Genomic DNA, 54,074 nt, shown 5'->3' with positions numbered 1-54,074 from the left:
TTAAGTCTTAAAATCCATCTCAAAAATAGATTTATCAATAGGCCCATATTTCTATATATGCAGGCTTAGCCACATAAAAACCGGATCCATATCAGTTTAGCTTGGTTTGAAGCTCTGAGGTAGGTCTGTTAAAAAGTTGGGATGATCTCGACTCCGAACCACGCCACTTTCGGCCAGCAGAATTTGCTATCGGCAGGCTTGACCGAATAATTCTTTGTAAAGTCGGTCAGGTTCGGTTTGCGTGGACCGAACCCCTGGACCCAATATGGTCGAAGACTAGAATCCGTCGCGTGCTCAGCTGGGTCGGACTTAATTGAGTGGAGTCAACCTCATGGGTCCAGACAATGGGTCCATATTTTGATCCAGGGCGGGTCAACGGAGCAGGTCTATGAAGTGACATTTGTTGTTTCAGCAGCAAGATTTAAACTTCGTACCTATGACCTTTTGCATGCCAAGTACAAACGACGAGGTATCACATAATTGGATCATAGATACGGGACATGTTTGTGTCATTGTATTTAATGGGATAAATGGAGAGACAAGAGTATGACGTGTCCTAGTTCACTGTTTTGATCAAATTAATCTTCATAATGAGTTATTTGTTATTTAGTACTGTCCATCACAAAGACTATTTATCCTTATATAAAAGGCAGTCACAATTACTTATAATGATCATCTGATGTAAAGTTTGATAGATTAAGTGTTTCACAAATTTCAAAAAAAAAAATTTTAAACAATAATCATCCGATGTGAAATCTGATAAATTGGGTGTTTTACAAATTTCTAAAAACATTTGAACTTTGAGTTTGATCAATAAAATAAATGCAGCCACCCAATTTCACATCCAATGGTCAAGACTAATTGTGACCATTTTATACCAAAAGTAAATAGTCTCATTACATACTTTCCCAAACAACTAAACAAATAATATTATAAATAACATATTAAATCTATATAAAATGCTTTATTTCAAATAAAATTACTATCACCCAAATAAACTCTACATTTAAGATAATGATATTGCAATTTGTATAGGATGCGGTTTCTATGCAGCCAGCCCGCATATTGTAGAAATACGAGCTTGGCAATAAATATAATTTTTAAATATAATTTGATCATAATTTTTAGAGAATATATAATTTTTAACCTGAAGATCATGAATATGAAAAAACAAATACATTTTGAAAACTAAAAAAAAAAAAAAATATTAAGAAAAAAATTGGACCGTTGGTTGCCATTATTTTTAGATGGACCACCTATTTACATCCATCTTTAAGATGGAAGCTTTATACCTCTTGACCGCATATTGTCCACGCTACATGAAACAATTTTCCATTTGTATATCTTTGAAACGAACAAAAAAAAGTCTCAAAAAATGGTGCTGCAATGTGTATCTTTTAACAATGCATTAGCATCTAGGGCCTACGCTTTAACTTACTCCAATATGAAATTCGAAGCACCAAAAATGTTGTGGATCTTATGCATGTGTGAACTCGAGTTTACGTAATATGGACAATCTAAATAATGTATTGCAAGATATATTGTTTTACATTTCATGATCTTTTTTTCAAATCCATGATTGTCGAAATCGAGATGATCAATTTTAAAAAAAAATTGAAAGCAAAACTACATTTCCGAGATGGGGCTTATGCCTCAAACAATCTTTTCTCCTTCTCGAAGTGGAAGTAATTTGTGATACATAAAGGTTGGACATTCTTATTTGGTTGACCCATTGAGTGATCCATTGAACCAGTTATACTGGAATGTCCCTTAGAATGTTGTTGGGATTGGAACGTGTGAATGGGGTGAGCACGTGCAGAGGGAGATTGTGAGAGGTGTTGGGGCCTTGAGAGACAATGCCAGGACAGTCCACCAAAAGCCCACTCATCATATTCACCTTTTTGGTTGTTTTTAGGGTTCTTGGTTTGGGGGACCCCAACCAATGCTGTGGAATGGCGTGCTAAATGCACCATGATTAGGAGACAGCCCAATGACAAACTCTCTCTCTCTCTGGCTTGACTTAACTAATGGGAACGTGCCCTTTTATTATGTTGTGCATATTCTACTCCATGGGCTTTTGACCTCTGAAACATAATGCTATTCTCTTAAGAGATAGATTGTTTTTAGAGGCCGTTCAGGTAACAATAATTGAGTTATTTATGTATCGATCTTTTTTTTTAAAAAAAAATAAATTAAAAAAAATGCTTTATTTATGGGTGAAAATTATAAAGAAAGTCGGTTAACTTGTTTTTTTTTTATTTTAAGAAAGTTACCCCTCGATTTGAGGACATCCTTGAATTTTAATTTTAATTTTTAGTTTTTTCGTTAGTGGGGCATTGCCATAAGGGGCATTACCCTACTAACACAAAAATTAATAAAATAAAATAAAATAAAATAAAATAAAATTCAGACCGAGAATTTCATTATTTCAAAAAAATGAATTGACCGACCTTCATTGTAATTTCAACCTATAAATTGAGCATTTTATATTTGAAAAAAAAAATTTAAAGTCCGGTAAATCAAATGACAATGAAAAGTTGAAAGTAAAGTAAAGGAATATCATTTAATAAATTTATTCCGTGTCCTCTTTGTAAAGGGTCATTTCCAATGTTTCGATATATGGGGGTGTTTTATATGCCATCTCAAGGTGGTAACACCTCATCTGTTTTTGTTTAATATATTGGGCTTGAAGGTGAAGAGGTGCATTTCTCAATGCTCAAGCAAGGAGAGAGAATGAGCAGGACACCTCCAAAGCAGTACAGCAAAGTTGTTCAGCCCAATCATGGAAGGACAAAAGGAATCACCGTATCCATAATGGAACCAACCTGGTAATTCCATGAGAGAGAGAGAGAGCAGCTGCAGAGAGAAGGGAAGCAAAGACACACATCTATGCCCTGTCAACACGTGAATCAATCGCTTTATGGTCGGCGATCATTCTCTCTCCTCTGTATTTCCTATTCATACCTAAGCTACATGCATATATATACACATCTACAGTCACCGAGTTCCTGTGCACGGTTCATTTTCCATTGCTTGGAGGATATTAGTGTTAGGGAGAAGATGAGGCCATCATGTTATTTGGTATTCTTCTTGATATGCTTCATTTTGCCAAGTGATCACCAGAGCTGGGGTTTAAGGACGATTCCTAAAGGTGACACCAAGCAAACCAACCCTTGTTTCTTGCTTCTATTTTATACAAATAAACTGAATAAGTATCCATAACTTGGAGTTTGGAAACGAGGAGCGGTGTTATATTTGTAAAAACATCATATTTGTCCCAAAAAAGTAAAAGGAAGTCCTTGAATCACGTCGTCTCACCGTTGTTTTTCTAATGACAGATAAAAATGAGTTGGCCGTGCCGAAAATGGCATCAAGGAGTTCACAACATAAAGTGAGTAACATGAATGTCTTAGAGAAAGATTCCATCAGTTGAATTTGATATTTATGTACTTTCTCCCACTCTAATGTTCCATTTTAAAATGTCTCATTCAGCTTGATGTTTATGTGCTCCCCTCTGAGATTTTGCAGGGACTAGAGTGTAAAAACACAGGTAAGGGCAAAGAAGGATGCCAGGACGATGGCGAGTCAGAAGAGAGTATGTTTGAGAATGGAGACTATATCTACACCAACTCCCATCCATGAAAAACGCAGGAAACTCGCTGCCACCACCTACGCACATGATATATTGTCAGTGCATGGCAGCACTAACATTAACATCAAGCAGGAGTAAGAACTGAAGATCCCTGAAAGTTGGGTTTGGCTTTGCATCATGTGGAAGCAATAATCCAACATGTGTGAGAAAGGGGTTTGGCCTTAGCAAGAGTGTAAATCCTAGAATAACCAATTTGGACCTTTTTTTTTTTTCTTTGACGTGTGTGAGATGAGCTTGAATTTTCTTCTAGAAATGTCTGTGATACCTGTGAAATAGATTTCCTAATTGATTTCCCTTCATTTCGTTTATATATGCTGCTCTTGATTTTTCTTCTTGAAGCATCCAAAATACCCTTGTAAATAAGAAAATTGCACCAGTTAGCTTGTTATGGATAAAGGCGCCCCTTCCTATCTACGTTTCTCCATTCATGTTGGATACACTAAACATAATGTGCATACCTGGTATGGCAAAAATCAAGTAAAAACTTTGCTCCATTCATGTTGGATACACAAAACATGTAATAAGAATTCAAAGAACTGAAAATCTCCATGAAGCTGAAGGTAGCAACGCATTGAAGTTTTGAGGCTTCTATATAGTAAAAATCAAACCAAACAGCAACACAATGGAAATCGACCTTGTTACGTTACCGATATAGAAGTAATTAATTTAATATAGGTTTTTTCATGATGGAGTAATTGTGGGTTGTGACAAAAGTATCTACAAGTACTCTCTGCAATATCATCCTGGAAATGCTCACAAACGTTTTTCTTTTGGATAATTAAAATGCTTACAAACTTAGTCATGACTCTTTGACAGTAAAGATGGGAAGGTGGGTTCTACTACCAGAACCACTCATGTAGAGCATGAACTGCTTTGACATGGGTGGGTACAAGGGGCACGGAGCCATACAAGGAAATGAAGTCATTGAGGCATTTATTCCTCCTCCGGTTGTGTCCTAACAAACTGCTGATGCCAGATGCCCCTATCTCATAAATTTTTCCTGCACAGGACACAGCATAAAATGTCTCAGAGAAAGTAAGACTAATAATTAATGCAACGAACAACCACTATTGATAAAAGATAACAATCCTTTTCAGGGTCATCAAACAGAAACTCTCACATTTTTTAAACAATAACCACAATGAATAGTTTATTTTTGAACTTGCTTTATTTATAGTTCCAGAACTCATCAAGACATGGCATTTCAGAAAATTCATCTATTTTGTGAGACAATATCTAAAGATGGTGCAGTTAAGCCAAAACAAGGTTTATCCACGATTTGATGCGAAAACCAGAACTGTAACTTCACCTGGAAACAACCTGTCATTGGTTTAGCAAGAAGGGTAGAGTGGCATTTTCTTGGTATGAGCCCAGCAACATGAATTTAAAAGTGATACTTAATTGCTGCCAGTCGGAAACCTCTATTATTTTCCCTCTAAATGACAAGAAAGCTGGAATACTACTCTCAATCATAAGGACTTATTTCATACAATTGGGCATTAGCTTCTAAACAAATTAAGGATTGACAGACCAAAATTGGCCCGTACATCTGTTATTGTTTTGGCATCTGTGCATGCATTTGGTGCATGTGAAAAACAACCAACTACAAGTTCGCAAAAAATATAGAAATATAAATATCATATGGATATTTTATATATGAGCTGGTGTCATCTTCATCCTCCAGGTCAACAAATAATTTGCAAACTAACAAAACATCCTATAAATGTTTCCACCAATATGAGATCCCTCAGTTCTTTAAACTCTGATGACCATGGCCGACTGGGAACTTACTGTAGCCATGGAAAACCCAAAAAGGAAGCATCTCAGCCGTGAAGCTCTAAAAAAACGTACTCAAATAGAAAATGGCCAATGCAATAAAAATGAGATGTGGTTAGATTTCCAATACTGAGAAAAAATCTAACCAATTTTAGTACAACTAGTTCTTGAAGCTTTCAGTTTCCTATACCGGTGCTTTAGAATATAGCTAAGGAGAAAGGACAAGGAAATATGAAAGTAACAGATTCCACAATCGATGAAGAAAATCTTCCTTGATCAGAAAGAGTTCATAGGTTTCCCTTATGCATCATATATACAATTGCTTGTGATCTTAATGCACCAGCACCAGGGCTATAACAAAATGACCATATTGAACCTCGGAATAGTCAGAAACAGGCAAGCAGAAAAAAAATGATTAGTGATTGATGGGCAGCAAAGAGAAGGAAAAGTTATTTCACAGAAGTTATATAACATGAATTCAAAATGGCTAGATAACAATTCTCCCTCCAAGATGGATATGGGCCATAGAAGAGCTTGGCCCCGATGTGTGAGGCAAGTCTGAAACATGCAAAAATGAGTTGCGCAGATGATTTTGGGCAGCGTTTAGATAGGGGTATCTAATGCATTAGAATATAATGTCCCTAAGGATCCTACGGCAGTCAAGGTGATCATGGCTAGGCTGCACCTTGTGGTGTACAGTACACAATCAAAATGCTCTAAATCCCCTTTGTATGGCTTGCAATGGGGTCACACCCCTGCATTAGCAATTTTTTATGCATGCAGTCCAAAACCAGCTTTGAGTTATATGTTTAAAAATGGATGCATTGGGTGCACAACAAGGTCCTGCAACATTTGTGTGGGGCTAATCATTTCTTGTGAACAGAGAGAGAGAGAGAGAGAGAGAGAGAGAGAGAGAGAGAGAGAGAGAGAGAGAGAGAGAGAGAAACATTGCAAGTTTTCATGGTCTTACATGTCTGGACCATAGTCTATGATTAAAAGCAGAAAGAGAAGCATAGAATTGGAAATGAGGAGAGAATGAGGAAACCAAACCTTCACAAGAATAACTGGTTAGAATCGAAGAATAAAATAAATGATAATCAAGAAGCCATATAACCTTGAAATCATAATTCATAAGTACCACAGGAAGACAGGAAACTGTGGTAAGAAAGACATCTCATTCATTTAGGAGAGAAATCCTTTCTACAAAGTTACACGAAGGGTTAATAGCCCTATTGGGTAATAACTGCAACAACTTTACATTAAAAACATACATACGAAATTCCAAAATGTTCCTAAAGGCTAAGGTAGATAGCACTAACACCTGAAACTATTAGAAGTTTCCATCTTTTGAGAAATAATCAACTTTATAGCACGCCCCAACATCTACTTGAAGGCCTTCACCACAGAAATTTGCGGGAGTTAAACGCCCCAACAACTTTATAGGTTTGAGTTTCAGTTTCCTCATTTCATTAACATTCTGATGTGCAATGATATCCGAAAATCTATAGAGGTCTAGAAGGTTGCTTGGTTACTTCTTATAAGCTCCATACTCTTGATTAAGGCACATCCCCAATAAACTTCTACGATAGCCATACAAACTGTGGAATCTTCAAACCAGACGACAAAATTGAAAGAAAATGAACAACAAATACTGCCAAATTGTCTTCAAACACTCTCAAAGGGAAACCAATGCAGCAGAATCTGCTCTAGTAAAAGATGGCACAATGCCCAGATTGTGATTCATGCATGATACACTTGGGTGTTTTCATTTTTTTTCTATTTTATTAATTTTTATGATTGAAATTACGTTTTTAGTTTTCTTTTTTTGTAATTTTTTCTTTTTGTTGTAGAGAATTTAGGGGTATAGTTGGAAGGAAATAATAAATAAATCAAGTGCTAGGATTTAATTGTGCTTGGGTTTCTTAAGGAGCAAGTATGTTTTAGGGTGCCTTTCTTCTATAAACATGTAAATGGCGGATAAGAAAAAGATAGATAGAGATGAAGAATTTGTTTTGAGTCTTGTGAAAATATTCTTGAGATGGACTCCCTTGCAGACCCTGAAAGAAGGTATAATCTCATCCTTAAATTTTCTATTTTTTATTTATTTTAATTTTGTTTGTTTTCTCCCTACATCAATTGCTATTAGAGCTTGAAGATCCATCTACCATAATGCCCTGAAGTCCACTTTTGTGATTAAGGGTATACTACCGCTTACCATGACGTTTGTGAACCAACAAATCAAAGAGGGTGCAAACCAGCAAATCAAAGAGAGCAAAAATAAAGCCATGAAAGATATACAAGGAAAGAATGATGAAATAAATGAACGGTTGCGAAGATTAGAAGATATCAATCACTGAGAAGAAAGTACTCATAAGAGTGGATATGACACCAAATCTCAACCTTGTGGATCAAATGAAGAAGAAGTTCACATATATTGGATATTATGAAAAGGTAAATCTCAAAGAAAAAGATGTGGACAACAATCCAAAAGCACTAAAAATCTCAATAATCAATTATGAGAAGAAGAAAAGCTAGTTGTGGCATGTAAAATACAATCTTTTGAGCTTGAAGGAGAAATGGAGATTATGTTTGGCATCCCAGAGTTCCATTACAAGCAGCACACGAAGCATTTGATTAATTTACTAATTGAAGTGAAGAAGGTGGCTAGGCAAATGGTGGGAATCCATCACCAAAGGGATTGATGCAATTAGGGCTTTTCATTGTCTATTTTATTGTTTTATAAGAGATTGAAATTAGGTTTGGGGTTATTTAGGATTTTAGTTTTCGTTTATGCTACGTATGTTCTCTTTGTTGTAGAGAATTTAGGGTTGTAGTTGGAACATAAATACTAAGTAGATGACGTGCTAGGACTTAATGGTATTTAGGGTTTCTTAAGGAGCTAGTTAGTTTTAGGGTTCTATTATTTTATAAATATGTCAATATTGGAAAAGCAAAAGATAGAGAAGAATAATTTTTTTGGGTCTTGTGAAAAGATTTTTTTGTGGCGGACTCCACTGCGGACCCTAAGAAGGGCATGGTCCTTACCTTTTTTTTATTTTTTCTGATGTGTTTAATTTTCTTTCTCCCTCCTTCCTACATCAATATACCCCAGCAAGGGGCTTGAAGATCCCTTCCCTCTTTCTATATTCCAGTGCAAATACTTAGTTTTAACATCACATTTGTATAAAGAAAAGCGATATGTAATCTGTACATCTTTTATATTTTAATACAAACTAGCCAATTACCTCAAAAAAAATAAAAGTTTCAACCAAATTATCTATAATATAGGGATAAAATTTTCCACATCGGCATGCTAAATTGCAAACAGAATCTTATAAACCTATGGAAATGGAGCATTTCTTTTTAAATCAAGGCAGAAGCCATAGAAGCTGTGATCTCCTTCTAGAATGGCGCTTCCCTCCAGGACCTTGATTCAAGATTCAGGAATGGGAGAAAATGAAAATAACGGTTCTTGGAGCGAATGTCTTTTATGGAATAGGTGGTTCGATGCCTCTGCTACAACAGTGCTAAAAATTAACTTCACCGAATAGCAATCAAATGTATAGCACCCAATTGATGTCCATAGATATCACAAGAATATAGTGGATACACAAACAAACATATCAATATATACCAACACATAGAAGTGTGTTCAGTAGGTTTTCTATCATATGATAACATATTAATATACAGCTCATGAAACATGTGGGAAACGAAAAAAATGTAACAATTCATAATTCAGTACAAACACACAATGTTCAAAACGGCGTAGGCGGCCGCCTAAGCAGTTTGTGCTATGGGCCACCTAGGTGCTATGGCGGCCGCCTAGACCCAAAGGCGGCGTGTGTTGTCTTTTTTTTAAAAGTTGGATCCCCCACACCTACCCCCATTTTATTGTATATACTATATAATAGTAATTACAAATTAATACATTTTTTTTGTTTATCAATAAATTAATAATTACTATCACATGCAAAAAGAATTTTTGATAAATTAATAATTAATACTATTTTTTAGTTTACCAATAAATTAATAATTATTTTTACATGCAAAAATATAAATGGCATAAAAAGTATAATCCTTCTATATATTAATTAACACTGAATTAATAATATTTTTTGGTTTACCAGTAAATTAATAATTAAAAATTAATACTATTTTTTGGTTTACCAATAAATCAATAATTACTGTTACATGTAAAATGTATTTTCGATAAATTAATAATTACGAATTAATATCATTTTTTGGTTTACCAATAAATTAATAATTACTACCACATGCACAAAGCATTTTCGACAAATTAATAATTACGAATTAATACTATTTTTTTTGGTTTAACAATTAATAATTACTGTAACATGCAAAATGCATTTTCGATAAATTAATAATTACGAATTAATTCTATTTTTTGGTTTACCAATAAATTAATAATTATTACCACATGCACAAAGAATTTTCGACAAATTAATAATTACGAATTAATACTATTTTAATTAATACTATTTTTTTGGTTTAACAATTAATAATTACTGTTACATGCAAAAAACATTTTCAATAAATTAATAATTACAATATAATACCATTTTTTGGTTTAACAATAAATTCATAATTATTGTTACATGCAGAGCGACAAATAGCATAAAAAGTCTAATGCTTCCATATATTAATTCGAACTGAATTAATACTATATTTTGGTACAGGTCAAGGTGGCACCTAGGCGCCCCCCTTTTACACCACCTTGGTGGGTGCCTAGCCAAAGCCGCCTAGTCCACGATTAGGTGTTTTTCAAAAAATGCTGCCTAGGTGGCTGGGTGGCTGAATTTTCGTTCATTGGAAACACACAAACCACACAAATATATAAATACACACACACACACCCCGACATAAAATCTCTTGAGATTTGGTTGTTTCCATCTTCATGTGCAAATGGCCTCTAGACACTCCCGACTTTGAGGTTTTGTGAATCTTTTGCTTCCCCGTACCTAATAAGCATTCTACTCTCAAGTAGAAACTAAGTTGAGAAGGCAGAGTTTAGATACAAGGAACACTCATAAACCTCCGTCAAGAGTGAGGCAACATAGAACTCATTGAGAGGTCCAAGAACTGTCACAAAATATAGGTACAAATTGACAAATGTTTCTCCACCAACTATTTGTTGTTGATGCCTGAGTTTTTCAATTCCATTTCGATTTCTGTGAATTTAAAATAAGATGGAGATCCCTTTCACTAGTATTTCTTGCAGCCATCAGTCATCTAGAAGTGCCAATTCTGTCATATTGTTTCCCTCATAATACCAGGCAAAAGCTTTCCATTCTTCCAGAGGCTCACAGGTACCATTCTCTTGAGTCTTGGATACAGAAATTTCATTAATTTGTTGACATCAAAGCAACCATTACAATCAAGCAAATAAATAATGTAAAACCAAACTTCAGTATGCAAGAAATCTAACTTCCAGACAAATCTGAATCATCACAGGGTACCTTGAACCCAAATTGGAGGAGCCCTGGTGGCATTAGCAACAAGCAAGGACATAGCAATCTCTTCGCAGTTTCTGTAGAAGAATGAATCAACCGTAGTACATAAGAAATTTAACAACATAAAGTAACACCAAGAATAAGTTTGACCAGCTTGAAATTGACCTTTCACTAATTACATAATCATGAATGGACGAGGGCATCTTATGTGCGTATAGATCCAAGTACTTTTTGTGAAAGAATGCTGCTTTCGAAAGAACCATACTGTAGGTACCCATCCACCACACTGACCACCATCCACCATATTTGTAATATGTTGAACCATCTTTCTGCAGCATGAGAACAACCTAACCTCAGTTAAGTGTTGCAAATAAATTACTCAAAGCAAATAAACATGACAAAAACTTATTTCCATCTTTATCCAGGTAATACAGAAAGGAAAAGTTTTAGTATTGAACAGGTGATCCCCAACTGTGCAATTCTTACAGACAGCTGAGATGTTTTATGCATTTCCATTTGGTTCATTTTTTTATGCGAAATTTCATTCGTCCACAAAATTGAACGGCTGTTGACCAACTGCTCAATTCTGTCCATATTTATTTTCCATACTACAACACAACTTATGAATATGAACATATATGTGCAAAGAACCTATGATCCCTATTCAACGGTTCAGTCAGGATTTTTTACAATAGAGCACAAATACTTTCATGCAATGCCTGAATCTTAAGTGACCACATTTTCAATGTTTTAAAAAAGTAAAAATTAATTTAATTAGAAACAGCTCATATTGGACATGAAAATGATACATCGGGGGGACATCTAAGTGACCATATTGATGGCACTAGAGAGTAGAAATCCTCAGTAAGGAATTCCTGTACTACGCAATGAAACTTATGCTTTCCAACAGCCAAAATATGATCACATTCAGGCCCTTGGTTAAGTGATTGTAATATTAGATGCACAACAGAACATAACAAGACTGAAAACCAGACAAGCTACTCAGAAGGGCAACCAAAATATTAGAACCAGGGAAGTTTACTTGATGCAAATGGCATCCAATAGAGATGAATTCTGGAATAAGGACGTGTTTTGAGTTGCTTTGCTTTATATAGAACGACGTGCTGGAAAATTATCATGTTTGATAAGTGCCACCCTTTTTTTCTTGGTAAATCATTTCTTTTTTTTTTTGAAATTGTTAACTTGCTATTAAGGAACCACCTACAATATGGGGGTTCTAAACCAAAAAGAAAGGCTTACCCCAGGGGTAGGACGATGAGCCTGAGGCCCAAGTGATGCGTTTTGTGCATCTCCTTCAATAATCAGCGATTGGTGCCAACAAGGGTCGAAAAGTTTGAGGCCTTCAAGGATATCCATTGACTCAGCCAACTGGGAATCAGCATGGCCGATATGGCTGGAGTAGGATGCTAAAGTCAAGCCTTGGTGGTCCCTGTATAGGCTTCCGACACCTGCGGGCCTGGGGTTCCCTAGGGAACACCCGTCAAAGTTCAGCTTAGTGTGCCCAAAGGGAGGTGGCAGCCACAGGTTAGCCCGAGTTGGACAAGGAGCGCGGGCGTAGAGCATGGATTGCCAGTTGCGGAGGAAGATTGAGGAGGTAACCCTTGAACCTCTTGTGGTTGGAGGCCTAAAAGATGACCAAATAAGTGATTTTATTAAGGAGACCCGGCACCGAGCATTTCTCAACTCGAAAGATGCGGGAGTTCCTTTCGGTCCAGATGATCGAAACTGTGACTGCTATAGGGGCCTTCCACAGTGTCGTGCCAGCTTTAGGCCAAGGACAGACTTGAGACAAAGTGTAAAGGGCCAGAATGGGGGGAGGGGGTGACCCATGTCCAACCAAAGAGTCGAAGTAAGTAACCCCAAAGATCCTGGGCCACGGGACAAGAGAAAGAGGTGGGGGTTACTTTCTTCATCGGAGAGGCACGTGGTGCACCTGTTGGGGATGGGGATGCCTCTACATTGTAGGTGGTCAACCTTGAGGGCTTTTTCAGAAAAAGCAATCCAATTAAGAGCTTGAATTCTTGGAGGTGCAATGGAGGACTATGCCTGGGCCACAATTGATGGTGGTGAGTGGGGAAAGGTGGGTGGCAGCAGCAGGGTTCTGTAAAAGGATGCGACGGTGAAGGATCCCGTGGGTGATGGGATCCAAACAACTTGGTCAAGACCAAGGTCAGCATGGAAGGTGGAATGAAGGAGGGTTGAAAGATTGATGAAATCTTGAGACTCCGAGGCAGAAAGGAGTATGCTGAATGACAGGTTCCACCCTCTACTGTGACCCGAGAGGGGCATTTCCTCAGCCACCGAGGCATTTTGGGATAGAGAGAGGGAGAAGACAGAGGGGAAGGCGTCCCTTAGGGGATTATGGCCCAACCATAAGTCCAACCAAAAACGATGCAGGTTCCCTACCAAGGATGGAATCTAAATGAGGCGTTGGAAGAGGGTGAAGGAAGATAGAAAAGATTTCCATGCACCCAAAGGCCTACTTGTGGGTCTACCTGCTGGTAGCTAAGCAATGGGGTCAAGACGGTACTTACTGTGGATAACTTGGATCCAAAGAAGATTTTCTTGGGTGGCTAGATGCCACAACCATTTGCCCAGCAGGGCCGTGTTGTGTTTTCTCAGGTGCCGGATATCGAGACCTCCGAGGAGTTTCGGTTGACCAAACTTTCTCCCATGAGATGAGGTGGAATTTCTTCGAACTAGAATCACCCGCCCAAAGGAAATTCCTCAAGAGCTGTTCCAGATGGGAGGCCACTGCCACGTGCATGTGAAACAAGAACATGAGCTAGATGGGAGTGTTGGAGAGGGTTGCCCTGATGAGAGTGATTCTGCCAGCGAAAGAAAGGAAGCGACATTTCCATTCAGCAAGTCCACGATCCACCTTATCAATGATAGGGGACCATTGACGCTTCTTTGGTTTACCAAGACCTAGAGGCATGCCCAAATAAGAGGTGGGCAGATCCTTAATTTGGCAGGCCCATCCTGAGGCTAGGGAGAGCATCCTGGGTCTAATCAAAGCTACCTTGATAATTTTGGACTTATCCAAGGGGACCTTGAAACCCGTAGCAAACTCGAAGCACTCGAGGAAAATGCGAAGGGAATGCAATTCCTAGGGGGATTAAATTGGGTTTTCATGAAATGATGGAGGTAAAAGTGTAGAGCATGGAGTCAAATTAAGTTAATGAGCTTTTAAGTTCCCATGAGTCAATCGTGTGGAGTTCCTATGCATGGGGACTTGGACGCATGCATGAGAATTTGGATTCATGGATTGGAATTTGGGGGCATGAATATAGATTCATGATGACTAGGCTGTGTGGGAAATTGGAAAACTAGGATATTTTTTAGTCATTTCTCCTTTGTTGTAAGGGCATTTTGGTCATTTTTCCACCTAGGGTCGGGTGTGGGAGAACTCTATAAATACTTGATTTTGCTGTAACAAGAGTATTTGATGAATGAAAATTGTTTCCCCTTTCTCCCGCATTATGTAGTTAAAGTGTGGCCCCAACGTGATGTTGGCTATGTGGCCTTTTAAGGCCTTAAAGCTTAGAGTTTTACGCTTAGTGGAAGTTAGAGAGAGACTGAATCAGGGTGCTTGACGTACTGGGGCCCAAATTTATATACCCCGAGTATTTGAGGCAATGAGAGTATAAGTTTTGAGAGTGTGAACTCTCGGAGAGGTGTGAGGGTCACCTCCCAGTCAGGACTATATTGATTAGAATGCCTCATAGTTGATGTGATAAGCCAGGGCTTAGAGAATCCAATCGAGAATAATAGAACTCGAGTATTCACCCTGTATGGAATGGTCGGCTCATGGTACATGAGCCCGTATCCTGACACGAGACCGTTCCATGGCATATGCACCCACAGTCATATGGGGAAGCCACTTTTCTATAGTATTATCCAACTTAGAAGAGCTAGTGCACATGTGTTTTGAGAGGACCCCTGTATTTAAATAGGAACATGTCTCACAGGGGTGCACCAGTAATCCATTGAACCTCAGGTGATAGGAAGCTCTAGTGCAACGATTTTGATGTGACCAATTATGTGTCCCTGCCATGGACTGTGGAGCATAGATCCATTGGGTTAGCTTGAGACACTAGTGGAACGTCATTCGGGTTAACCCAATGGAAGACCCTGATTAGTGTTATAAGTCTAGAGATCTCATTTACCTTTGGCTCAAATTAATCTAAGATTGATGAGAAAAGATTTTATATTGATGAGAAATTGTGTAATACTGTTGAGAAATCATTTAGAGAATTTTTGGGATTTTTGAAGAATTTTTCAGATTGTTTTAAACAATAAAAAATGTGATTTTCAAATTTGTTTGACATAAATACCAAACAAGGACATCCTATGGGGATGCCACATGAATCCCAAGTGCCCATAGGGATGCCACGTGGCATCGTCACCTCCCCACTCGTGGATGACATCATGCTGACATCATATCCATGTGAGGACTTATTTGTCATTAATTCTTTTATTGGTATTATGTTATAACATGTTATTTTGTTATTTAAAGTGTTATTTATTGTTATGACTTAAGTTTCTTTTACGTCACATGTTTTTTTTGCTCTTGTGCCATTTTTGGCATGTGTGAAGTCATGGGATTTTGAAAATTAATTTAATTCATATTATTATCCACATATGATTTTGTAGCATGTGGGTATATCTTATGTGACACCACCTTAGGCTTGACCCATGTGAAACTTTAGTGCTGTTAAAATCCTATTGGTGATGTCATAAGATGTTTTATTCACATGTGTGGATGTCCCATATTACCTTTATGTCCATGTCCTTGTATTTTATTGACTCTCACAAATTATTCAAAAACCATGGGCATAAATGTAAACATGAATTTGTACTTAATGGGAAATAAAACATGGAGTTAATGGCTTCAAGGTAAAATGACTATAAACTTAGGTTTTAAGGAGTGAAGGGTATCAAAAGCTCATCAATTGATCTTGGTGATAAGATATGGATGAGTGGCTTGCATAAAAACCTCTCATGTGCCATTGATCTAAGGCATCAAGGATCAAGATCAAATCCATCTTTATGATCTAAATATAAAAGTAACTTATGAGATCATCTATAACCCTAACTTAAGTATTCACTTCAAAGAGAGAGAGAGAGAGCCCTTGACAAAAACGTGGCCACCCATGAGACTATCCTCTTCCTTGAAGTAGTCCCTCATTTATGTGATCAAGTCCATACTATTGCTTCATTAAGGTATTGATTTTTCTTCGTATATTTTAATTCCTACCTTATTTCCATTATCAAAGCTTGCTGTAATTCTTAATTTACAGTAGCTTTCTTCATTTTTGGCCATGAAAACTTAATATTTGAAGAGTCCCAAAGCAATAGTGTAGTCCATACACATGGTATGTGTAGACTAGCTTGCTTACTCCATGATCTTGAGTGGTTTCAACTTGATTTTCGTGATCTTATTTTTCTGAAATTTTTCTTGAGAATATATAACTGTTGAGAGGTTTATTTCATCATATTTGAGCATATGCAATAGTCCCTAGAGTTCCTTTTTGAAGAGAGCAGACTGTGTGGGGTAGACAAAAGCGACATCGATTATTCATGAATAAAAGTTGATCTCCCTAGATTTTTTTGTTGTGAGAATGTTTTTTTTTTTTTAATAAAGGTTAACTTGTATTAAATATTAGAAAATTACATAAGTAGGGCGAGAGAAGACGACAGCCTACAAGTTCAGTGCTCAGAGAACATTCTAGAGGGAGGAAGAAGATGATAATAAAAGAAACGAGGGCGAAGGGGAAGACAATTAAAATGCAGCAAAGGGCAAGAAAATAAGATAAAAACAGTCGGTACACTATCGGACATCCTCAGTGGGGTTTTGGTCGATGAGAGAGCGGATAACCATTGTGGAACTGTTGCAATTTGTTCTACGAGCGCTGGTACTTCAAAAGGAAAGCTGACTTTGGAAGTGGCTAGAGTAGGCTCCCCTGAGGAGTCATGCCTTGTACGCAAATTGGCAGCCAACAGTGGGTTAGCAGAGCTTAAAGTGACCCTCTAGGGAGGGCTATCTATAACAAGCCCAACGTCAGCAGATAGATGCTTCGGCAGGACTATCTTCTATAAGCACTGCTACTACGAGAGGCTGGCTGACTATGGAAGAGACTATAGTGGTCTTCCTAGAGGAGCCAAGGCTTCTATGAAGGAAGGAATTCGTAGCCAAGAAAGAACTGCAGCTGAGCAAAGGGTCTTCAGTGGAGGGGTTAAGGTGGGCCACTAGGAAGGGCTATCAACTACAGGCCCAACCTTCAAAGAAAGAAAGGCTTGGGCAGTACTGTCTTCGATGAGTACTGCATCTTCAAAAGGCTGGCTGACTATGAAAAGCTAGAGTAGGCTCCCCAGAGGAGGCAGGCCTTCAGTGAAGAATCATCAGCCAATATTGAAATGTTAATGGGCAACTGGCCTATGGTGGATGGACCAGAGGGTGTACTGAGGTAAAAGACACCCAGGCTGAGGTAGGGGTGGATGTAGAGAACAGGGATGTAGTAGAGATGATGGGAAAGAGGATTTCTTCTGGTTTATCTCATTCTTTTTTATTTTTTTGGGGGGGGGGGGGGGCAGGTAGAGGATAAATGCTATGAAAGTATACATGGAGGAGATACAGAGATAGAGATGGTGGGGAGAGGAAATTAGGGCTAGAAGAGAGAGAAGCCGGAACAAAGTTTAGATAGGGGGGAATAGGGAAGAAGGATATGATTGTATATAAAGATCGGTAAGATAGGGGGATAAGAGAGGAGAAAGAATGTGATTGCAAAAAAGAGAGAGACAGAGAGAGGTGAAGTTGGTTGAGATGTAGGGGAGAAAGGAGAGGAGGATGCAGATGCAGAAGTGAGAGAGGGAGAGAAAGGGGGAAAGAAAGATGGGGGAATTAAGTCGGGGGAATTAAGTCTCAGAATTGCGCACCTTTGTTGTTGGGGCGGATCTAAGTTCTTCATCTCTTGTTGGAACCGACTTGGAACTCAGTACCAAAATTTATATTCCTTCTCAGTAATTTAGCAGCCACAGCTATTGCAATTGGCGATGACATCCGCCAGAAAGGTGAACATGGGAGGAGGATTGAGAGAGAACAGTATATGTGCTGGTGCCTGGTAAAAGTGGTCCCTTAGGAGATGGTAGAGATGGGTGAAGTGGGAGAGTGTAAAGCAGAATAGAAAGGTCACTAATAGAAAACACTAAAATGGGGTCCAGGATTTTAGGCTTACCAAAAGAACCATGTCCTATATTTTTCCTTTTCTCTTGTTTCTCCTTCCTCTTCTTTTTTTTTTTTTTTCGTTTCCTTTTTTTTCTCCTTTTTTCTTTCTTTTTCATTCTTTTTTTTTTTTTTCGCCTAGTGAAGTCACAGTATGCTTACGGGCCAAGGCTTGCTCCCTCCTTGGCCAATCTGTCTGCCTCCGAGTTAGCTTCTCTGTATACGTGGGTAAAGGACACTTGAGGAAGGGAGTTACATAAATAAAAAATATGATACAAAATGGAAGAAAGTCTCCATGGAGGTAATCACAGCTGTGTGGCCCAACTAATGATGTTGAGAGAGTTTGATTCAACCTGAATGCCTTGTGCTACAGGTGCTACGACAAGCACCTTGTTGAGGCCCACCACTAGGGCCTTAGCCTCCCCATAGGTCGAGTCTTGGTGCCCTATGAACTCTTAGAAGGTCCAGATGGAAGTAGAATGTTCCAACAAAATTCCTCCAATACCCGAAGGGCTAGGATTACCTAAAGAGGAACCATCTACATTGAGTTTGAGAAAGCCAGGGAGGAGAGGAGTCCAGTGAGGTCTCAGTCTGTTTATTTGGGTGCGAGGTGTAAAAGGCTATCCCAGTTTTTTAAGAAGTGAGAAATAGGAAGGGCAGCAAATATGGGAATGGACTTGGCCCAAAAGGCTATAAGTGCAGTTATGGATGCAAAAACAGCTGCTATAATTTTTTGTATGCTTCTGAAGGTTCTAGAATTTCTTTCTAACCACAAACTCCAAAAAAGGCTTGCTACAACAAGATGCAATAACTTCCTACCCTTTTGGGAAAAAAGGTGGTGCAAAGTATATTTGGAAAACGGGGTCATGTTAGCCAGGGTGACCCATTGAAGGCCAAAGAGTTTGAGAAGAGAGGCCCAAAGGCATTGAGACACTTCGCAGTGGAGGAAAAGATGGGGGAATAGTCTCCTCTTCTTGGAGACAGAGGATGCACTGGTTAGGGAAGGCAAATCCCCTATTTGGAGTTGGTCCAGGGTAAGGATTCTGCCCTGTAGAAGCACCCATATAAATGCTTGAACTTTGTGGGTATGGGTAAAGACCAGGAGAGGTTAATTAGGGGTTTGAGACTTGGGTTGGGTAGAAGGGAATTGTAGAAGGAAGCTACTGAGAAGCACCCGAGGGGGAAGGGGGCCAAATCAATGAATCTGGTCTAAAAAGAGTGCTAAAGCAATTCCCTAGTGATTGTGGCAAAGAGAGGAGGCTTCTTGATCATTAAGATCATGTCTGAAGATTGGTGTCCAGACCAAATTGGTGCCTGAGAAAGTCGCATAATTTGCGATAAGGGCCACTGGGTCTCGAGCTAATGGGAACAGGGAAGGGTGGGCATGAGCAAGAGGTGAAGATCCAAACCAGGTATCAGTCCAGAATTTAATTCTTAGGCCATTACCAAGGCTTAATCTAGTTCTGATGGAGAAGTCTATTTTAGAGGAGGAAATGCTTTTCCAAGCACCTGAGGATCTGTGCATGGGAGATCGAGGCAGCCAATCAACACCATTCATTCCATATTTGGCCTGAATAACTTCTTTCTAGAGTAGGGGATCGGGGGAAGAGAATTTCCACCACCAATTATCCAAAAGGGGTCGGTTCATGATTTTGAGGTTCTTAATTCCTAGACCACCGAAACCTTTTGGGTTGCAGACTTTTTCCCAAGCTACTAAATGAATTTTCCTGGTGTCATCTACCCCTGACCAGAGAAAATCACGCATGAGTTTTGGAAAAGAGACATGAATAATCGAGATGGGGATTTGGAAAAGAGACATGCAGTGAATAGGAATGCTAGCTAAGGTTGCACGACTGAGGGTGATTCTTCCCCCAAATAAAAAGGTATTTGCCTTTTCAGGAGGCAAATTTCCAAGTGAATCTCTGTATGAGATTATCCCACATGTTTTTCTTCAGTTTTCCTAAGCAAAGAGGGAGGCCCAGATAGGAGGATGGTATGGTTTCTGTGGAGCAGCCTAGGCGAGAGGCCAACCTAGTAAGAAAAGCAATGTCGACAGAAATACCCATCATCTTAGTCTTGGAAAGATTTACTTTCATTCTGGCCAGTAACTCAAAGGTTCTCAAGAAACGCCATAGACAATCTACTTGGTTTGGGTTGGCATCACAGAAGATGAGGGTATCATCTGCATAGAGTAAGTGGGAAATTGTGGGGCCAGAGGGGGAGGATCTGAAGCCCGAAAGGGAGCCACTTTCATAGAGTCTAGAGATTGTCTGGCTGAAGAGTTCCCCAATCAGAGTGAATCAGAAAGGTGACAGAGGGTCACCCTGCCTAAGGCCCCTTTGTGCTTGGAAGACGCCTTCGGGGGAGCCATTAATGAGGATGGAGAAACAGGGATTTGATATGCACTCTGAAGTCCACTTTCTCCAGATTGCACCAAAGGCCATTCTCGATTGAATGGAATCTAAAATTGCCCAGTCAGCCCTGTCATAAGCCTTTTCCCAATCCAATTTAATGATGAGGCCTGGTTGTCTAGAAAGGGATCTAGAATGGATAGCTTCATGGGTAGTCAGGACCCCATCCAGGATTTGTCTGTTAGCAGTGAATGCGGACTGGGTTGGAGATATTATGGAGGGCAGGACCAGCTGAAACCTAGATGCCAAGACTTTGGCCAGTATTTTGTAGGAAGATGCCAAGACATTGGCCAGTATTGGGTGGAAGTCTTTCAGCCTATGGGAACCCTCTAGTTTGGGAATCAGAGCTAGGAGGGTGCATTGTGAGCTGAGTTTATTTTGCCCCTAAGGTGGAATTCTTCAAAGAAGGCTTGAAGGTCTGGGGCAGTAGCATCCCAGAGGTTTTGGAATAGAGCTATAGGGAACTCGTCTGGTCCAGGGGCTTTATATTTCGGAAGATTAAAGGTAGCCAACCTTATTTCTTCCAAGGAGAAAGGCCTTTCAAGATTGGTTGCGACTTCAGGGGAGATAACTTTGAAGGATAGATTGGCTAAATGGGGGCGAGGGAGGTTGGATTTGGAAAATAGGTTAGAGAAGTATCTAATAAAAAGATGACTAATGTGGCAAGGGTTGGTGAAGATTTGGGGTCCAACAGTGATTTGAGTAACCGCAGTGCCCCTTCTTCTGGAATTGGCCGTCTTGTGGAAAAAGATGTATTTGGTCACCTAATTTAAGCCATTTGACCCTAGATAGCTGGTACCAGTAAATCTCCTCCTGTTTTAAGGTTTGGGAGAGATCTAATCTGGCTTGGTTTCTATCTTGACTTTCTAGGTCTGATAATGGTCTAGTTTCTTCCAGAAGGTCGAGGTTTGAGATTAAGGATGAGAAGGTTCTAATCCAAGTTTTGAAATTTGAGGGGATATCCCTACTCCAAAGCTTGAGAGCTGCTTTAAGGTTTTGAAGCTTACGAGTGTGTCTAAACCCTGCCCAACCAAATACATTTGAGGAGGACCACACTTAAGCGAACATGGAATGGAACGACGGTTCTTCAAACCAGTGCAATTCAAATCTAAAAGGTTTGTTGATACACTGGGTGTGATTAATGTCTAAAAGAATAGGCTTGTGGTCAGAGGTTGCTTTAGGAAGAACTCAAGAGTTGGTGTCAAGGAAGATAGCTTCCCATTGTTGGTTGATCAGAAACCTATCTAATTCAGACATAATTGGGGGTGTAGCATGGTTAGACAAAGTGAAGGACGCTCCACACCCTCTATGAAATCTGAAAAGGCTCTCATCGAGGCGTTGATAATTACCCCATTTGATTTTTCTTATGGCCACCTTACAGTGTTGAAGTCGCCGGCCACAAGCCATGGGGTAGTTAATGGGGGGGACACAGAGGAAAGTTCCAGCCAGAGTTGAGATCCAAGGGTTGGGTTTTTAGGGCCATAAACAAAGGAAAAAACAAAGGGGACATTGTTTGTCAGGCAGGTGAAGGATAAAGACACAGAGTATTCGAGGATTTGGGCCACGACACCTTGAAGGACGGTTGGATTCCAAATAATCCATGTACCCCCTGAGGCCCCTTGTGCAACTTTGGCTTCCTAAGTGCAAGGTTCTCGACCCAAGACAGACCTAATCATAAACAAGTCAGGGGATGGGAGCTTAGTTTTAAAGAGGGCTAGAATGGTTGGGTTAACTGTTTGGACAAGAGATTGGACATCGTTCCTTTTGGCGAGGCTGCCGAGCTCTCTGATATTCCAGTAGAGCACCTTCATTGGGGGGAGTTAGGGTGGGGGGTGGATTTCCTAGAGGTTTTCTTCCTAATGGGGCTAGCAGTGTGAATGGAGGCTAAGGAAGTTAAATCGGCTGTGTTCTGAGGGGTGTCATAGTTCACCCCTGATGGGGAAGTGGTGGACTGGTCTTGACACCATCTTGGAAAAGCCGGCTTTTGTTTCTGTCTTCGTGGCATGGTTGAGGGAGATGTGCTACTATGGGAGTCCTGGAAAGGGGAAGGTGAGTGGGGTATAGTTGACAGAGGTTGGGGAGAGAAGGGTGGAGGATTGGCGGTTTGAGGCAGAGGTGAGTAGTGCAAAAGGAACCAGGGCAGAGAAGTCTTGATTAGGGTTGGAGACATTTTGACTGTCGAAATGATCCGACTGAGTAAGTAAGGGGTGGGCAGAAGTCGAAAAGACAGAAGTGGAAGAAAGCGGGGGAGGAGTTGCAGATAGAGGCGCGTTGGGAGTGGTGGAAAGATTTTGCATAGATCCTGGGGAAGGGGCGAAATTAATGGCTGAGGGCGGCTGGGTTGTACAAGTACTCAAGTGGTTATGGTGGGACTGGGGAAGAGAGAGAAAAGTGGACTGCCACCTGGGTTGTGATGGGACTCGAGATAGCCTGAGGCGGCGGCTGACAGGTGCTATTAATGTCACTGGGGGCATGGCAGCGAGGGTCAATTATGGGACGAGGATGGGGGGCAGTCGAGGTCACATTTGATGAAGAGGCTGGGAATGGGGTGACCGACACGATGCATGGAGGCATGGCAAAAAGGAGTGGCTGTGTGACATGTGGCACGATGATGTTTTGGATTGTCATCGAAGATGGTGGCGGGTAACAGATGTCAAAGTACTCGTGAGAGTACTTCTAACATGGTGGGCGGCTAGCAGAAGTAGATGGGACATCTATGAGGTGGCCCTTGCCTTTGGTTGAATGAAGGCGGGGATCTCGAGACATGGGATTCATGGTAGTGCCACCGTTGGATGTAGAGGGATTATGGTCCTTAGGTTGGGGGGCAACGGTAGATCAGGGTCTAGTAGCAGATTTAGGGGGTTGTATGGTACTATGGTCCCTAGGGTGCTTGGGTGCATCGGATGAAGGCCCCGGAACATCAGAGTGCACTCGGTTTTGCGTTGGACCAGTCCACCCTTTGTGGTCCGGTTGAGGGCGGCCATGGCGGTGTTTGCGCTGGACCGAAACATATATCTTATAAGATAGACCATTGAAATGCAAGTTCAAGACACTAGGGATGAGATCTTCTGAAGATGAGGAAATTAGGATTACAATTTTTCCCAGAGGAAGGAATCCCAAGGATTTCCAATGGACAGAAAGGAATTGACAACAACAAATTTCAAAAAATTTGTTGGTGCAAAGGTGGAGGGGGATACCTTCTAAAGTGATCTAGAATTTTTTGAATTGGTGGGCACCAAGAGATGGTATCCATTTCTGTAAAGAAAGCTTTCAATTAAGTGTAGACTCCTGAGGGATAATTGGGTGGAAGTTGTTAGGAAATGAGAAGTAGCCTGTTAACAACATGGGGATTTTTAAAAATGTTCTGAAGCCATTTGTTAATCCCTTCAATGTCATTGCGCTGAGGCAAAAAAGTGTCAATGAGCGAGTTTTCTAAAGAAGAAATACGCTTTGAGATCTCCCAGTTGGGGGAGAACCAAACATGGGGTTGGTGGTTAAGGACCGAAACATGATATTCCTGAGTATTCATGACAGGGTTTTGTGCAGACTGAGGTTGCTCTGTGCAGGTTTTAGGATTCGAAATTAGTGCCTGAGCAAAGGTTTTGGGTTTTTCAAATGCGAACTGCTCTTTAGCAAGGGTAGATGGAATAGTGTAATGGGAAGGTAGGGGTGTAGAGGTAAGGATGGTGGCATTGTGGGGGTGTGATGGCAATACCTGACAACTATATGTTGCAGAGGGGTGAGTTGGTAGTTGAGAGTGAGGAGGTGGATTATAGGTTTTTTCTGAATATGAAAGAGGGTGGAGGGGGTTGGAGGTTAGTGTTGGGATAAATCTTGTTTATAGGGTGTGTTTGGGGTTGGGGAAATCTTACCTTCCTGGTAGAGGGGTTGTTACGGGATTTTGAAAGGATGGTGGGATTTCTTTTTGGGTTAGTACATTGGGGGCGTCGATGGCGACTAGAGGAAGGTGAAGGATGAGTCTGATGGTTCTGACGAGCCCTGCATAGGGTTTGAGTACGCCTGGGTTGAAAGTAGTCTTTATGGTGGTTAAAAGTGGTAGCTGATTAATCTTGGTGGCGATTGAAGCTTGTATCCTGATGGGAGGATCCTCTGAAGTGAGAGACTGGGTGAGCCTTAAATGTCCGGTGGGTGGGCCTTGAAAGCCTGGTGTTTCTATAGTCGTTGGAGGTTTAAAGGCGCTGGTCCCTTTGGTGATGGCTGCTTCTGTCATAAGAGGGACTTCGGCTAAGTTGAGAAAGACTGTAACCAGTGGGTCGGTGGCACCTGTGGTGATATCTTCTTTCCCAGGAGGGGCTTCGGTGTTGTCGAGAAAGTTTGTAACCTGTGGGTCTACGACTAGGAGGGCTGTAGTCTCCGTAACTTCGTCTAGAAGGGCTGTGACCTCCTCTCATGGTGGATTGATTCACCGCACTAGATATATCTTCCCCTCAATAATGCTAAACGTCTTTATTGCATCAATCACCAAATTAGTTGCCCGCCCTTTGGAAGCATCTTGAGGTTTTAAATTGCCAGAAAACTGAATCCTTCGTGAACATGGCTTACAGGAATATAGCATCTTATAATCTCTTGGTGTCCTTTAATTGCTCTATTTTAATTTATTTCTTTCTCTTTTTTTTTTTTCCCCCCGATAGCTCTTGGCGGTAGGATTGGAGCCCGGGATCCAAGCGTTGCAAATTTTATTGCCCAAGCGCTGAGAATGTTAACTTTGTATTAAAAGAAATTGGATTTTCCAATAACCTGTCATGGGAGAGCTTTTGGATTGTTTGTGTGCAGTGGAGAGGTTCTTCAAATGGGAGGAGTTGACGGATTCAAAAAAGGTGACATAGGTTGCAGTTGAGCTCCGGGGACTTGCGTCCCTTTGGTGGGACCAAGTTCATGAGGCGAGGTTGTGGAAGGTAAATGGATAAGATTCGATCTTGGTTGACTATGAAAGCCAAGATCTTGGAACAATTTCTTCCTCCAAACAACAAGCAATTTATGCACCAACAATTTCATTTATTACCACAGGGTTCAATTTCCATTCCAATATGGAGAACTTTCACCGCTTGTCCTTGCATGCAAGGTTGGCTGAAATAGAGAACTAGTGTGTGGCAAGGTATGTCTTGGGGTTATGGCTCCAAATCCACAAGATGAACCTTCCTTGCAAGTTGCAAAAATGGAACCAAGTGGAAGCTCCGTATAAGGCTGCATGGCGAGCGGGGGAACGCAACATATGGGCGTTGGATGAAGGTCAAGTGTGGGGATGTCACAGCCCAAGAGGGTGATGTCTCCAACAGGAGTTGCTAGCTTGAGTAGAAGCAGGCTGCAAGAGATTGGTAGAATTCTGGCTCTGGTTCAACACTCGATTGAGGCACTGGAGAATGAGGAATCCAGTATTTGATATTTTCTATGTAATCCAGGGGGCATAAGGCAGTGGAGTGGTCACAGGCTGCAGCCCAATGGCATATGCTAATATTGTTGAAGAAAAGCAAGGCAATGAGAGAGCAGACGTGGCAGTTGCTCAATTGGAAGAGCAGTGTATGATGAGGAGGTCAGTCAAGGTGAACAAAGTGAGGAGATGCCAGTAGACCAAGGAGAGATGCTGGGGCTCCGAAGAGTTCATACTTGGGTCCCATAAGATGACAAATGCTTGTGGTTCCAATTTTTTCACACAGTGTACTTGTGATGGCCAAGCATGCAATCTCATTATTAATAGTGGGAGTTGCAGAAACATGGTGTAAAAGAAGGTCACCAAGAAGTTAACAATTGAAGGCGGTGAAGCATCTACAACATTATAAGATCGCATGGTTCAAAGGGAGTACCAAGGTAGCAGTTAATTCTCATTGCCTTGATAAGTTTTCAATTGGTAATTTTTACCGAAAGGTGTGGTGCAATGTGGAGCCCAGTGTTCGCAATATCAGCCGGTTCGACTCGGAACCAGCCGGTTAGATCAGAACCGGGACCCTTCTGGTCCCGGTTATCCCCAGTTTTTGGGGGGGCTAGTACGGGGTCCCCCCCCACCCCCCAAATGTCTGGTACAAAACCGGCTGGTGTGTAGTATAAACTGGCCAAAATTCTCACAAACCGGATGATATATGATCCAACTGAGCAGTTTTAAGAAAAAACGGGCGTTATATTTAAAAATCGAGTGTTATTTTGATCCAGAAAAGGACCTGTGAGTTGAACCCCACAAGGGTTCAATTTTGATTCCTTTTTTGAGATTTTTCAGGCTTTTCCAGCCCCTTTATAGTCCATAATTGATCTTAATCTATAAATTGAAAATTTTACAACCCAAAAATCATCAAAAATCAATTTATTGTGCTCTTTTTTTCGTGTTCTTCAGCACCTTGAAAGAGTTCCCCCAAAGGATCAATTTAGGGCTCATTTTTCATTTTTTTTCAGTCCAAATTCATGCATTTTGAAGATCAAAGAGTTCCTTATAGGGTCACAGTCCTAATTTGGTCGAGCTGAGCAATTTTCGTGCTCGATTTTGAGCGTTTAGGGATGAGACTCAGAGTTTCAGTTCTGAGTTCAAAAAAATCCGCCCAACAATTGATTTCTCCATCTTTTTTTTTGTATTTTTCAATCAAAATTTGTGCTTTTGAAGATCAGAGAGTTCCTCATAAGATCACAGTCCTAATTTGGTTGAACAGAACAATGTTCGTGCTCGATTTTGGCAGAAATAAGATTAGAGAGTTCATATCTAGTCTTCATATATTAATTTATATAAAAAGTTGTATTAATTTTATTGTTTTAAGATAATTGTAGGTAATAAGACAATATATGTGAAATCTATATTTTTTCATATTTTTTGAAATGTTTTTGGGGGTTTTTTGACTGATTTTAAAAAAACAATTTAACGGACCAAATTGGCCTAGTTAACCAGCCCGGTTCTAATCTAACCAGAACCGGCCCATGGGCGGTTGACCGGGCCGGTTCGATCTTGCGAACACTAGTGGAGCCCATGAATGCTTCCACATACTGCTTGGTAGCCCATGGCAATACGATAACTACACATTCCATAGTGGAAGGCGCAACACACACACTTTTTACACGAATGAACCATAGACATAAGATCATGTTGTTGTCACTAAGGGAAGTAGCCCCACCTATGACTACTAGGGAGGAGGGTGTGACTTTACTCTCGTTTCAACATTTTATGCAGGATCGAGTTTCCCTAACTTACTAGTATATATCAGATGAGCCCTTGGAACACAAGGAGTTGAACTGTCACGTTAATGAGTTATACACGTTAATGAATTATTGTCTAAAGAACTAACTCGACCCATTGTGAGCCCATATAAAGTTCCAACTTTGCATACACCAAAGAAGGATGGAAATTGAATGTTCAAAAAAAGAAGGAAATTGACACGTGTATTGTAGTCAAGCCATAAACAAGATCATGAACTAAGTACAGGTTTCTGATACCGAGGAGTGATGAACGTTACATATGTTGGCTGGCTCGTTGGTGTTCTCAATGATAGCTCTGAGTGGGATGAGTTAAAAGTACAGCAACCAAGGAAGTAAGTGACAGAGAAGAATGAAAGAGATTGAGTTCTACAAAGAGAGAGAGCTTTAGAGATGGAAGAGTGGGAGAGAGGAAGAGAGAGTCATGTCAAGGGGAGAAGGGGAAGAAGAGAATGAGAGAGAGGGGTTATGGTGGTGTCTTATGGAGACCCACATGCCACTTAAACTTGTATGTATGTGTGTGTGTGTATATATAATATCTATATTTGTATATGTATTTGTATTTATGTATATGTATTTGTGTGTGTGTGTATACAAAATATATCTATATATATCTATATATATATATATATATATATATATCTATATATATATATATATATATATATATATATATATATATATATATATATATATATATATATATATATATATATATATATATGTTATTAACATTATATATGTATATGTATATATATTAACATGTTTAAGTACACTATTGTCCTTTATAGAAGGAAAAAGACAAACATGTCCTATGAAAGGAGAAAAGACAGCTAAGTCTCTAAGAACTTAAATGAACATCATCATCATCATTCAAGTCTTATCCCAACTATTTGAGGTCAGCTACACGAATCTTGTTCCACCATTCTACTCTCAAGGGCTATACTCTCAGCCAAAATGAATGTGAACTTTGGTATTTGCAACATTCCCCCTTAAGCTGGTGCATATATATCAGTAATGCCCAGCTTACTTAAGATCACTTCTAATCGAGGTTTTCGAACGGCCTTGATAAGCATGTCCACTGGTATGGTAGACAGATTTCTCTGGTAGCAACTCTTTCTTGAATAAAATGACAACCCACTTCTATATAAGTGGTTCTATCATGCTAGAGCGGATTATGAGTTATACTTTTAGCAGCCTTCTTATAACAATATAGGGACATTGACTTCATGAAAAACCAAGTTCTCATAAAAGAAATTTTTAGCCAAAGTAATTCACATGCACCAGGAACCATGGATTTGCACTCAGCCTCTACACTTGATATAGCTACGACTTACTGTTTTTTATTCATCAAAGTTACAAGATTACCTTTAACAAAAGTCAATAGGCTGAACTGATCTTTGGTTCATAATAGAACTAACCCAATCAGTATATGTATAAGATTCAACTCATATGTGCACATGATTGGAAAACAACAGTCCCACTTGGCGATGATTTTAAGTACTTGAGGACTCTGACAGCAGCCTTAAGATAGGTAGTCCATAGAGCATGCATAAACAGACTAATCACGCCCATAGTTTTACATAACGTCTACACGTGTAAGTGGCATTAATCTTTGAAAGGTACGCACATCTTCAAGAGCTTCACCTTATTGATCATCAAGTTTGTGATTTTGTTCTATAGAAGTGTTAGTTGGTTTAGCCCCGAGCTTTCCTGTCTCTTTAAAAAGCTCAAGTATATAGTTCCTTCAAGAGATAAAGATTCCTCTCTTAGACCTAGCCACTTCTATTCCAAGAAAATACTTCAATGGACTTAGATTTTACATTTCAAATTCTCTAGAACCCTTAATTTGCGGAATTTCCTAAGGACAATTACCTGTTACAACAATATCACCCACATATACAATTAGAACAGTGGTACTTGTAATAGTATGTTTGATAAATAAGGTATAGTCAATACAGCTCCAAAATACCCGATTTTTTGAACCACCCCACAGAACTCTCAAACCAAGTTCGAGGAGACTACTTTAGTACATATATGGTCTTTCTCAATCTACAAACTTTTCCCTAGTATCCAAGGGCCCGAAATGTAGGTGGAGGTACCATACCATAGTTAAGGGAACCTTGTGGGTAGGGTGATGATCCCGCTCCAGAACCTTGATCCCAAAGTTCTTGCAAGGGATCTTGTAGGGACCCCGATTTTTCGATTTCGGGATCTCGCTCCCAAAAAAAAGAGACCACGTTCCATCCATCAGTGGAATCCAGTTTCATATCGAAATAGATCCCCTCTTCCATCAACCATGGTCTAAGGTTTTGGTACATTGAAATCTTGGGTTCCATGTTTGTGAGATCTACTTTCATTAACGGATGATACCAGGTTAGAGATTGCCATTGTCTCAAGTTCCCATTATTCAGAAATCATAAGTTCCATGATGGTAAAATTCAATCCCTTTTTTGCATAGCATAAAGTTCCATTATTTTAGATTCCTAATTTGAACTAGGCATAGTCTATGACCCATTGTTTTATTACGTCCACGTAAGCCATCCCTCTTAGTTGTGAGAATATATATTTCATTTAAAATCTTATATTTATGATGTCTTATTGTTTTAGATTCTTAAATCACAACTCTTAGTTGTGAGATGAAAATATATGCTTTCATTTCAAGCTTTAAATTTACAAGAAGCTTCTTTTAAATCACACACACAACACACACACATAGAATAGTTCATCTTGTCATCTTGCCCCTTCGCAAAGCCAGCCTTTGAGAAACTATGGAAGTAGAGGAAACTACAAGCGAAGAAGATGACCCTTGAGTTGTAGGATTCTAGGTTGTCGGGGACTCAGAGGGAATGGTGCAAGCCAAACTTGTGTCATGGCCTGAAGATGTAGTGGCAGGGACAAGCCTTGGGAATGGAGCACTCTAACGAGCCTCATCATCAGCATCAAGGTGATCGCCTAATGCTTCTAATACCCCAACATCATCCTCGAGGTGGTCTTCATCATGATGAAAATCCCATCCTCGAGGTGGTCATCATCATGAGGACCTTCATTCCTATACTTGAAGAATCTCGATATTAGAACAAGAGGAACCCTGTTATATGACAAACTTAAACCTCGATTCCTTAACCAAGGGAACCCGTAATAGTGCTACTTGACAACCTCGTTTTATATATAGTGGAGCTTAGATTCCTGCTAGTTAAAACCTTGAACCCATTGATATGGGATCTCGCTCCCATAAACCTAAGGATCCCGTTCGCTATCTTGTTCATTGTACGGATGCCGATCCTAACCCCAGGGAGCTTCTGCTATAGGGCGGTTCTGCGATTCCCAAACCGACCCCGCTCCTGATCCTGCTCCCAAACTGATAGACAAAAATTGAAGTAACACGAGATGGACCCCACACAGCTGAACGACTATAACAAAACGTATAGTACTTAAAATATTATTGGGTAAAAAAGAGTTTCCACAATGTTTTGTGAGCTTCTAGACCTCACATTGAAGCTTTGACACAATAGTTAAAGCAAACAACTAGGGAAATAAAGTTTTCAATGACTGGAAAAAAAAAATGACCAAGTTAGAGATGTCATTGTCAAATCTAATCTTTATTATCATTAATCCTGGACTGAAAAGGTTATGTAGCAGGGTACGCAAGTCTAGAATGTAGAGACCATCGGCCTCCTGACCACGGCCAACCTCGTATCCAAGTCTTGAAAAACATAGTAGGAAAGAAAGAAGGTTACTCTGCAATTTAGACTCTTGGTAATGCTACTGACAGACATCAAGTTTTTAGCAAAACTAGGAATGTAAGGAACAAATAACGAAGAAAATTACGGGGAAATATTTATAGTTCCTTCCCCGCAATGGAAGAAAAGGATCCATTAGCAATGCTAACTTTGTCTATACCAGAACAAAGGGAATAAAAAGAAGAAAAGGGGGGAATACCATCATATGATCTGAGCAGAAGTGCATGGGCCATCTAACTGAGCAAAAAAATGGTGTAGGAACTCATTTTCCACATGAGGAACTGATATCATCCCCTTTGGGATAGAGATGAGGGTTAAGTGTGGTTGCACTAGAGCTGTGATCCTTAATTCCTTATTAATAATTGTTGAGCTCCCAGTAGATGAAGCATTAGGAGCATTAAACTATTGAGGACGATTAAATTTTGTTGTCTCAACAACTAGATCCCAACAATTTTGTTTGATATGACCATTTCTACCATAATGATCACATTTCAGCTTTCTTTCATTTATTTGATTGGATTGTGAGGATGAGGCAAGCGCAGAACAATCCATTACTTGTGTAGGCAGCATGACACTCTTTCTATTTTCTTCACTTTGGATAAAGAAATACACCTGGATGAGTGATAGAAGATCATTTTCACTGAGTATTTGAAGCTTAGCTAACTCAAACTCGGTGTTCAATCCAACGAGGAACTTAAAGATATGATTTTGTTCCACAAATTTCTTGTAATTATTCTCATCTTCCTTACAGGTTGGTTTAAAAAATCTAATTATGATCTGACTCCTCGCATAGACAGTGAAGTAAGGAGAAATACGTTGCAACGAATCACTCCTCTTGTGAAAGATGGGATATTTCTTGCCATAGTTGGTACACTCGGGACACATTCTTACTTTCAGATTAAGTTTAGTGTGCTTAATCCCAAATCTTTTTTGCATTAAGCAGAAACAAAAAAACCCCTACTAATAGAATCATAGTTACCAGGATCTTCTACTTTGCCTGGTGATCCCTTCTAGAATCTCGATTCCGTCACTCCCAGAACAGAACTCTTAGGGATCACGATTTTCAAATTTTGGGATCTCGTACCGCACAGATAGGGATCCCGATTCTTGCTGTTCTCCTACCCCACAAATAGGGATCCCGAATCTTGATGTTAGGGATCTCAATCCCAACCTTAAAGACTAAGACAACAACCAAATTGATGATTTTTTTTGTTTATGGCCAACTAGCAACACAACTATTGCTTCCTTGCTATAAGTAATGAGATCTCTACTTTAAAGAGTATATATAATCCTTGATTATCATACACTTTAAGGTTGGTAACAAGATCCCCAAAACGTTGGGATCAAGATGACAAAAGGTCGGGATCAAGATCCCTAAAAGGCTGGAATCTCGATCCCTAACTTTTGGGGATGTTGATCCCTAATATGTGCATTGTACGGACGATGTTCCCAACCATAGGGATGTTCTAGCATTTCACGATCCCTCGCTCCCGATCTCGATCCTGATGCCATTCCCGCTCCCGATCCCAACAACTATGAATAGAATGTTGCTTGTGTGTAACAACCAAGACATTGCAGCTAAGTTTTCAATCTCCTACTTCTCGTGAGGAGTTTGCTTCTTCCGGTTCAATAATTTTGCCACTGAGAAATTCCAACTTTTCCCTTTCACCAATAAACACTTTTGCAAACTATGACCATTCCAAAGAATTTGTCTCGTCAAGTTTAATTGTTGTAATCTGCAGTGCAAGGGTATCTCCATGGATACCCATGTAAGAGGTTACATCAAGTACTAGAGGTGATAGAGGCATGCTCTGAATCACTAATGTTAGCCATATTGATTACTACACAGCATTGCACACCTGGAAAGGCTTGCTGTATGAGACAACCAGCCACTGAAACCTGCCGATTAACAAAAAGACTTTGTTGATTAACACAACCAACCACTTGACACTTGTTCATTAACAAAAGAATTAACAAAAGAACTTGCTGATTAATACAACCAGCCACTTGAATTCACTATTAATGCCACTTGAATTCACTCCCCAAAGAGATCCAAGAGCATCCATACATAGAATCTCTGTAAAATATGAGTCTCACAACTCAAAAAATGGATGACATACTAAAGGGATCTAACACAAATTTAAAACACCAAATCATCCCCAACAGATCTAGGGTTTCAAATCCAACATCACCAAATTGGGAATGAATAGAAAGCAACAATGAAATTAGGGTTGTGTACTGGGTACGCTAACAACTAAGCCTAAGCCATTGACTAATTGAAGACCAATGCAACACCTATCAGATTTCATACACATGCGGCTCAAGAGCAAGGTAGCCGGCTCGGGCGGAGATTGATAAAACAAGGCTCCATACAGGATCAAAAATGGTTCAGCTTGTCAGGAAGGTTACTCTTGTTCAAATTTAGGGTTTCTAATAGAGAGCAACAATGAAGTTATAGTTTTTGTGTACCATACCTCTCTTTCAGATTTAGGGTTTCTGACCATATGGTTGATGAGGACCCAAGTATGGTCGTATCACATCACTAGGATTTTGAAAAAGTTCAAAGGTCCCCAGCTATGATACCAAGTTGAAAAATACAAGTGACAAAGAAAAGTGAAAGAGATTGAGTCAGAGGGAGTGAGAGTTTTAGACATGGAAGAGTGGGAGAGAGGAAGAGACATCCATGTTGAGGGAAGAATGGGAAGAACAAGGGAAGAAGAGAACGAGAAAGATGGACACGGGGGTGTCTTATGGACATCCACGCCCCATTTAAACTTGTATATATTATCAACGATATGTTTAAGGACAATGTTGTCCTTTATAAAAGGGAAAAAGAAAATTTGTCCTTATAAAAGGAGAAAAGACAAATAAGCCCTAAGAAATTAAATATAAGAGAAAATAAATATAAACTTTGATATTCACAACAGCTATCACCAGATCCATATTTGAGACGGGGATAAATGGAAGATGGCCTTTAAAACAAATAACTGCTTGTGCTAGTGGATGGTATTGCAATTCAGGTTGTCCAGTGAACCCAGAACTTTATGCACTTGATGAAGCTAAGGGGAGGATGAAACATGCACCTATCTTTGCTTGCCTGATTTCTCTCAAGTATTCCAGTTAGAGTGTGATGCTTCTCATGTGGGTATTGGAGCAGTGTTTGAGTCAAGAGTAAAGGCCCGTCGCATTTTTCAGCGAAAAGCTCCAGGATGTAAAGCGGCAGTGTCATATAAGCACCACACCATTGGTGACATTACCTAATTCAGCAAGCCGCTAAGCATGATGCACTCACACATTAATAGTAAAAAGAAGCTGAGTGCAAGACATGCGACATGAGCGGCTTATTTACAAGAATTCACATCCTCTATAAGGCATCCGTTCAGAGAGTGAAACAAGAATGGCCAATGCCCTTAGTTGCTGTACCATTTGGCAAGGACGTCGGCTTTTCGAAGTAGTGGGCCTTAAAGCAGTGTGTGACACCTGTCTGGATGATATTTTTTTCAGGGGTATATTAGAGAGGTTTAGAATCTTTAGATCTAGCAAAAGTAATTCCTATAACCAATTCAGTTTGTCTGATGGTCATTAGTTTTATGGTGCCCAGTCTATGCATACGTAATACTTCTTTCTAGAAACATCAAATTGATGATTTACATTCAGGAGATCTTGCCAGACATTTTGGAAGAGACAAGACTTTCTCATCGATGGAGCAAAGATATTCTTGGCCTTCTATGTGAAGATATGTGCATTGATATATCGATTTAATAGTTGTTGGGAACAGGAACAGGAACGAATCTGGTTCAGGGGCGGGATAGATGGATTGAGGCCCCTTGGAAGTTCCTTATGATAGGAATCGACGTCAGTACAATGCCAAATCTAACGAACTCGATCCCTGTGTTCCAGGGATCGCGCTCCCAATTAGAGTTCCCCAATTAGGTAGGATTAGTACCATAGCCTAGTCACTACGAGCTCCTTATATAGGTTCTTAATGATATCTTACACATTGTATAGTTCTCTAGCATGTGCGCTTATGGTATTGCATACTAATACAGATGGCTATTTACATAGGATTTATCATCAGAAAAAACTGATTGAGGGGGCTGGAATTCAATGTCTTAACATTATTAAATCTCAGGAACTCAATCGCTGTCTTCCAGAGATCAAGATCCGAAATTCTAAAAAGCAAGATCCATAGAAGATCCCTTTCTGAGATCTTAGGATCGAGCCCCCCAATGAATCGCCTACCAAAGTAGGAGATCCAGGTGCCTAAAGTCGATTGGTGAATGAAGTACCAAATGGTAATGGAGAATTCCCAAAACTAAATTATAAACTCTGTTGCCATGTTCCAACCAAGCCATGAATTGATCTGCTGATGGATTTTATTCCGGGACTGCCAAGAACAGCAAGAGTTCATGATTCAATTATGGTAGTTGTGGATACATTATCTAAAATGACACACTTTATAGCATGTAAGTGGAGCACAAATGACGATATGGTTGCTGATCTTCTTTAAAGATATATTACAATTGCATGGATTCCCCAAAACCATTATTTCAGACCATGATACCAAGTTCCTAAGCCACTTTGGGAGGACATTGTGGGGAAAAACGGGTATCAAGTTGCAATTCACTAGTGCTTATCACCCACAAATTAATGGTCAAACTTGGGTAATCAATAGTAGTGTGGGTAATATGCTAAGGAATTCAAGATGTGGGACTTTGTTTGTACTTCCACGGGCTTAGTTCACTTAAACAATTCTCCAAATCAATCAACTAGGAAGACGCCTTTTGCCTTGGTTTATGGTATGTCCCTTCACATTTTCATGATTCAGTTGCTCTGCCTGTTTATGAAACTGTTGAAGTAGATGATCCAAGCATGACTGAGTACATAAAGGAGTTACATGAGAAAGTTCGTAGAAAGTTGGAAAGAGCTACCACAAGAACCAAGAAGTCATGAATTGATATCGATGTGTGCAAGTGGTTGAAGTTGGTGATATCGTGATGATATATATCAAACCGGCGTACTTTCATGTTGGCACCTATGGCAAGCTAAAAGTGTGAAGAAGTTTGGATCTTGCAAAAATCAAGAAGATAGATGACAATGCCTATGAGGTGGAATGGCCAAGTGGATGGAGTATCTCCTCAGTCTTCAAAGCGCAAGAAGTGCTCAAGTATCATGGTGAATGCAACCTGAAGGAGTAGACCGGGAGGAGGATGCAAATTGCATCAACAGAGCTGAATCCTAGAATGAGGACATGGTCAGGTTTGCTTTATTTAGAAGGTTGTCTTGGAAATTTATCATGTTTGTGGTCTTTTTCTTTTTCTTTTCTTTTTTTTTTTCTTTTTTTTTTTTGGGTAATAGGTTGTTAAGCGGACTAACTGGGTTTTCATGAAATATGGGAGGTATAAGTGTAGAGTCAAAGTGGGTTAATGAGCTTTTGAGTTGCCATCAATCAATGATGTGGAGTTGCTATCCATGGGACCTTGGAGGCATGCATGAGAATTTGGAATAATGTATTGAAAGTTGGATGAATGAAGTAATGCATTATGACTAAGGCTGTGTGGGAAATTGGAAAACTAAGATTTTCAACCTTTTTTTTTTCTTTTGTTTGGAGGGCAGTTCGGTCATTATTCCAGCCACTGTTGGGCAAGGGAGAGCTCTATATCTCACTTCTGTTGTAATAAAAGTAGTTAACGAATGTAGTTGAGGTGCGGCCCCTAACGTAACCATTGGCAACGTTAGGTTGGAGGAAGCTTCCTCCCTTCCTTCAACAGAGATTGAACTAGTTTGATCGGTTGAAAAGGACCCTATTCTCTCCCCCTCTCTTGTTGGTGATCAAGAAAGCTCGAAGTGATTCTTCTTACTCGTTGACTGCGCGATCGTTTCATGATTGACTATCTCGTGGTTGTTGAATCGGCCTTGGATCTTTCCTATCCGGGCTCCTGATTTGCACCAAACCAAAACCAGTGTGGTTACTGAATCGATCTTGGATCTTTCCAATCAAGGCTCCAGTCTTGCACCAAATTATCTTAGCCATATTTGGCAACATATTATGGAATAGCTTTGAGGAAGATCATATTATAAAATAACAAAAAGGAAGATCATATAACTGAATTAGTGGTCCATATTCTTGGGCCCTGGCCAAGGCAATTTACTCTAGCGAGTCCGAGTAACTCACCTGAATCCAACTCTTTTTCTTTTTAAAAGAGCATGGAGATAACACAATATTTATAAATAACATTAGCACCACTTTTATGCACTAAATAGTAAAATGGCATGCCGGTTAGCTTCCCGTGTGTAAATGGACCACCTCGCAAGAAGTCCTGTGTACCATTCCTATGGGGGTTATATTTTTTTAGAACTCAAAAAATAATGACACTTTTTAAAAATTGTTCTACAGTTGCGAGATTCGAACCATGATGGCTGACGGGGTTAAAATTTATTCCGCAGCACTAACCAGAAAGACTTCTTTGCACGTTTGTCTTAAAGTTGACATATTTAAATAATTGAACCAAAAATATCATTGTACAATCTACTCGCCCAAAACTCGCCTAGCCCATAGGGCAAGGCCGAGTTACTCGGCCGAGCCCGAGTGACCTCAGCCAATTCTTAGAACACAGGTGATAGGTGGTGTCTAAGCAATATGTTACCTATACATGAAAATTCAGATAGAGAAGATCTGAGCAGAAAATGCTAGAATTTCATTGTGCATAAGAGTTTAAAGATATTACTATTTTCTACAAATATATGCCAAGGGCATGCATATAGAATTGGTTGATGGTTGAGAGACAACTTCTTGTTAGCACATGAATATGTCTGGAGAAAGCAAATAGATTTTCTCAACGATATACAATTTCCTTTAAAAATTTTACATTTTCTTCCTATTTACTTTTCCAGGGGTTGATAAAGAAGAAGATTAAGACTTGAGTCCCATGTGATGAGGGAATACAGGTCTACAGCATTAGGCCACTAAACCTTAAATCTGAATGCTAATAAAGAAATATGCATGCCTACGCATCTCAGTGAGTGCATGTGCAGGTGGCAGGTGGGAAAAAGAAAGATAAACATTTGTTGTCCATGTGAATGTGAATGTTTGCAAAGAACTTTGAAACAGGTTTTACGAACGAAATCCACAATGTTGGCCATTAGACATATTTCACACAAATTTCCAGTTTTTTAGTTCAAGTTCTAAAACTGCAATCATAAAGCACCGACAAATAATAGAAAGAAAAAAAAAAGCCAGCAGAAATAGTCAAGTTTACCTCTTCATCAAGCCAATGCATGCGAGGAACAAATCCCACCATCGTGTTTGAAGCACTTTGCCACACAGAAAATGCAAACTCCATGGTAGAACAGGGAACAATCACATCATCATCAACAGAGAAAATTGCTTCTGTTCTCAGGTCCGCAATAGGCTTAAACCGATTATTAACATAGTCTTCCTCATTTAAATCAAACCTGAAGTTAGGTTTATGGGCACTTTGAGACTTTGACAAAACAATCTTTTTAAGATAAGCTATGAGACTCTCTGATGGAGGATCACTTTCACTCCACACTACATGTACTGCATCAGTTCCACTACAGGATGCATAATGAGCCACAGCTTGCTTCAAAAGAGGGTTACGCTGCCATGTGTTGATCAGAACTGTATATCCAGCCCTAGGGACAGATAAAGGAACTTCATATGAGAATCTTAGTTATTTCATAGGTTAAATATCCAAGAAAACAATAATCATCAGTGAGAAATGGTAAGATATTAGACGACTTCTTCATTCCCATTCTACATCAACAAAATTAAAGTATAGGTGTATGAATGTCAGAAAACTAACAAGGCCGGGAACTTATGCAGAAAAGAAAAGTGAGGAAGCCATCAGAGATCAAATGAGATAGATGCTCTAACAAAGATATAATGCTCTAAGAAGAGATTTTGGCATCCTTAAATGGCCATAGATTGTTTCATTCTTGTTTGTAATGAAATGAGATCAATCCATTATTTGAGGAATTTTATTTGGCTGTTTAAATATATTTCTTTCATCTGTTCTGCCTTAGAAGTATGTGAAACATGGCTTCTATACGATGGTGCTCATCAGCTATCTATCTTGGCAGGCATTGTGAAAAATAATAAACTGCTACAAAGTAAAGGGGATGAATTGTTATAACATGAAAATTGGGGGAGCTCTCGAATTTCTATGGGGGGGGGTCAATCTTAGAAAGTGTAGAAATCCATGAAAGAATTATGGTCATTGTCGATGGAAAGGTGCCAGGTTAGCCTCGAATTCAGCAAGGTTTAAAGGAGAAATCGGCATTGCATAGTAGAATTTTAATATTTAGAAAATGACTGGATGGCATAGATAATAATAGAAACAGAGTATTATCTCTCTTGCCCCTGCATCAGTCCAAGAACAGGTAGTGTCATGGACCAGAAGTTGGGACAATTTTCTGTACAATAAGGAAAGAATGTTACGATTATAAGAAGATATTGGACAGATAGAGAGGTTGAACAAGAAATTAAGCATTGTAACTACAGGAAACATTGTCACACCCCCAAGTTTTATAACACTAAAATTCCTAAGATGTGACAGTTTATTTTTAAGGAACAAAACAAATACGAAATTTTTACTATGTATTATTGCTCCAAAACAAATTTTCCATTCACAAGCTTTCAGGCTTGTACAAAGTCTAATTCACAGCTTATAATAACATGAGGATTTATATATATACAACTTTGATAGAACAAAAGCTACAAAAGCGAATTTATCCATGGCTACAAACTTCTTCCAAACTACTCCAGCTGCACATACGAACAATACGGCTACGACTACTCTGAAAAATTTCACAATAGCTTGATGAGTTTGGCTACTCAGTAAGCGACCATCATTATCCTTACAAATCATGGTTAGAAAGTATAAATATTTTCTAAAAGAATGTATATTAAGCAGAATTTCGACGTATTGATTTTATGCATTCTAATACATGCTATTAAACAGATTCATTTCTAATCTTACATATATCCTGCATTCCTTATTAGACAAAGCAAATAAGCATGATACATAAAACATATGCACACGATTCATATCAAGATCAACATTAAGTATCAGATATAACCAAACAAGCATTCACAATAACAGAAATCCTGCAGTAGAAGCACTAACCACGGGTTCGAGGTTAGAACTTCTACCATCCCGCAGGAAGAAGCACCACCAACTGGTAAATCCGTTGCATAGTGCCTCATATACGCACACATCCCCAGCGCGCTTTGGGGCTTTTGATAGGCGATGGCCTTGCAAGACATTACTCTCTACGCCACCTTGGCTAGGAGTTTGCACCGTCTGGGTGTCAATAACTATGAATGGGGGAGCGACCACCCAAACATCTCCTGCCTCTACTCCCTTCCTATCATGGGGAATCAAGGAGGTCACACTTGCCAGCATCAAATCATAACAGAGGCATGTCTCCATGCACATCGAAAGCATGTTACCATGCACACAAATCTTATCAGAAGCATGTTACCATGCACACATCTTATCAGAAGCATGTTGCCATGCACACATATCTTATTAGAAGCATGCTGTCAATTGCGGGCCATATATCAATGTAGTAAATATCATGAAACAATAATATCGTATTTTCAAAATATCCTTGAAACTATTAACGTAAATTTACATGAAACAATTTATAGAAATCACTTGCACACAACATTTACACACAACACTTACAAGAACACTTGCACATAATGCTTGCACACAACACTTGCACAAAACACTTGCACATAACACTTACAGTATTTAAAATTTATGCTGGAAATATTACAAATAAATATAAAAATACGTAAAAATTACAGTATCGAAAATATTACAATTAAATCCATAAATATCTCTGGGATTGTTACAGAATCTCAGTTTTTCAAATAATGAATTTACAGAAGTCACTTACACATAAAACTTACGGTATCTAAAATTCATAACAATAAACGGAAACATTACGATTTTATTGAAAGCAAAAAGATCAATTTTCAAATAACTACTTTACAAGAAAATGAGATCACTTACTTTCATGATGCCGATATACCCATGGGATGATCATCCGTGAACACAACCCTTTCAAGATGCTTTCCTGCTTTCCAATACGCATATGCCATTGTGAACTGATACATACCATTAACAAGAGGAGAAACATGGGATTGGTTGGGCCATCAATTATAGGCCTCTGTTCCATCTGTCCATTAATCTCCATCGCCACCTAAATGGGTTTCTATCAAACTTCTAAGTGCTCACCATTTAATGAGCTGCAAGGCTTACAATCTACTGCATTATAAGGTCAGATGATCGAAAGAGAGAGAGAGAGAATTCAAGGCCTAGAGAGAGAGAGAGAAACGTTTTGTTTTTTTAAAAAAAAAAAGATAAGAGAGAGTGACTAGTGTAACACCTCATTTAAAAGGTGTCAATAAACAAATCAAATGGAGGGGTGATAAGATGTCACGTAAGAGGTAAGAGGTGGTAAGAACCAACCTCTTATAAAAGTTAGAAGCAAAAAGATGGTGGACCTAAGGTCTACTCAAATAAAATTAGACCATCCAAATATTTAACAAATTAGCTAATTGACTCCATAATACAAAATTAAGTGTATCATGTAAGTCATGTGTAATAATTTAAAATTAGTACACATAATATTGTAATGCTAAAATTTATTTTATTATTATTATTATTATTATTATTATTATTATTATTATTATTATTATTTTTCAGTTCCAAAATTTTTGGGCCACTACATTCTCCCCCCCTTAAAGAAATTTAGTTCTCTAAATTTTGTACCTGCCTGCTCTAAAAGATGGGGGTATTTCTCCTTAATACTGGGACCTCTTCTAGCTTGGACTGCACAGCCCGATTTTCGACCACATAGGCTAAATACCCGATACATATTTTAGTCAGAAGACAATGATGTAGCTTCTACTACAGGATTTCTGTTGTTGTGGATGCTTGCTTGATTATATTTGATTCTTAATGTTGATCTTGATATGAATCGTGTGCATATGGTTTATGTATCATGCTTATTTGCTTTATCTAATAAGGAATACAGGATATGTGTAAGATTAGAAATGAATATGTCTAATAGCATGTATTACAATGCATAAAATCAATATGTCGAAATTCTGCTTAATATATATTTAGAAAGTATTTATACTTTCTAACCATGATTTTTAAGGATAATGATGGTCACTTACTGAGTAGCCAAACTCATCAAGTTATTGTGAAATTTTTCAGAATAATCGCAAACGTATTGTTCATATGTGCAGCAGGAGTAGTTTGGAAGAAGTTTGTAATCAAGGATAAATTCGCCTTTGTAGCTTTTGTTCTATCAAAGTTGTATATATATATATCCTCATGTTATTATAAGCTGTGAATTAAAATTTTTACAAGTCTGAAAGCTTGTGAATGGAAAATTTGTTTTGCAATATATATAGCAAAAATTTAGAATTTGTTTTGTTCCTTAAGAATAAACTGTCACATCTCAGGAATTTTAGTGTTATAAAACTTGGGGTGTGACAATCATGGTGGCAGAACTAGGCTAGGAAGGGCACAGATCGTAGAGTGGGGAAGAATGACGAAGGCAAAGGTGAGTGATGCTATATATTTTTTAAAATGTTTTTAATTTTTTTTATAACAGTTAAAATAAGCATGGTGAAAGCAGGGAAAACATGTTTTAGATGAAAATAACAAACTAAAATAAAATTAGATAGCCAGAACAGAGCAGACCTATCTGAGGCAAAATATATTTTTTATACTTTTAAAAAATTTATTTTGAGCCAAACTTTGGTGAAAAATCATCCCAAATGCTCTAGAACAGGTCTGTGGGTCCCAGAAGTTTTCTGGGACCTTAGCAGTTGGGCGATACGGGTAGTGTCACCTTTGCAGGGTGGGCGACACTGTTAGTGTCGCCCAAAACATATTTTGCTTTTTATTTTTTTTTATATATTTTTATCGTGTCAAAATTAATTGGCTAAAAGAAATTTCTCAAACTGACATGGATGTTGGGTAGGTTACACCATACAAAGATGGAAGTAAAGGGAACTTCAAACAGCTCACACACCTACAAAAACGGAATTGTTAACTGGGGTCAGAGGATCACAAAACACACCATTAACCACGATCATCGTGATTGGAAACAATGGCAGGTAACTAGTTGAGAGCATGGAAGGAGAAGAATGGGCGGGAGATGGGAGTTCGTACAGCTTACATGCAAATGGAGAGACATTACCAAAAGATTTGGGGATCACCCAAGTAAGAAGGGGAAAGAGTTAGTAAAGGATAAGATGGTGATGGTGATGAACGGCAACTACAGCAACATATACCATTGTTTCACACACTCTAGACAGCATAACGTACTTCTTATTCATTATTGTTGGAAGCAGGAGCGGGTTCAAGAGTGGGATCGGTTCGAGGAATGACAGTCATATGTTGGAAGCTCCCTGGGGTTAGATCGACATCAATGCATTCAACGAGTTAATGAGCTAGATCCTAGGATACCTAGGAGAGAGATCCCATGTCAATGGGATAGAGGTTTTGACTTGGAGGAATCAAAGCTCCACTTTACATAGAACGAGATCCATTAATAGTACATGATAAATTAAGATCAAGTCAATGCCCTCTTGATCTATTATCATATATCTTAGCTAATTACCAATGCCAAAGTTACAGTACTCCAATTTACTACAATAACGCAATTTACTAATATCAGAAATTAGCTTACTATGATATAATATTGTAGCTTTTTAATACCATAATTCTAGTATATCACGATGTGATATGCATCACAGTTTATTCTAAAGAAATAAATCTATAAAACCGAGGAGCAATAGTTGAATTACTAGTATAGCTCCTCTCTTTGGAGGATTCCTACAAGCATGTAGACCGAGATTCCATTTTATATAGCGTGAAATCCCTAGTTCTCTAAACCTAGCTCCCTCTAAGATCCCTTAAAGGAACCGCTGGATCGAGTTCCCAAGGTGGGACTGTGGCCTTACCCCCAAGGTTCCTGCAACTATGTTCTTACTCTTCAAAGATACTAAAAGGATTCAAGAAACAAGCAATTCCTGATAGGCTCACCTCTTAGTATATGAACATACATTGTACACTGGGCATGATGCTCAAAACCAAGAGGTAAATCCTAACAATTGAACAAGCATTTAAAAAAAAAAAAAAAGTCCCAATTGAATAATAGGAACCGTGTCAAGTTGAAAGTCAAAGAGATAGATATAGATGTACCATGAATTACTTGTCCCTTGTGACAAGATTCACTCAATCAACCTCATAAGAAGACAACTTAATGTTCAATTTGGAAGGGTATTACCATCATGCTGTTTGCAAGATGGGTATCATGATAATATCTCTGACATTCTTACATTCAATGAGCAAGCAATTCCACTCTATCAAAGACCATACCTCAGTCAGACCAAGTATTGTATCTCTTCTCATTACTTCTATCCATGTCCTTCTGAGCCTTCCCCTTGCCCTTTTAGAGCCTGCCACTTAAACCAAATCACCCTTCCTAATAAGTGTTGTTCTTAGTTGACACTATACATGGTTGATATTCGTTTTTCCAAATGACTTATCCAAATTGTTTCTAGATTAACGATCCAAAAAACAACAGAATTTCATTGTCTCAAGTGATCAAGTGTCATCTACTTGTAGCACACAAGACAATCCTCACCTTAGTCATGAATGCAACACAGAGTAATTGCTATCAACTCCGTTTTAAGATACTGATGATCCAAATATGGTTACCTATTATCTAGAACCTAATTGTAGAAACTTGGACCCTAAATGTCAGAACGACTATGATCACAACAAATACTTATATATTACTGCATAAAGTAAATGGAATGGCAGTGGTTTCCCAAGCCACACTATTAAATCCTCTGTTATTTATTACAATAGAAAATTAAGTGTTATTGGATCAACTTAGTGAAGTCCTACAGTTTGAATATGCCAATTTGTTACGCTGTGGGAGAAGTGATGAACATAAGTTTCTGCTGCGAGCAACCAATAACATGATTTACAAGTGAAGCATCTTTAAGCTAGTAACAAGTCTCCTCATCCTCCACTAACTAAGCATGGGCTCCAAAGAAAGAACCATGATTTTGATCAACTCTCCAGGTGAAACAAAATTCATGTGCAGTTTCAAAACCGGGAAGGTACTTAATACCCCAAATTGTGTCATAACCAACATACCAAACATTTGGAGCAGAGTTTTCAGGCCCACAAATTTTATCCATTAGTTATAGCTATGAAATGAGATTATGAAAGGCTTTGACACAACAGAAGAGAGAGTTACATTACCGCATATGATTAGTGGGGCTAGAGTCATTCAAACAAGAAGCAGATGAGGCAGCTACTTGTGGAAAGAATTTGGACTTTGGAGGGACCTGTAAATAATAGCCATTGGAATTCAGTGAACTATTAGGTACCTGGCACCAACTCATGTTATATCTCTCACAATATTGACCAGTACTGATTAACGCATAACGATGATATGTTAGAATCCTCATTAGCTGCAAATGTATCATGCTTTACATGCTGTGGACTCTGTTAACTGTAATTAGCCTCAACCTACAACTGCACAGTGTAACCATAGTAGGAAAGGTCACGGACCCATTCCGGAACCTCGAACCCACGATTCCAGCTAGGGATCTTGGATGGAATGCTGATCCCAATATTGTGATCCTCATTCCCAGCAGGTTTGAACTGAGGTTCTCAACTGTATGATACATTTGCATATGATCTTTTCTCAATTCAGCACTTATCCAGGTTTGTACCCACACATCATTCATGATCCCTTAAAACTTCCTTTTGTGGTTCCTTCCTCATGGAATCGTGATTCTCTGTGACAAGGAACGCGCTCCCTTGATACAGAATCACACGGACAATGATCCTAACCACAAGGAGCTTCGAGCAATCCACAGTTCTGTGGACCTGAGCCAGCTCCTGCTCTTGGGAACGCATCTGCACCCAACAACTATGAGTGTGACCAACACATTGTATGAAAACATCTGGTAGTATTCTACTTCCACTACCATAGTCACAACTCCCATCATTTTATAAGATACACATGCTGCATCATGAAACTACTACTCACTTGTGAAACAAAGAAGGGCAGCCTGCTCGGTGCTTCCTCCTGAACAGAATTGTCGCCTTTTTTTCTCGACAAAAAGCACAATGCATAATCCCACACTCCACTGTTTCAAATCAAATAAGATTCTTCGAAAAATATGGTTCTTCTTGAACCATCAAGGATACAAAAATAAAAATGTTTTAATATCAAATCTCTAATGCACATTTGTGCCATTATGCACAAGAGTAATTCTATCATGGATGTATTTCAATCTTAATCACTACTGATCCAAGTTATGTAGAAAATCCACTACCCAATATGCAACAAATGAGATCCTAAATTGAATTGCCGATATTCACTGACTATATTCTTACAGTAACAACAGAGTAAGGGTATTTGGGTTTGAGGGAATGTGGTGCCCAGGAAAAAGCAAGTTTTCATGCCACTATACAAATTGGCAGTGTTTCATGGGAAAGTGGCTTCATACATTGCAAGGTATGAAGCCAATTTCAAAGAAATCTCTCACCGTGTGAGATTTCCTAAGGACCAAATGTGCCCCAAGGTTTTCTATTTTTCCAAATTTTCTTGTACTTGTTCAGAACTGATAGTCGGAAATATTCTAATACACTACAAGTTTGTAAGAGGAATCATAGTGACATAACCTAATGCTGTCACTTGTTGGGTTGTGCACTTCAAGGAAACCCTCATCCAGACTTAGTTTTGGGGTTGTTTTCAACGTGAAGCCTCCAGAAATATTTGCACCTTCTCAAACATTTGAGGATCATGGAAGGATTTAAACAACTGAATTTTCAGAGGAGCAAGGTCTGGAAGAGTAGAAGTGCAAGAATAAATCTTGTTGGTTTTCACTTCTTGGGAACAGTTTAATGGGAAAAAGATTTACTGTGCCATTATAGATTGGAGGACTTTAATTTAGTAGTGGAGCTTCTCAAGGTAGGATAATGGAAATATGGAGACATCCTACTAGCGAAATGATGAAACTCATATTCGACGGTAATTTCTTTGGGGATATGCAAAGTAGTAGATGCAAAAGGGCTAATTAGGCTTTTTGTAATAATGATTGGGTTTGTGGATTCAATGAGGTAGAGCCTAGGCTCATAAGTGCGATGAACAAACGACTAACTCCTTTTTTTTGCATTCAAAGAACCTTTGAAGCCAGCTTGTGTAGCAGATAAGGTAGGTTGAGCTGTGTGGCTTGGCGAAGAGTGAGAATGAAACCATGGGTAGCTTGGCAAACTTGGAGAAGAGTAGGGAGTTAAAAAGTTTTGGATTTTGTCGGGAATGAAAAGAGTGGTTGGTACAGTGTTGGCAGGCGGTAGGAAGGAAACTCTCAGTCGCTTGGCTTGATTGAAAAGTCTGTTTTGCCTTCATAGGCTTTTGCAATAATGATTGGGTTTGTGGATTCAATGAGGCAGAGCCTAGTCCCCTTCCAATGAGCAAGACCAGGATCCTAAATTAATCCCTTAAACAAGCCCCAGTAGTGGAGGAATCCTTTGAATGCATATTGATAGGCAAGGCCCAATCTACTGAGATATAAGAACGTGAATGAGGAATTTAAAATTGACAACGTCCATAAAATTTCCTTTCCAGCAAGTCAAGTTGGAGAAATAATAAGGATTTACATGTACAGGTTTTCATGCCATCCTCATGTCCAATCAGGGTGCACCTCTAGTTCCCTTGGCTTATCAATACAAGAAAAGGTTTGGGTAAATATCAGTGGAACTTAATTGTCGAAAAGATGAAAACAATGCATGAGACCAGAAGAAATGGTAAAGCAGCAATGGGTGGCACGTGAAGTTAAAGGGAATAAGAAGTAATTGTACATCTTAACCAGCCACAAAATTTCCTAATTTTACTTACGGTAGTTCTTTGAGATTTCCTATTTCTTTGATGATGCAAATGTCCAAGATAGGTTGTCTTCTTCCATTCTCCATCAATTAGAGGGCCAATGTGCATCATTTAGTTTTAGCGTCTAGTAGTTCACTATTTCTGCTGGTTAAATTTAGGTTCCAATGCGAAATACTATTTAAGAATCCTCAATGAATAAGTGATCTCAAAATAAACAACACATTTCTAGTCTTTCTAAGCAACAATGGCATCGAACATCATGAGAAAGAAAGAATGACAGGGAGTAGGAAAACAAATAAGAATAAGCAACAACACCCAAAGTTCAAATCCTCATACACCAAATGCATGGCAAATAGCATAGTCGTCAGTTTCATTCCCATGATACAGGTGACACAGCAATCAGGCCACTCCAAAGAAGTAATGAAAGCCACCAGAAAGGATTTCTCGTATGGATGAATTCAATCACTGAAACCAGTGATTCAAAAGTCGGCGAGTCGAACCGGACTCGACCAATTCGACTCGGGAACAGGCAGATCTGTGCCGGTTCCAGTGAAATACCGAAAATCGCTCTGTTCTAGAGAAGAACCGGTGATTCCATGCCGTAAATCGCCATGCGACATCATGAATCTCCCGATTCTTCGATTCATGACGTCATAGCCCGCCGATTCTTCAATGGGCATTTTTGTAAATTTTAAAAAGTACATGGACCTTAAGGTCCGCACACCTCGTCACGTGACTCTCTTCACTTCGTACGCGTTATCCTCGTTAACTACAAAGAGGTTTATTCACTACAACTTCCTTCTACCTGTTCGATGTGGGATAATGTGAAGGTATTAACTTGAAACATTAATATATTATATATTTTGTTTGCGCTTTTAATACTACTAAGTAGCATGTGGCTTATTGGTTATAAACTTCTTTTTGCATGTGGAGGGCGTGGGTTCAATTCTCAGGTTCGATTCTCCTTGGGACGAAATGATTCTCCTTGAAACGAAAGGGGAGTTCTCTTATCAACTATGGGTTCGATTCTCCGGGCGTGGGTTCAATTCTCAGGTTCGATTCTCCTTGGGACGAAATGATTCTCCTTGGAACAAAAGGGGAGTTCTCTTATCAACTATGGGTTCGATTCTCCTTGGGACGAAAGAGGGGTTCTCTTATCAACTATTTTTTTTGTCAATTTTAATTTTTTGAGGTCAAATGTTTTACTTATAAATATTTTTCTTGTCGATTTTATTTTTTTGAGGTCAAATTTTTTTTTAAAAAAAAATGAAAGGTTTTTTTTATCAATTTCGCTTTTTGTCAAATTTTTTTATTATCGAAAAAATGAAAGGTTTTTTTATCAATTTCGCATTTTGTCAAATGTTTTTCTTATCAATAAAATAAAAATTTTCTTATAAAAAAAAATGAAAGGTTCTTATGAATTATTTTTCCTGTCAAATTTCTTTTTTTGGTCAAAAAAATACAAAGTTTTTGTCAAAAAATAAAAAAAGTAATAAAAAGTCATTATCAAAAAAAAAAGTTCTTATAAAAAAATAATAATACAACAAGTATTTTTGTCATAAGAAAAAAATGAAAGGTTTTTTTATCAATTTTGCTTTTTGTCAAATTTTTTTCTTATAAAAAAAAATGAAAGGTTTTTTTATCAATTTTGCTTTTGGTCAAATTTTTTTCTTATCAATAAAATAAAAAGTTTCTTATAAAAAAAATGAAAGGTTCTTATCAATTATTTTTCTTGTCAAATTTCTTTATTTTGTTAAAAAAATAAAAGGTTTTTGTCAAAAAAATAAAACGTAATAAAAAGTATTGTAAAAACAAAAAAGTTCTTATAAAAAAAAAATAATATAACTAGTATTTTTTGTCAAAAAAAAAAAGTTCTTGTTAAAAATAAAAACAAACATAATACGACAAACATTTCTTGTAAAAAAATAAAAGGTTTTGTCAAAAAAAAAACAAAATATTCTTGTAAAAAAATTATTCTTTATTGTAGTCCATGTATGATTATATACTTCATCTATGATAGCTCTATGATTTTTATTTCATGTGATGTAATTTAATGGTTAAAATAAGTTTATACAAAATATCTCAATATTTATATTTTGATGAAAAACATGAAAATTAATAATATAATACCTCGGTTTCTTATTAGATTCTTAAAAAGCAATATTTATAATAAAATTTAATAACTTTTTTATATTTTCTTTAGAGCTTAAGTTTTTGAAATGCCCAATCCAAGCGACCGATCCGTTTTTTAAACCCCTGACGGAAACCTTGTGCTCAACACAATCATAAAAAGGAGAAGAGACAGAGAGAGGGAGACCTGGAGGCAGTCAGGGAAGTGGAAGAGGAGGCGTGGTGGTTCCATCCCATGAGCTGAGCCGCTCTGGCGGCAAAGAGTATGAGGGCAAAGAGGAAGCAGAGGGGGAGCACCACCTTTATCCTGGCTGAGGCCAGCAGCTGCCGCGTGCGTCTGAGGGGCGGAGACCGGTTGTTGACATTATTGCAGAAGAAGAAGAAGGGGTTGCTGTTGCGCGTGGCGGCCTTATCTTTGGCAGGGGAGTAGAGAGCCCCGTCCCCGCCCCCTGCAACAACACTCATTCCCATCGTCATTCCAGGCATCTCTTCTCCCCATTCCCTCTCTAAAACCTCACCTCAATTCCCATATCTCTCCCTTCCTCTCTCTAAGGCATCACCGTCTTCTTTATTCAGACTGTGACTAACATTTACTAATTTGTTATTGTGATCTCCTGCTTTCGTTTTCATCGAAGCAGGAGATCATAATAATAATAATGGGTTAGAATCTCCTGTACTGTTGGGTTTGAGAGCGACTGCAGATATCTTTTCGCTGTCCTTTGGTCGCTAAAACTTTCACTAATCCACTTACCGTACATGTATGCTATGCTCCCTTGGGAGCATCGAAAAGTTAGACGCATAACTATGCCCATCGGGTCTTAGGTGTATCTCATCAGGGTCTCGGATCTAGGGATGTCCATTCTCACTTTTACTATGGGTTTTTTTTTTTTTTATATTTTTTTATTTTACCATCGTATACTCCTATTATTGGCAACGTCACAATCACCTGTCATTAGATTTTAAGTCATCTCATTTATAGTTTAATTGGTAAAAATGACTACGATTTCTTATTATATACGATCTTTAATACACCCAAACGAATATGGCTTGAAATATTTTATCTCTTACAGTCTACAGGTATAAGTCAAGTCCAAACCAATTCAGACCCGAATAGTATTTGGGTCCAGATTTTGGATCCAGACCCGACTCACCGATCCAAATGTCAAAAAAGCTCTTGGAATTAGTAAAAAGACCCCAAGTACTGATTGAGAGACATACCTGTACCCATATCAAGCACACTCAACAGGTCTCGATCGAGTTTGGGTCCATTGCCACCCGTACGTGGGAGTATAGTTTACTTATACTCCTTCGTTCAAATGAACTATTTGGGAGATTTTTTTCGATTTGAAATTTTAGAAACCGCCTAAAAATTAATAAGGGGATTATTCTCAAAAGACAAAATTGAAATTATTAGGGGATTATCGTACGCATGCTCTTGGGGTATGAACACTGATAATTTGCGGAGATGAAAACTTTACTTAAGGGACTTCACATTCATCTACAATGCTTTAGGAGTGTGCCATGTATTGTGGAGGGTGATTCACCGTATATAACAAGGAGACTAGATCTCTACGGATGCTGCAAGAGAAATGGATGGAGGTTGTGGATATCACCTCTTACTTGAATGTTTCTTTTCAATATGTTTATAGAGAGGCTAATGAGATGGCCGATGGGTTGGCAAAAAGGAGTTGGCATGCGGAAATGGTTATTCTGGGACTTTACTTGTTTGAGTTTATTTGTAAATATGTAATTTTGTCTTTGACAAATTAATGAAGTGATAGTATTATTGTCAAAAAAAAAAAAAAATATTGAGTTTTTTAATACTTAGATCTTAGCCTCTAAAAATTAGATGGTTTCTATTCAATTTTGATATATTATTTTTTTTCAAGTGCTCACAGGGTAAAATTAAGAAAAATGATAATTTATTGCTGCTAATTTATGTGTTAAACAGGTTATACTCCTCAACCATTTGAGGTCCAAAAATTAATTTAAAATGGGATTTTACTCAAAAGATAAATAGACAATGTACTCCCGAGTGAGTACAATATGTTTTGGGTTTTCTTTTCTTTTCTTTTGCGCGAAAAGACCAGTGGAATATATCGAAACTGTAGCTTTGATTTTTCCTTTAGTCTCACGATTACTTGACGGTTGCAGTTAGTTTTTCTTTTTCATCATTCAAAACAGTGATCGTCGATTATATTTTTCTTCACAGCTTATCTCTTGCCTCACCGGAGATTAGCGTAGGAAAAATCAAACTTGTAATGGTTAACCGGATATGGGCAAGCGGTTACTCATACTAGCCAATAAACTGGCCGGCTCAACGGCCTAATCAGGCAAGTCTCAGGCAGTCAAAAAAGTGTTAAAAAAAAATATACATAAAAAATCTAATAAAATATGAAAATATATTTAAAGCATAATTAAACAAAGTAAAATGCCCCTTTAATCGTGTGTTCCCTTCTTATGTGGCTGACCTGAATGTTGTATTTCTTTCTTGAGTGGGGAATAGCAATCTCTAAAAGAATGACATTTTTCAAAATAGCTCAAAAATGGTATTTAGATTATTGAAAGTAAATCCTAAATCCCCTATGCTGAATCAACTAGTCCAAAATCAGGCAATTCCCAACTTAAACCGGTGTATATTATAAAATTATAACAAAACAAATAAAGAACTAGAGATATTGAGCAATGGTATAGTTTTGGTGGCTGCGTACCTAACACAATTCACCTCCTTTACCTAGGCTTGGGACGGGTTAAGGGAAAAGTCATTATCCTTCTTAGGCTAAAAAAGGGTAAGGAATAAGCTCAAAATTACATGGTTGGAAGTTGTAAGAAAAGACATGGGAACTTATAGCATAAAAAAATACACAAAAAATCTAATTGAATATAACAAATATATTTAAAGCATGATTCAACAAAGTAATGCCCCTTTGATCGTGCGTTCCGTTCTTATGCGGCTGATTTGAATGTTGCTTTTCTTTCTTGAGCGGGGAATAACAATTTCTAGAAGAATGACATTTTCCAAATTAGCTCAAAAATAGTATTTAGAAGATCGAAACCAAATCCTAAATTGCCTATTTTGATTCACCCAGTCCAAAATCAGGCAATTCCCAACTTAGACCGGTGTATATTATAAAATTATAACAAAAACAAATAAAAAACTAGAGATATTGAGTAATGATGTAGTTTTGGTGGCTGCCTATCTAACACAACTCACCTCCTTTACCTAGGTTTGGGATGGGTCAAGGGAAAATTTAAGGTCATTATCCTTCTTAGGCTCAAAAAGATAAAAAGTGAGTCCAAAATTACATGGTTGGAAGTTGTGAGAAAAGATATGGGAACTAGCCTCATTGAAGTTGTGGCCCTTAATAAAGCAAAATAATAGGTCAGGATTCATATAGCCGACCCCAATTAGTTTAAGGTCATTATCCTTAACCTAGGTTTGAGACAGGTTAAGGGAAAGTTTAAGGTCGTTATCGTTCTTAA

The 54,074-nt window shown here is 38.7% G+C and overlaps 1 protein-coding gene and 1 long non-coding RNA gene across 6 annotated transcripts; one reads left to right on the top strand and one right to left on the bottom strand.

Annotated features, from left to right (window-relative positions):
* Positions 1-2,664: 2,664 nt before the first annotated feature.
* Positions 2,665-3,951, top strand: LOC110006383 (uncharacterized). Its single transcript, XR_002279293.2, has 3 exons — positions 2,665-3,151; positions 3,339-3,391; positions 3,529-3,951. It is a non-coding gene; the product is annotated as an uncharacterized LOC110006383 (long non-coding RNA).
* A 336-nt stretch (positions 3,952-4,287) lies between these two features.
* LOC18424480 (glycosylinositol phosphorylceramide mannosyl transferase 1) lies at positions 4,288-51,161 on the bottom strand. 5 transcript variants are annotated; one of them, XM_088848028.1, is made up of 6 exons: positions 50,779-51,161; positions 41,537-41,788; positions 38,750-39,146; positions 11,068-11,231; positions 10,909-10,979; positions 4,288-4,652 (listed from the first exon to the last, which is right to left on the bottom strand). In XM_088848028.1, exons 3-6 carry the CDS (start codon positions 38,831-38,833, stop codon positions 4,492-4,494), a joined length of 480 nt encoding a protein of 159 aa, XP_088704154.1. In that variant the 5' UTR covers positions 38,834-39,146; positions 41,537-41,788; positions 50,779-51,161; the 3' UTR covers positions 4,288-4,491. The 5 variants fall into 5 exon arrangements, with proteins under 5 accessions (XP_088704154.1, XP_020517137.1, XP_011629012.1 ...); XM_020661478.2 differs by lacking the exon at positions 50,779-51,161 and adding an exon at positions 40,640-40,880 and having other exon boundaries at positions 41,537-41,772; XM_011630710.3 differs by lacking the exon at positions 41,537-41,788.
* Positions 51,162-54,074: the final 2,913 nt, after the last annotated feature.

This window comes from Amborella trichopoda, chromosome 9 (assembly GCF_054954075.1).
Source record: "Amborella trichopoda isolate Santa Cruz 75 chromosome 9, AtrichopodaSantaCruz75HAP2 v2.0, whole genome shotgun sequence".
Lineage (NCBI taxonomy): Eukaryota > Viridiplantae > Streptophyta > Magnoliopsida > Amborellales > Amborellaceae > Amborella > Amborella trichopoda.
Note: the sequence above shows the minus strand (reverse complement) of the source record. Positions and strands in the feature narration are given on the sequence as shown.

Bases quoted from the DNA above. Each gene is read 5' to 3' on its own strand.
- LOC18424480 (XM_011630710.3), bottom strand. From the start codon at position 51,077: ATGCCTGGAATGACGATGGGAATGAGTGTTGTTGCAGGGGGCGGGGAC. The intron at 10,980-11,067 runs GTCAATTTCAAG...ATTCTTCTACAG, and splicing joins GATTATGTAATTAGTGAAAG to AAACTGCGAAGAGATTGCTA. The intron at 4,653-10,908 runs GTACCCTGTGAT...TGTCCTGTGCAG, and splicing joins TCCTCCAATTTGGGTTCAAG to GAAAAATTTATGAGATAGGG.